At 53.7% G+C, this 69,829-nt stretch overlaps 1 protein-coding gene across 1 annotated transcript; it reads left to right on the top strand.

The window, feature by feature from the left end:
* The first annotated feature begins 15,174 nt into the window (after window positions 1–15,174).
* Window positions 15,175–54,800, top strand: IL1R2 (interleukin 1 receptor type 2). Its single transcript, XM_070428537.1, has 9 exons — window positions 15,175–15,312; window positions 29,924–30,051; window positions 31,863–32,124; window positions 36,779–36,959; window positions 39,670–39,844; window positions 49,408–49,470; window positions 51,031–51,166; window positions 52,436–52,578; window positions 54,413–54,800. The coding sequence occupies exons 2-9, from the start codon at window positions 29,982–29,984 to the stop codon at window positions 54,559–54,561; spliced, it is 1,179 nt and encodes a 392-aa protein (XP_070284638.1). The 5' UTR covers window positions 15,175–15,312; window positions 29,924–29,981; the 3' UTR covers window positions 54,562–54,800.
* Window positions 54,801–69,829: the final 15,029 nt, after the last annotated feature.

Here is a 69,829-nt window from a genome sequence, read left to right as displayed (position 1 = left end):
AATAGTGCCTTCTATGTGCATGACTTTTGTTGGTTTGTTTATTTATTTACTAGAGGCCTGGTGCATGAAATTCGTGCATGAGGGGAGGGGGTCCCCTCAGCCCAGCCTGCACTCTCTTCAATCTGGGACTCCTCGGGGGATGTTTGATTGCCAGTTTAGGCCCGATCCCTGGGATCGGGCCTAAACTGACAGTCGGACATCCCTCTCACAATCCTGGACTGCTGGCTCCTAATCGCTCACCTGCCTGCCTGTCTGGTTACCACTAACTGCCCCCCTTGCCAGCCTGATCGCTCCTCACTGCCCCCCCCCCGCTGGCCTGGTTGCCCCCAACTGCCCCCCTGCTTGTCTGGTCACCCATCATGCCCTCCCCCCCGACCCCCCGCCTGCTTGGTTGCCCCACACAGCCTGCTTTTTCAGTTGTTTGGTTGTCCCTCACTAACGCCCCTGCTGGCCTGGTCGTAGGCAGCCATCTTTTGAGGATGTGAGGGTTAATTTGCATATTACCTCTTTATTATATAGGATTTGGGGTTTATTTTGTAAATCATTTTCAAGAAACATTTGCAAAGCCCATGTGACCAGATTCCCACATCAGCCTACTGAGTTGGTCAGAAGAGGTATTGCTGTGTTTTTCTTGAGTAAACTGTGACTTGCTCAAGTACTATAGGCTGGGAAGTGACAGGGTTGAGCCTGGACAGAAGACTACTCATTTCTGTCTCAGTAAAGATGCCAGAGGGGCACTTGCAGGGGTTAGGGGACAGGATCTGTTGGACCTGCCATCTTCAGGTCTTGGGTTAAGGGCTCAGAAACTAGTAGCAATGACAAGTCAGTTGAAAAGCTCTAGTCTCCTACTTGATGACAGTGATGGTGTCTAGCACATTTATTAATTGGTAAAATACACAAATATAAAGAACTACAATGAATTCACCAATGCTTTTGATAAAATTTTGTTTTATGGATCAACAACATAATCTCTATGTCATTAGTAAATGGGAACTTATACACATCTTATATAATAAAAGGGTAATATGCAAATTGACCCTAATGGCGAAATGACCAGGAATGATGCTCAATGCACGAGCTGCCCCCTGGTGGTCAGTGCGCTCCTGTGGGAGGAGTTCCACTCAGTCACAAGCTGGGCTGACGGCTGTGAGCACAGTGGTGGTGGCAGGAGCCTCTCCCACCTCCTCAGCAGCACTAAGGATGTCCGACTGCGGCTGTCAGTTGGACATTCCCTAAGGGCTCCTGGCTGCCAGAGGGATATCTGACTGTCAGCTTAGGCCTGATTCCCCAGGGAGCAGGCCTAAGCCGGCAGGTGGACATCCCCCGAGGGCTCCTGGGCTGCTAGAGGGATGTCTGACTGACAGCTTAGGACCAATCCCCTGGGGAGCGTGCCTAAGCCTGCAGGTGGACATCCCCCGAGGGATGTGATAGGGCACAGGCCAGGCTGAGGGACCCCTCCCCACCAGTCCACAAATTTTTGTGCACTGGGCCTCTAGTGAGAATATAAATAATTTACTTTCCTGATTACTCTAGGGGGTGGTAAGGATTTCACTTCCTGCCTTCCTGTTTTCTCTAGTCTCCATCCCTGCCTGCCTCTGCTCCTTCCCCTTCCCCAAGTTTATAAGGAAAGCTTCAGAGGAAGACTTTTTTCAGAGCCACCTGCCAAAGTGTTGGGGATGAGGCCTCCTGGTGGCTCAGATGAGAAGGGTGGTCTTGGGAATAATTGGTGTCTTTGGGGCTCATTTGTGGAGAGGGTTTTTCATGTGGCTTCTGGGCAGAGAGTGAAGAAAAGGGTGGTGAGGTCCTTCCTCTGGATTCTTGTTGGACTCTGACTTGACTGAGATGGAATTTGTCATCAGTTCTAGGAAGGTACAGATTTAACTTGGTGTGGAAACATTAAGAAATGTGAAGTTTCTCGCATGTAGGATTGATGGAGCAAATGTCACGGCTGCTCAGCCTTGGAGGTTGGTCTGGGTTGCAGTGTGCATCCGCTCCACAGATGCACTCCCTACCCCTGCCGCTGGAGCACGGGCGGGCTTGGGAGAAGTGGGGCCCAGTTTACTGCTGGGAAAGGGAGGGCATGGAAGGTGATTCTGAGGATCCTATTTCAAACTCTGAATGACTATAAGCAGCAGCCACAACAACCACAGCACAGAAACTTCCCCAAACTCTGCTCTCCAGAAAACCTTCCTGGTGTTGCAAGAATGCAGAAACGGCCTGCAAGCTGTACTAGAAATAATGATAAAGATTATTCATTCAAGGCTCTTAGAGTTTGCAAACTGGGAATACAGCTAGGTCCAAACCCAGAAAAGTTAGTTACACGTCTTATAGGAAAAAGCCCATTCTTGAGAGTGGTCAGGCCTGTATCCTGAGTCCTAGGTTGTCCAGGATGGTTATCAGTTAGATGTCTGGCAGTCTGGACGATGGGTCCAGGAGCTCTGGTCGCCTCCCAGGGTCTGGATAGTGGATGTCAGGTGGTCTGAGGCCTCTGGGGCAACCAGAGGGTTATCGGGAAGCCTGGCGTGTGGCCAGGCATTGACTCGCTATTAGAGTGTTCAAAAGCTTAAGTTCCAGGCCAGTTTGCACAAGGACAGAATCATTGGCTCACGCCTCGGTCTTCATAACGTTAATAATGTAAGAGTTTGGTTAAAGCAACTCCACTTCTATGCTCCGTATCTCCACTCCCCTCGCTGCAGCCACGGCTGTGCCTTCCCAGCCCAGCCGGGGCCTGCCCCCTGAGGACGGGCCAGTGTGTTGGCAGGGAGCAGGGTTGCAGCGCTGGCTGGTGAAAACAGTGAGCCACCAGTACCGGGCGTGTTTTAGAGAGCATACGCCATTGGGAGGCCTGGGCAGAGGGCTGCAGCCTGGGCTGGGCTGAGCTGCTGGGGCAGTGGCAGCTCCGGAGGCTGAGAAATGCTGCTGCTGAGGAAATGCCCAGGGCCCCTTGCACACACACCCGTGACTATGGCCTGAGAACTGAAGGCTCAAAAACACGTCAGAACACACCTGTGGGCACCCGCCGAGAACTGGTCCTCCTCGCTCTGTACAGGCCTTTCAGGATGGGGTGAAATTTGGGACTTGAGATCAGTGGGTACTGGCAGGTCTTTGGTCTTAGAAGCAGAGACTGAATACAAACGGACAATGGCCAGAGCATCCCTGAGAGCAGGACGCTGCCAACCTCCCCAGTGACCCACCTGCCATCGGCACACCAGCCCTGCAGGCGCCAGCCAGGCCAGACAGCCAAGCAGCAACCCCTGACGGTAACTGTCAGCCGCAGAGGCCCAGGGTTTGACTAGTAACTGGCATCTCCCTTAATTTTTGCTCCAGCTTCCAACTGAGGACCAGCTAGAGAAAGCCAACCAAGCACATGGAATGTCCCCATCCAAGGAGCCCCTGCAGCCTCCTGCCAAGGCACACCAGAGCCTTCCTTCTTTCTACCATGAGACCTTCCCCCGCATCTCCTGCCCCTGAGTTTTTGCCAACACTGAGTGACGGTGGCTGACTCTTGCTGCAGCCAGCTCTGAGCATGGAGTCTGTGCAGGCTCTCATCCGAGTGCTCGTGACTTATCTCCACAAAAGCGTGGCTCGGGCCCACGAAGAAGCCCGACACGAAGGGGGCAGGCAGCTCCCAGGGCTCCTGACTCAGTTCTCCTCCCTGTCCCTCAAGCCTTGGGGGTAGACGAGGTGGGCAAGGCTAGGGGTGAGTTTAGTGGCTCCTTCCCAGGTGCCGCCGGCAGGGAGCCAAGAGGAAGGGTCCTGCCTGCTGCTTTAAGCGCCCGGGAATTTCAGAGAGTGAGTCCCCCTGAAAGCAGCTGCCGAGTCCAGGGGTCCCCAGACCTGGCGGCAAGCCTGTGTGGTTGCCCTCCGTGGGTGCCCAGGGGTGTGAAAGGCCTGGGGCTGCGGGAGGGACCCAGGCCTGTGAGCTGATGAGGAAGCCAGCCAGCTGTGGGTGACATTAGGGGCTGCGTTTTTAACTTAAACATTATTTTGACATAATTTTACATTTAGAGGAAACTTATAAGAATGGCAAAAAGAATTTTCACATCATTCACCTAGATTCCCCAGGTGTGTGCGCGATTTTTTTTCCTGAACCACTTAAGAGTAAGTTGTAGGCATGCCCTTTATTCTTAAGTAGGTTCCGACATCCCCAAAGACAAGGACTTCTGTGGAACCCAGCGTGGTGGCTGCAGTCAGGGCACCCGCACGGTGTCGTCTCTTATGCACAGACCTCGCACAGGTGTGCCCACTGCCCCAGTGATGCCGTCAGACGGAAAGAACCCAGGTGACCCGCTGCGTTGGTTGTCGCGCTTCTGTGATCTCTCCTGCGCTCTGAACGGGCTGTGGTCTTCCTTTGTCGCATGTCTTCCTTTATCGTATGATAGCTGCAGCAGGAGGCTCCTCGCTCCTGTCTGTGCCTCTGCAGCCCCTGGGGGAGGGCAGGTGAGCCTTCCCTGCGCCGCAGTGTCCTGGAAGTCTGCCTGTGACTCCACGTGCCACTGGGGAGATGGAGACTGTCCAGCTGCTGCAGACGTCAACCCCGCCGGGAGGAGGTGCCCTGTCACCTCGTCTGTCTCAAATCGACAGCCACCTGAAGGTCAGAGTGGTTTATTTTTTGGTGAAAACAGTGACTATAATCATGCGCGATGGTTCAGGTATGGGCTCTTACTGCTGAGACTAAAGCAGCCATGGGCAAACTATGGCCCAAGGGCCGGATCCGGCCCGTTTGAAATGAATAAAACTAAAAAAAAAAAAGACCGTACCCTTTTATGGAATGATGTTTACTTTGAATTTATATTAGTTCACACAAACACTCCATCCATGCTTTTGTTCCGGCCCTCCGGTCCAGTTTAAGAACCCATTGTGGCCCTCGAGTCAAAAAGTTTGCCCACCCCTGGACTAAAGGCATCCTAAAGGTGTGGCCCGAGTACCTCAGAGCACCCCCGTTCTTGCACAGACACGACCTGAGAACCGCCCCGGGGCCACCCTGTGTCCAGCCCAGGTCCCGGGGATTCTAGTGGCCGAACGCTGGCCTGGCTGTTGTCTGTACTGAATAGTTCCCACCAGGTGGTTGTCAGAGTTTCTCCGAGAACGGAGAGCGAGGCATGTCTGGAGCCCACCCATAGGACAGGACATTCGTGTCCTTGCTTGACAATAGGTGAGTTTAGTTTAAATGTCTGTATGTGCACGAGGCAGAGGGGGTCTCAGGCGTGCTCTCCCTGTGGCCTGGCGGAAGGCTGTGGGTCGCCCGCCTCCCTCGGCGACTTCTTCCCCAGCAGGTGCTGTCCACCTGGGGTGTGCAGCCGAGGGCACCTCCCTCCCATGTCACTGCGCAGCGGGGAAGCCCGCAGCCCTCTGTGACTCCACGACGCGACGGGAAAGTTGGATGTGTCCTGCAAACACATCACGTAGCTGTGCAAGGGCAGGTCCCGCTCAGAGCACACGGCGGCGGCGCCTCCACGCAGCAAGCGCAGGCGGTCTCCTGGCCCCTGAGAACCCTGCCCGCGCCACACGCAGACCCGCCACGGCAGCATCTGCAGACGGGGCCCAGGTGCTCCAGGGCAGCACCAGGAGGGGCCTGGGCTGAGATCCACAGGAGACCGGACAGTTGGGACACCTTCTGCCGCCGTGCAGAGCAGGCCCACAGGGCACCGCGGAGAGACGGAATGTCTCCGTCTGGGTGGCTGCCGGGCAGGCTAGGAAGCCGGTGGTGCCATGGATGCCACCCCACCGCCCATCACTTTGGGTGCCTCCTTCCCTCCTCTCAACCTCATGGAGACAGCCAGGTGTGAGCAATGGAGGACAGATAGCTGGCCAAAGGCCTGGCTGGAGATGTGGGATGGGCCCCAGTGCTGGTCACATGTAGTCCTCGCTCCCTGCCTGCAGGGCAGACGGCTTGCTGCCTGTCCGGGAGGGAGGCGCTCCCGTGGGGGGCCGTGTTGAAGGGTCTCCGCACTCTCTGGGAGGTCAAGGCCTTGTCCATGCTCTGCCCCTCCCTGGGGGCAGCTCTGCTCCAAGGAAGGGCTGCTGAGACCTTCCTTTCCCTGGCGGTCGGAGGACCTGCGGGAACGGAGTGCAGTGGCTCTGCTGTTGGGAGGAAGCCGCAGGCCTGGGCAAGCCCTGGCTCCTGTGCCCGCTGTGTGTGGCCTTGGTGTCACAGGGACAAAACTCAGCTGTGACTCCCAGAGGCTGGGGCCACCGAGTGTGGTAACCCGGGGACAGTCCTGCTGGCACTTCAGGGCCTGTGCTGGCTGGGAAGGTGGTGTCTGGGACGGGCCTCTGGGCCTGGGGCCCATGGACAGGATGGCTGAAGCCGCAGCTGAGGGTGGAGCGTGCCAGGCCTGGGCCAGGCCTGGGTCCCGTAGCTGCAAGGCCATGTCCGGGCTTTGTCCACTAGAGGGACCACCATGGACCATGGTGTGACTGGTCACTGCGCTGGCTGGTAACAGAGCATTTAAGTGGCTTTGTGTGGCCAAGACCTTCTCTGAAGATGAAAAGCATCATCTGCTCAGGAGGCGGCCACTCAGTCCCTGACCACGTCCGGAGCAGAGACTCCGCCTGCTGGGAGGCCAGCGCCTCTGGCGGGCTGGGTGCCCCGCCCACTGCACTTTGAACCGGGAGTTCCCAGGGCCCTCACTCAGACCTCCCAGCTCTGCAGCCCAATCTGAGCATCCACTTCTTTTTTCTTAAAAGCCCCCACAAATTTAAAATGTATATATATAGATCTCAGAGAGGAAGGGAGAGAGAGAGAGCTAGAAACATCAATGATAAGAGAGAATCATTGATCCCCTGCCTCCTACATGCCCCCCACTAGGGACCAAGCCCACAACCTGGGCATGTGCCCTGACTGGGAATTGAACCGTGACCTCTTGGTTCATAGGTCGAGGCTCAACCACTGAGCCACACCGGCTGGGCTGAGCACTTTGTGAGGACCAGGGCTTTGTGGGATGAAGACTGACCAGGGGGAGAGGTGTCACTCAGAGACAGGCCTCAAGTCCCTGGACAAGTGGGGGAGGTTCTAGAAGCAAACGACAGAGGCCAGGCCACTTGCGTCCATTCCATCCAGGCCAGGGCCTGGGACGTGGGGTGCAGAGCGAGGGGCGAGGGCGTGGGGCCGGGGTGAGCCTGGCAGGAGGTTTCGGGAGCAGGAGCAGGGCTTGGGCTGAGGCCCTCCGGGTGGAGTCCGGCTCTTCCTCTCTCGCCACGGGACGCAGCTCGCTGCCCCTCAGTGCAGAGTGACACGCTTGGTGGCTTGGGACTTTACATGGAAAGGCCGTGTTCTGTATTAAACCCAGTGCCGAGAACATAGAAAGGACTTCATCAGTTCCTCTGTCTCCTTTTATGGAACTGGGGTGCCCAGTGGAGCTGGGCATAGGAAGAAGGCGAGGGCTTGGTCACCAGAACCAGGGTCTGTGGGGACAGCCTGCTGCCTCAGGGCTTTGCCCACAGGCCGGGCCAGGCAGGTGCCCTGGATGTCTGTGGAACAGGCCATGTCACCACCTCAGATTCCCTCCTGTTCCCACCCACCTGCTCTGCACCCGACCCCTCGCCTCTGTGGATGCCACCACCTCCAGCACCTGGCCTCTGACCTCCCTCTCCCCCTTCTGCCTGGGAACCTGCCAGAGCTGCTCCTACAGGCCCCAACCTGACGGGGCGACGGGGCGGGCAGGCCGAGCGTGGCTGAGCCAACAGCCTGGGGCCCCTAAGCTCCCTCTGACTGAGGTAGGCTGGTCCCAGCACGCAGGGCGGGCTGTGCACAGGGGTGCGGGCCAAGGGCCTGCAGCGAGGCTGGCGCAGGGCAGCCAGCGCCTGGCTTTGGGAGGAACGGAGAGCTTTGTCCGGGCGTCGCTCACCCACAGCCTTCATGCTGGCTGTTCGAACGCCCAGTGTCAGGACCTGCACAGTGGCTGATGGCCGTGTGTGGGGCTGACCTGACTGGTGTTCTACATTGTGCACAGCACTGTGCTCGGCGCTGCTTTCATCGGAGACCTAGAGCCCGCAGGGCACAGAGGAGCAGACCAGAGTGCCAGGGGGTCACTGGGTGTGCCCAGGCCACCGGCTAGTAGGGAATCATGTATTCGCCTTTGCACTCCGCAGGTGCTTAATGCATGTTTGTTAGGCTCCACGAGTAGCAGCTGACATTGCTGTGTACCCGCATCCCCAGTTCACCGTGCTTGTTTTTCGGGGGACTGTTTAAGATCAGTGGGGCAGGGTCTACTCCTGGGGCAGGGCTTCGGGGTCACACTGTGCCTGGTCTGGGACCCGGAGCCAACCCTAGGTGTGGCCAGGTGGGGGGCAGGTTTGAGGAGGGCCTCTCGCCTGTCACCTGGGAGGGTATTTCGCCCCTAGCCTTCCTCTGCTTGGCAAGAAGAGCGAAGTGATTCACTTCTCGATGGAATGTGATAGGCTCAGCGCCCCCGAGTGAAAGATTGTTAGAAAAAGAAAACAGCAGCACCGTCCCCTCGCTGAGGGCGCGCACGTGGCATCCTGCTCTGTCGCTACTCGCTGGGGCCGCAGACTTGGCTTCGCTCTGTGGGAGATGTTTGCCATTTTTCTTTGTATGATGTATTTTATTTATTTATTTTATGTAGGAAAACAATAGTCTTTTTAAAATTAAATTTATTAGGTTGACAGTGGTTAATAAAATTATATAGGTTTTATTAAAATTATATGGGTTTCATCTGTATATTGCATTGTGTTTGTATCTTTTAACCTTCTCAGAATATTTTTTTAAAGATTTTTTATTGATTTTTAGAGAGAGAGGAAGGAAGAGGGAGAGAGGGATAGAAACATCAATGATGAGAGAGAATCATTGATTGGCTGCCCCTTGCACGCCCCCTACCAGTGATCCAGCCTGTGATGCGGGCGTGTGCCCTGACAAGGAATCAAACTGGCAACCTCCTGGTGCACAGGATGATGCTCTACCCACTGAAAACACCGGCCAGGATTCTCGGAATATTTAATAGGAGCTGGTAAATGGAGCCTATTCCATCTTTGTGGAGTGCTCAGCTAACCACCTCCACCCCCAGGAGCGTGAGCTGCCCAGGTGCTGGCTCTCAGCTGCACTGTCCCCCCTGCCACCCTGTGCAGTGGGGTGAGGAGGCCGGGCTCCTCACCAGAGACTTAGCTCTGACCCCAACTCTCTGTGCGGCTTATTGTGTCTCAGTGCTGGAGGCTGGTGTCCCCGGTGGCGGTGTCAGCCCCGCCGGGACCGCTCCAGCGCAGGACCCCGCAGCCTTCCTGCCTCTGGGTGTCCTCCCTCGGAGCCGGGGCTGCAGCAGCCTCTCCTCTCACAGCCGCCTCCCCTCCTGCTGTCTTGGTCCAAATCTCTCCTTTGGACATCGCACCAGGGCCCACCCTAGTGGCCTCACTATAGCTTGATTTTCTCTGCAAAGGCCTGAGTCCCAGCTCAGGACACATTGTGAGGCAGCAGCTGGGCCCAGCTTGTCTGCTTTTTGGTTGCGGGGAAGGAGACACGCGGAGAGCCCTGTGCTCCTTCGACAGGTTCCTCGATGTCTGCTCACCTCAGCTTCCCTCGCTGAAGGGGCTGCCAGTACATACAGCACTGAAGGCGCAGGGCGGCCGGGACGAGGGATTAGTCCCGGGGGACCCGATGCATGATGGAGCCGGGCACTGACTAGCGGTGAGTGGCTGCGAGGAGAGCAGCCAGCACTGAGGCCTCTTCTCTCAGTGGCAGAATCCACGCTGCGGCTCTGAAGCTGCTAGGAGCCCACGTGGGCCTGGGCCCAGGACAGCTCCACGGAGAGGCGAGCCCGCCGCACCACCGGCCTGCGCAGCTGCGGGGACCTGGCAACCCCAGGGGCACCTGCTGAGTTTGGAAGTGCTATTCTCCATCTGCTTCTTCAGAACTGTTGTCACACAGCAGACGCGGATGCTGTGGGAGGAGGGGCTGCACCCCCAGCTCCTCACGTGGGACCAGTGCCCGTCGCGGCCTCGTCCTGCCCACGGTCTGCGGAGCTGTGACCCTCCACGAGAACAAAGCACACGATGGTCTAATAAGCGCCAGTGATGCGTTCTCTTAGCTCCACTCACCTTTGGCCAAAGATGCCCTCAAAGCTTGACCAGCAGCTTGTCTTGTTGGCGGGGGAGGGGGGAGGGAGGGAGTGTGGGGGAGGCGGGGCTTGGCGGGCTCCTCTGCCTCCCTGCCCAGCGGAGCCCAGCTCGGGGCTCAGACCCGAGAAGCCAGCACATCCCCCAGCGCAGCAGGGCTACGGGAAAGGCTGGGACTGGGATTCCTCAGTGCCCTTCCCAGGTCTGACCCCCTCGGGGACAGGCCCAGGAGGCGGCGGCTGGGCACGCCTGCCTGTGGGAGCCCAGCAGTGACCTTTTGGTCACTTTGTCACTGACGAGTGTCCAGGATGGCGTCGGGGTCCTCATCTCTGAGGCAGAGCTAGGGTGGGTGAGTGGGAGAGGCGTGAATCGGGGTCAGGTAGAGCCCATCCGCCACCTGTCGGACTCACAGGCTCCCAGAAGCAGATGCCCTGAGTTGCTGGGATGTAGACACTGAAAAGGAGGGGGCGGTGTGCAGCCCGCCCTGGAAATGGGCCCAGGCCGCCAGAGGCTCTGAACTGAGACACCGGAACCCATCATTGCGATTCGTTGTCAGTGCCCCCTCACTGTGCGTGTGCGCCTGACTTTCATAGTGCGTCACGGTACCTGCAGGAAATGGTTTCTCACTTAGCAGCCTGTTCAATACGGGGTCAGGGCACGTCTTCCCTAGTCCTGTTCCCAGGCGTCAGCATGATCGACGCCGGCTTTTCCTGGAGTGGGGCAGTCAGGTGGTGGCTGGGACGCCCCAGGGCAGTGGGCTGATGCCCTGCAGACTCTCCGGGCAGGATGGGGAGTGCTGGCTGCTGAGACCACACCCGAGAACCGGCATTTGAACGGCTCTGCTAGGTGAGAGGCTGTCCTGTGCGGGGAGCCCGAGTGCTGGGTAGGGTTAGCCAGCGTCTGGCTGTTACGAATCCACACTCTCGTTCACATCTTTGTTGCTGTCCTGTCCCTCTAGGGAAGGTGAGCTCTCAGGTGCCCGGCAGTGACGAGTGGCTGGGGCGTGGGGATGCTCCCGAGCCGCGCTGAGCGCGCAGGGAACCGAGTCTGAGCCCTGCGTGGCCTGGGCCGCCGGAGCCGCCGCTCTCTCTCGTCTGACGCCTTCAATGTGTCAGCCTGGGAGTCCGTCCAGCACTTGCTTTTCTCCCGGCAGGAGCCAGACTCAGCCCCAGGGAGGGGGCGGCGACCGCCAGCCCCCAGGGCAGCGCTGGCGGCCAGGCGCTCCTCCCGCGCAGCCTGGGGCTTGCTGGGGGTTAGGGACCACTTTTTAATAAGCCACCTTTCTTAGGAGTCCAAAGGCAATTTAACAACTCAGCTACTTGTGGCTTTGTTTCCAGCAGGAGCGCTGGGACAGCTCATGGGGTGGTGGGCACCGGCTGCAGGGGAGTCTCTGTGAGGCCTCCGCGAGGGGCGGTGCTGAGGGCTGGCTCTGGGCGCGGACCGGCCCGGGGGTCTCTGCCACCTCCTGTCGTAGAGATGGAGCGGCTCGCGCGAAGGGGGGTGGCGGGGGAGGCTCGCGGTGGGGCGGCACCCCAGCTCTGGGCCATGATGAAGACGGGCACTAAGACAGCAGGAGTGCGTGGACGTCGTCAGATTTGGGTTCTTCTCTCTCAGCTGGGCCCAGGCTGGAAAGCGAGCCACGTCACCCTGCTCCCCTGGGGCACTGAGCGGGAGCTGGGCGCAGAGCACTGGGGTGGACAGTGCCCCCCGGGAGCACCGGGACTCCCCTCCGAGCCTGAGGACTGAGGTGCTCCACCCTCCTGCCCGCACAGTGCACGCTGCCGGCACCCTGTAGCTCGGCCACGCCCCAGCACTGGCTGTCCCAGGTGAAGGGCAAGGGCGAGGCTGAGAAGGGGCTGCCAGTACATACAGCACTGAAGGCGCAGGGCGGCCGGGATGGTGGAGGGCACCCATCCCCTCAGGGGAGACAGTGGGCCCAAGGAAGGAAGGAAGGCTTGCGGCGGGAGGAGCGGGTGGGCTGGGCTGGGCACCCCAGGGCAGAGTGGCACAAATGGGACCCGCTTCCTGCTGCCCTCCCACCCGTTCCGGGTTCTGTGGGAGGTTGGTGGGAGCGGGCGGCCCTTGGTGTTCTGGGGCCCTGGCACCCCCATCCCTGCCCAGGGTCCCGCTGACAGCCAGGGCGAGGAGGAGGGAGCGGAAGGAAGGCTGGAAGAAAAGCCTCCACCACAGCTGGGATTTCCTCTGCACTGGACACAAAATGCACCCTCTCCCGCGGACCTCGGAAGCACCACGTGCCCTCGGCCTGCCCCGTGGAGGCGCCCTGAGCCCTGGGTGCTGTGCCCCCAGCCCGGCCATGCCGACCCCGCCTGCTGCGCACGGCCATGAGGCACACAGCGCGGCCGCAGGAATGGGGAGCCGTGGAAGCTGAGGACCGGCCCTGAACACGCCCCTCAGTCCCTGGCACCCACGATGAATCACCCTGTGGCAGACGGGGCTCAGATGTGGTGAAATGAGGGATTTTCAGTGTTCATCTCGGAAGCCCTGGGAGAGGGGCCAGGCGAGGAAGGCCCTGCCACGATGGGAGCGCGGAGGAAAGCCGTGCAGGCGGGCGGTCGGGGCGGTCGCGGGAGGACAAGCTATGAAGCTGGGAAAGGTAGGAAGCGTTCTGCCCAGAGCCTCTGGGAGGACCAGCACTGCCCACACCCGGTCAGCGCCGAACCGCCAGCCTCTGACCTCGGACGGACCGGGCGGGGAGAGCAGGCTGGTGCTGTGTGAGCCGGCGCTGGTGGGGTTTGTGGCAGCAGCACGAGGGACCCCATGCAGAATGGCTCACCGCCTTCTCTTCACACCGACGAGCCCTTGCCGCCCATGTTTCCCCCTTGCGTTGGTACTTGACTCACTAATGGGGAGGGAACGCTGTTCTCCTGCTCTGGGACGCAGACCTGCCTTCGTGGCGGTCGGCTGACCATGGCAGGCCGCAGACCTTCTCATTCTACAGGTCTGATTGCCAAGCTGACCGTACGGACTCAACGAGCATATGCTGCCTCGCAGGCCCAGGGGAAGACCGGGCTGAGAACCGGCCCCAGGGAGGCCCAGAAGGCGGGGGAAGAGGTGGCCACTCCGATGCCAATGGGAGAGCTGCGTAAGGGAAACTTGGTAAATGAGGTGCGTGTGGGGCGGCTGCGGGATGAAACGGGTCCCTATGCTGCCTGGCAGGTGCCAAAGGCCTGTCCAGGGCAGGAAGGAGAAGGCCGCGGTGCCCGTAGGCGTGACGCAAGACACCGGAAACTGCTTCGCTCGCTGACCAGGTCACCAGGACAGCCAGGAACCAGCATGTAGAGGGAGGCGGGGGGGGGGGGGGTGCAGATTCCCGTCAGCACCAACAGCAGTGAGGCTCTGCCAGGGGGGTCTGTGGTCAGCAGCCTCCGCTCTGGCCCGGGGCTACCGTGACTCAACAGCTGCCCTGCCCGGAGCAGTCTCCTCACACTGCACCTTTTTTTCTTTTCAAATTTCTCTTTATTGTTGGAAGCATTACAGGTGCCCCCTCCCCCCCCACCCCCCAGGGCCCCCTCCCCCCCACTCCCTTGCTCTCTCTGGTCTGATACAAGTGAGTGAGTTTGTGGGGACAAGATGAGAGAGGCGGTCTCATGAAGCCAGAGGCGAGTAGTCCCTGTTACAGCACATGACAGGCCAGCGCAGCCCTCCTCTCTCCTGCCCTCCGCTCCCCGCCTCTGGCCTCACATCACGGAGGGAAGGGTTGGAATCTGGCCACAGGGTTTTCCAAGGATACCGCTGATTTCTGAGCAACGGCAGGTTTTGGAAAGACCTGGGTCTAAAAACCGAAGCCTCATTGCTTCAATCCTTGCAGTACGCGTCCTGGGTGACTGTCAACTCAAACCTCAGAGGGTTTCGAGATATTTTGGAACATTCTGTGCCTGGTCCCTTTCTCACGAGCTGGTGGGGAAATGTGCTGAGGGAGGGCCAGGGTGGGGAATGCAGGGAAGATGGCCATTGCTCCCCCGGGGGAGGCAGACGCTGGGGGCTGCTGGGTGTGACGGGTGAGTGGCCTGTTCACACAGTCCCTGGTGGCGAGGGGAAAGTTGGTAAATGAGGTGCGTCTGAGGTGAAGTTATGTAAATTCCTCTTTCGGGATCACAAGACCAGCAGTTACGCCTCAGTGCGGCCGGAGGCAGATTGCGTGATTTCACTTCCTCTGCTGGCCGTGCCGAGCTGCTGCTGAGCTGTGGGCGGCCTGTGCTGTTCCGTGAGCAGGGTCCCAGCCGAGGCGGGCCAGGCGGACGGAGCGTCCCACGCCTCTGAGGGTAGCGAGGCCTCGGCCATTCGCATGCCCTGTATCCTGGGGTGATGATGGTATTTTGTGAGACTTTCCTGCTGGGGTGAATTCACACCTTTGAAACTTACTTGGCTTGACCCCAGGTTATAGCTTATTCTTCAATCTTACCATAACGCAATTATGGAACAAATACAAATGTTCCCCCTGTCCTTGGGCGCAGGGCCTCCCTCAGCGCGTGAGGGGCAGGGCGCGCGTCGGCCCTGTGCATCCCATCCGTCCTGTCCCCGGGACAAGCCCCTCCGCCCTTCGAATTCCACGGAAGGGGGGGTACGGCGGGGGGGGGGGGGGTACGGCGGGGGCGGGTACGGCGGGGGGGGGGGAGGGGAGCAGGAGCTGTCAGAGACTCTGAGGGAAGCCTGGAGACACATGAGTTGTACAGACATGACCTAGAACCAAACTCTCATTTTCAGAGTACAAGCTCTCAGTTAGGCAAATCCAGACGGAAATAAAGATTTAAAAATCACCCCTTTCCTTCAGTTAACAATGAAAATCCTGTAAACAGGGCGCCGGGATCGATCACCTTCCTTCAACCCCAGGAGGGCCCCAGGGAACCCTGACCATCCCACTGCGAGGCCGGAACACCCTCTCCCTCTAACAGGGCCTGTCGGGAAGCACGGCCACGGAACACCCTCGCCTCGTGGCTGGAGGGGTGCAGTCCTAGCGAGTCACAGAAAATAGGGAAGCTCACGCACTCGCCTTGGCCACTTCCCCGTCTGAGGGAGGGCGCATCAGCATGCGCGGCTCCCTGCCAGGAGGGAAAAGGTGTGTCCACGCCACCGCCAGGGGCAGAGAGTGACACAGGCGATTAGAAAACCCGGGAGGACGAGGACATATATCCTGACCCGACGCTGAGCTTCACCCAGGCGAAAGCCAGGCCTGGCAGCCTTCCCGGGCGGACGAGAAGCCACAGGTGAAAAACGCAGCTGCAGGTAAGTCGGAGAGAGAGAGAGAGCTAGAGCGCTGGGCGGCAGGACACGGAGTGCCACCTGCGGAGGGACCTCGGGCGGCTTCCTGCTGTCGCTGGACCCCAGGTGCTCCTCGGTGACCTGCCTCGCTGTGTGCAGGTGACCTGCCTCGCTGTGTGCAGGTGACCATGGCTCTGGGCCGGCAGCTCTCTCTGCCCCAGCAGGGCCTGAGCAGGGGCGTCTGACACCTCCTGTGAGAGAAGCTGCCCGGCAAGCGCTTGGGGTTCGGTCAGAGGGAAGGAGCTGTGGGGACAGGTCCCACCGAGGAGGCCCTGCCGTGGGGCTTACACGGGACTCAGACTTCCCTCTTCGGGGGGTTGTGGGGTTTTCTGCGGGGCCTGTCTTCTTTTTAAAGTAAGTATAGCTTTTCTGACCGGCACGCCCGTTGGCTGAAACCAGCTCAACGGTTGTCTTGGGAGAATGTGAGCCCTGAGGCCAGAGGTTTTGCCTCTGATGAGCAGTATGATGTCCTGTCTGTGTTCATAAAGGGACTGTCTTTGAAATAGGCTGTACACCAGTGGAGGAGCGTCACTCCAGTAGGAGTCACCTACCCATGCCAGCGGCTTGCCAGTAATGAGCAGCCAGGAGGGGTTACGCTTATCTTGCTTCATGCTCATGAGATAATAATAAAACTGGGCACGATTCTTTAAAAATACTTTTACCCCCCAATTATCATGAAATTAATGACACAATTTACTTTTACCCTCTCTGTGCCTTAGTTTCCCCATCTGTTCAGAGTGATCTGGAGGAGGAGGAGGGCCTCAGGGCGCGGGAAGCAGGAGGATGGCCCTGGCCCAAGGCAGGTGCTGCAGACACGCATTTGCGCTCACCATGACCACCTCCCCCCCCCCCTCCGCTGCGAGCCCACTCCCCTGCAGCTCCCAGAGCCAGCCTGCCATCATCTCATCATCTCATCATCTCTGCAGGGCCCCTTCAATAGCCTGAGGCAGTGCAGCGGCTGGCTCCCTGACCCCCAGCGGGGTCTGCCTGCTACACACCCCCTTCGCCGCCCCCCCAGCAGGCATCCTGCCCACTACGCTTGCCCTCTCCCTGGCCTGCTTCTCTGGGCTCTGCCTTCCCAAGAGAACAGAGGGTTCCTTGCCACCAGGTCGGTGAGGAATAAAAGGGAGCCCTTGCCTTGAACTTCACCTCGAGAGGTCTTGTCCACTTCAGGTGTCTTTTAGCCCATGTGATTGTCCTACAAGGCGAGAAGGAGGTCTCTGTCTGCTTGCTCCTGGTTGGCCTGGGAGCGTCTTCCAGGCCCTGAAGCAGGCCTTCCCCTCAGCAGCCCCACTCCCACCGACCTCCAAAGGCCAACTGTTGGACCACAAACAATGAGGGGAACAGAGGATTCACAGGCCCCTCCCCCCTCCGGCCCCTCCCCCCCCCAGGATTGCAGTCGGCCTCTGGTGATGAAGGACTGAGTGGTGCAAGGGGTATAGATGTGGGTTGTCTTTCTATGTGGTCACTGCCCGCTCTCTCTATAGGGACCCTTGATCATGACCTGCTCTCTTGATGGGACATTTGGGGACACTTAGGCCAGTGATTCTGAAACCTGACCCGTAGCATCACCTGAAGGGTTTGCTACAGCACAGTCTGGGCCCTGTCAGACGTACTGACTGTGTGTGCATGCGTGTGTACACGTGTATGCGTGCGCATGTGTGCATGCCTGTGTGTATGCACACAGGCCCGCACATGTGCGGCCGGGACTTGCATCTCTAACTTCCAAGGCGATGCAGATGCTGGTCTGGGAGCCATGTCGAGAACCACGTCTTGGGAGTAAGATGAGGTCTCACGTCCAGTGGCAAACCTACGAGTTATTCAAGCACCAAAGCCTTGGAGGCCATTTGGAAACAACTCACAGAGCACATCCGCGGGCGTGACGTGAGTGCTGGAGAGGGGGCTGTGAAGCAGGGTTATTCTGTGTAGCAGGTGGAGAAGCAGGCTCAGCAGGCACAGCTGAGCCTATCCACATCTGAAACTTGACCTCAGCATCATCGGTTCTGTTCTCTGCCCACAGAGTGCTGCTTAAAGGAGGAGGACGGCAAAGGGGTGGGAAGGATGGGAGTCTGTGGCCAGATGATGGGCCGGTCCCAGCGGGGCCGTGAGGAAAATAGTGATAGGTAGATGTGGGTTCTCTCACACCTCAGAGACCCTGCGCCAGTGGCTCTCCCCTGTGAGCACTAGAACTGCCTGGGAGCTTTCATAAGCCTGTGCAGGGCCCTGGACATCTGGGGCTTGGGGTCGGAGTCCAGGCATCAGTGCATCGAAGCTGAGCCACTGCCTGCTCCACCTCTCAACCCTCCTCCCTGAGAATTATTCTCCTTTCAAACCTGTGCTCTGTCCTGTCGTTTGTGTGATGGTTCTCATGGAATAAATGGGCATTAGACTCACCAGTAGCACAATCGAGAGAGAAGTCTGAGAAGCTGTACTCAGCTCCCTGCAAGCGTTTCTGACGCATGCTCTAGCGAAGAGCCTCTGTTTCACAATGAGCAGGAATACTTTCCTAAACGCAGGAGGCAAATGGTTGTGGCACTTGACTTTGGGGCAAAGAGCCAGTTTAAGACGTGGCCATTACCTTACTATTTGACTTTGGAACATAACTTTATGTTTCTGGACGCTAGTTTCACTCATCAGAAGAAAAGGGTGGGTTAGAGAGCAGGGTTCTTTGTTACTTTTAAGAATCTCTGGAAGGCAGTCACACCACCCAAACGTGTCTGCCATGCCAAGAGGAAATTTAAGAATATGTGGACTTCGCTGGGGACTGCAGACGCGAGTCCACCGGGAGGCCTGCGCGGCCGGGCCTGTGGCCAGCCGATGCGCCCGCCCCTCGGACGGGATGGTCTGTGGAGAGGAGCACCGACGCTGCAGCTGAATGATCCGTATTTACAGGTGGGACTGGCCTGAATCCCAGTTGGTTAGCTTAACACCTGGTCGTACAACCCTCAGCTGAAGGATGAGGCCCGAAGCCCGGCCCCACCACTGCTCTTTGTGTTTCCTAGGTCTCAGACTCCGCCCTCAGAGCCAATGACATGGTCCCACTGTGCTTGGAGTTCTTTAACATTTGTGAGCCTCAATGTCTTCATCTCTTAAAACAAAAATAATAGCATGTAGTTCATAAAATGCTGGGAAAATGAAAAGAAATAATACATTTTCAAACTTCGCCTGCTCTCTGGTGGAAGGTCAGTGTTAGCTGTCATCACCATCTTCAACACCCTCACAGCATCAGCATCATGGTCGTCGTCACCGTCAGACCCGAGGCTCTTTCAGAAGCCGCTCGGAGCTCACTCCACGTGCCCACTTTATTTAAGAATAAGCCAATCCTGCCCTAGCGGTTTGGCTCAGTGGATAGAGCATAGAGCGTTGGCCTGCAGACTGAAGGGCCCCAGGTTTGGTTCCGGTCAAGGGTACATACTTTGGTTGCAGGCACATCCCCGGCTGTGGTCAGGGCACGTGCGGGAGGCAACCAGTCGATGTGCCTCTCTCACATCCATGTTTCCCTCTCTCTGTTGCTCCTCCTCCCTAAAAATCAATGGAAAAGTATCCTTGCATGAGGATTGACAAAAATAAATAAATAAGCCAATCCTAGCGGCAGTGCTCCTCGACCCCAGGTCTTGTTGACATGCAGATGGCTCTGACTCGCCAGGTCGGTGGAGCCTGAGACTTGGCACTTCTCCCGGTGATGTCCGTGCTGCAAGGCTGCAGGCGAGGTGTTCTTGTTTAGGAGCAAAGAAGAGGTCAATGCATAGCTGTGGATGACCCTGCACTTCCTAGCGCTTCTATTCCCCCGAGTATTTCCCTCAATGTCTGGAAGAGGCAGAATTTGAAGCTGATCCCATGGCTTGTCTAAGCCCTTCCCCTTGAGCGAGGGTGGGTGTATGACTAGGATGGGCTGTCACGTGCTTGACCAGGTCACCTGCTGGGGGAAGGGGAAGGAATTCTGCAGGTGTAATTTAGGTCCCCAGGCGGTTGACTTGACATTAATAAAAGGAAGACCATTTGTGTGTGTGTGAGCAGCCGGTGGGCTCCGTAGACGAAGGCCTAGAGGTCAGAGTTGAGAGACCCGAGATGTGAAGCAGCATCTGGTGTCCTGTTGAGCTGGAGGCGACAGCTGCCCGTGTGGGGAGGCCCTGGGGCAGGAAGTGGCGACCTTCAGGTAGATGACAGCACAGAGCTCTGTCAGCAACGTGCGCACTTGGAAAAGGACCCTGAGCGCTGATGTCAGTCTGAGTCCAACCCCCATCCAAGCTGAGGCCAGACGCCCACCCCCAGCAATGTGAGCTCATCGGTGGGTGTGGCGTGAAGCCACTGGGTGCATGGCAGTTGACTACACAGCAATAGAAAACGCGTCTGAGGCCCAGCTCTGCCCTTTGACCTTTGTGCATGCCAGTCCGTTATTCTGCAGTGATAACCTCAGTAGCTCAATAGAGCACAAGTGGCTGGCTCATGCTCCATGTTGCCAGCGGTCAGCGTGTCAGGCTGATGGCGCTGGGGCCTTACGAGGCTGGTGCCAGAAGAGAGCCTGCAGGGCTCTGCCGGCCTCGGCGGCTGTGACATGTGTGCTGTCCCGGACAGCAGGAAGCAGTGCGTGGGCCGTGGATAGAGAGGACCTCAGCCCCCTGGCAGCACGGCCTGCCACCCTGTGTGACAAACAAGGCTCAGGGCTCACGGTGGCTGCAGAATGGGCTGGGGGAGGGCGCCAGGAGAGAAGTGGCTCGGCCTGATCACCGTCATGCGGCCATGCCGCGTGTGCAGCGAAATGGACTCCTGTGTGTGCCCCCAAACAGGAGAGCTCCAGATATTGGTAAGCATGATTCTCTACCACATCGTGTGGCTCAGGAGGTCGGTTGAGGGGCAGGGGAGCGGCCTGGCTCTCAGATGGCCAGTGCCAGGGATTGTTCTCACCACCAGGGAGCAGGCTGGCTGGCGTGGGAGAGCTGAGAGAAGCCTGAGGGCAAGAGAGGGAATGCGGCCTTGCCCAGGCCCGGGTAGAGCGTATGTTTTCTTGGCGGGGCTTTCTGGGGCGGTGGAAACCCAGGAAGCCTAGGCTGTCTTCAGGCCAAAGACAGCCTTCCTGCAGCACGGGGTCCCCCACCCAGTGCAGATCCATCTCAGGAGGCTTCTACCTTTTATTTTTGTGTGTGAGCTTGACTTCTCTCTCATGGCCACGCCGGACACAGGACAGGGGATGCTGCTGCCTCTATGGCCCTCGGAGGCCAGGCCGTTCCGGTGGGCACGTCACCCGGAGGGTAAAGACGACCTGCTGGTGTAAAAAGAAATGCCATCTGCTTGGCGCTGTAACACTTTTGGAAGGAAATATTAGTGAGATGTATGTAGTATGGTCAAAATTTATACTCATTGCGGATCAATGCCACAAAAGAGTTACCTTGACTAACTCTTCTAATAAGAGTCTCCTGAGGGCCCTTTTCATCAGGAAAAAGGAGTCAAACCTACCAGTACACGCTGCCCCCTCTTGATGGGCTCAGTGGGCCTCTCTCGGAACTGCTGTCTCTTCCGGGGAGAAACTCGGTCTTTCAGTTTCTCACTTCACACCCTCTTCCAGCCAGGAAGGCACCTGAGCAGAGGGGAGGCTGTGTCCCCAGGCGTGAGGGGCGGTGGCTAGTCCCCTGCTGGCCTGTGGGTCTTCCCTGGCTCCCACGGAGAGGCGCCTGGACCTGGCCATCGTGGGTGTTGGAATCTGCTGCTGGGAAAACCTATCAACTGCCTTTCAGCCCAGTCAGAGCCAATGATGTGGCCCACGCCGCATGGTCCCACGGTGCCTCCTGGCTCCACAGGCCCTCACATCTTGGCTGTGCCATCAGTTCTCCCGCATGGACTGGCCACCGGTGCCAGTGATACTCAAAATGTTTACCAGCCCGCAGGCGAAGTGCCGCCCATCAGCACAGGGGCCACGCGGACCACTGGGGAGCACGGGCGCAGGGTGGCAGAGGGTGGAGAGTCAGGGCCTATGTGGCTATTCACCAGCCGGTAAGCACGGTTCCACAGTGGGCCGCACGGCTCCTTGCTGACTGCATGCCCTCAGCCTCAGCTCCAGGGCATCTCGCTCCTCATTGCCAGGCCGGTCTCCTGCACGGGAGGCCCAGGGGAACAGCTGGACCCTCTCCTTGTTGGCGAAGACCCGAGGCTAGCAGGGAGCTGACTCAGACCCTCTCCCTCCCTCGCCATGCCGCCACGCCCTCCTCCCTTCATGGCCATCGGCTCTCGGCTCCTGTGGCTCCTGTCCGTTGCAGCGGGATCCTGAGAGCGGACGAGAGCAGGAGAAAGCGCCTCTGCCGCCAGTGCCTCCTCTTCTATTTTTGCAGTTTCTGAGCCCAGAAGAGGGAGCAGCATCTGCCCGCGTCCTCTCACGTCTTCCCTCCTTCACCCTGGAGCCCAGAGCCTCCTCCTCGACTTCCCTTCCTGCCGGGAATGGGCCCCACGTCCATCCACTTCCTCCCTCCTCCTGGCTGCGCTCCCCCTTCCTGGGGCCGAGGTGGCAGAAGCAGCGGAGGTAGTGAAGGGAGACCCACAGGAAGGTGATGGGTCTCCCTCAGGGCCAGTGGCAACTCTGTCCCATCCTAGACGCAGGCTTCTGGACAGAAGTTCCTCTGCTCTTCACGGCTCGGGGCTCCTTACACACCAGCTGTCTGTGCCGACACCCTGACCCCCCCAACCCCCGGAGGGCACCGTGAGGAGGGGGCCCTCTGTGTCTGCTCTGAAGGCCCGAACTCCCGTGGCCTTCGGCTCTTGCATCTGTCCTTGCAGTTTTCCTGTCTCCCTGTTACCGTCCATCGGCGGCCTCTTCTCTGTGTTTCTTCGCCAGCCCTGTCCCGGCTCCCATTTGCTGCCTCGAACCTGCTCTTGATTGAGCATTTCTGGTCGCCCATCGCGAGTAACAGTGGCTGCTCAAGTGAGTCGCTTAAACACACCTTTATTCTAACTCACATTTTCTGTACGTCATGAATTTGCGGGGGCTCAGCTGGGCGACCCTTCTGTGCCATGGGGTCCCACTGAGTTCAAACAGTGGTTCTCGGCCGGGCAGTCTGCTGGCGGCACTGCTGGTGCCTCTGGGGGGCGTCCTGGGGGCTGTGTGCGAGCAGAGAGTCCTTCACAGCGCGGCCTCAACCCCAGTTCCCTTCACAAGTGGCTGGTTCCCTGGGGCAAGGGTCCCAGGGAAGGCAGTTAAAGCTGCGGGGCTGCTCCAATGTCGCTCTGGCTTCACCGGCCTCCCTCTGCGGGACTCGGGTCCCAGGCTGGCTCGCGTTCAGGGAGTGAGCGGGACCCGTGGGTGATGGGCGCAGGCACAGGCGGGCGGCCACGTGGGCCGGGACTGCTGCTGCGGCATCTGTAGAAACCGGTGAGCCACGGCCACGCGGACACGGGAAGAGGCTCTGAGAGGCCTCGCAGCCGCCCGGTGAGGGAAGCACACACGCCTGGACCTGCTGGTTAGATCTTGCCGGCGGTTTAGAGCTTGGTCCTTGTCTCTTCTGACTGTGGCAGTTCAATGGGCAAGTTCTGTGGCTCATGGATAATTCGAATGTCTGAGGTGTTTGCCACTCCGATTGCAGGGGCTGAGGCATCTCGGCTGCGGGTGTCACCTGTTCCCGCCCCCGGTCCCTGCCAGCGCCCAGCCCAGTGACTAATTAGCGTCACCCACTGAGCAGCCCAAGCAGCTGGAGGCGGGCGCTCCGGAGAATCAGGGCCTGGAGTCCTGCTCTGCCTTTGCTGACTGGGGATGTGAGTGAGGGGGGGACCCATTGGAGGTTCCTGATGAAGCCCCCAACTCGGGGCTTTGGAAATGACAGCGGTGCTCAGGGCTCAGACGAAGCTCACGTCTAGGCTGGAGCAGAGGGCTGTGCACCTGGAGGTGTAGTGACTCTCAGCAGCCCAACCCCTGCCTTTTAGAGATGAAGAAACTGTGACCCAGATTGGTAAATGCCTCTGTGGCTTGCCCGGCTCAGAGCCAGCTCACAGCGAGGAGGGCATCAGCCGCAGTCTCCTGTTCTGCGTCGTCTGAATGAAAGCATCCGCATTCCGTGGTAGGCTGTGTGTGTGTGTGTGTGTGTGTGTTTACATGTTGAACATCTATAATAATAAAAGCGTAATATGCTAATTAGACTGGACATCCTTCCGGACATCCTTCCGTCCTTCCTTCTGGACAAAGCTGTGGTGGCGGGGGCCAAGGCCTTGCATGAATTTCGTGCCTCGGGCCTCTAGTCCTTCTATAACATGGATGTTCACATCGTCTGTTGTTCCATTAGGTAAAGTTGCCTGCTTTCTAGTGTAGTGCCTGGTGTTTGCTGAGTTGTTGACTGTAGCAGGGAGATGGCTCTTCGCAGGAGTTAGTCCGACGCAGGCTGGGTGCTCTGACGCCTCCTTGGGGTCTGCTAGCTGTGCTTCTGAGTAAGTCACTCCGCCTGCGTTCCAGGGCCTCTTCTGGAACATGCTGCTGAGGGCAAACACTTGTCAAGTGCTTTCTCCTGCTGACTCGGTGTGCACCCCTTTATCCATCATATGCCACCTTCCCTCCTGATGCACGTCAGGCCACAGCCACTTCAGGGATCAGCAGCCGGAGCCTCGCAGAGGCTGCACAGTCTGCCTGCTGGCACTGACCCATCTGGCCGCCACGAGGACAGTGGGCCCTCCTGACCACTCTGCCAGACTCTCCGGTCCACCTGCTTCCCAGAACGCTCCCTGTGCAGACTCCCTAGGTCTCAGGGCTCCGGAACATGTAGACTTCTGAGCCGGCCTGGGGTGGAAGCTGACCAAGAAGTAGAGCTCACATGAAGGAAATTTTGTATTTGAAAAGGACAGAGAAGTTTCTGACCACGCGTACTCCTGGAGACTTGGAAGAGTCCATCCTAAGAGGGTGGCTTGGCCGCTATGGAGGATGCTGGGCTCGGGAAGACTGTCTGGGTGAGCTGCTGAGCTTCATGGCCGAACAGAGGATGAATATTAAGGCAGGACCATGTAGGCTCAGGCTTGCATCTGGCTGTCACTCCATCGGCCCTGTGGCTCGGCTAAGTTACTGGAGGTATCTGAGTCTATTTCCATGCCTTCCTGTTTGTAACGAGGGCGCGTGCTCACTGGACACTGAGCTCAGCGGCGAATCCCTCTTACGCATACAGGCCGGGGACCTGAAGCTTGCTGGCTGTGCGTGGTGGGTGCCAAGAGTGCCCACCTCAGCACTCGGGGGGCCCGGGGAGAGGGGGTGAGGAGGGGGTCTTGTCAGGCTTAGCCTGTGGGCAGGCTGATGGAGAAGAAAGTTTGTAAAAAAAGTGTCTTTGTTTGATGGTCCAGCTCAGAGACTCTGAATAACTCGGCTTCCATGGGAACCCAGTGTGTGAGCAGAGGATGTCAAGGAGTGGGAAGATGAGCTGTTTTCTTGAAACTCTTAGTCACTGGTTTTAGGGAAGAAGTTGGTCGAGTTCAGAAGGTTTGACAGGGATGGCTTTAGGGAGTAAGGTACTTGTTGGCAGAAAGTAAAATATAAGAGAGTGTAGCCCTTGGGGGAGCCCAGTCTCAACCTGTCCAGGCTTTCCCTTTGAGTCACTGTGTCCTCGGCTCCACCAGAGTCAGGGCCCTCGAGACACTGCCATTCGGACCCGGCCACGCAAACCAGAGAGAGCCCCACCGTGCTGCTCCGCTCCCTTCGTCCTGGGGGTGGGCGGGGAACTGGCTCCTATCATTTTTAAAGAACAAAAATAGTTTATAGATGACTCATTAAGAGTTCTGCTTTGAGCCAGGACAATTGTCAACAAAAGCTGCCTCAAAGTGGTCATATTTTTCTCTAGAGCAGGGGTGGGGAATGTCCGGCCCGCGGGCCGTATAAGGCCCAGCAATCATTTGGTCTGGCCCTGCCAAGGCAACCACAGATGGGACTCTAATAAATGTAGGAGTTTTTTTCAAAGCAGCAGGAATGTATATGAAGTGAATTGTATTAAGCGAGTGACGTTATAAATCCCAAATGGCCCTGGGCAGCAAAGGTCCCCCTCCTGCTCCGGGGGCTCTTCCCTACCCCCCACCTTCCACCCGCTGTGCTGTCCAGAGACTTAGCTCGAAACGCTTTATAATTTGCTTTACCTTAGCATTTAGACATGTTTCCAAGCTTCGTTTGGATGTAAGTATTTATTCCCCCCTGGGTTCAGGTTGGCACCACATGCCTGAAACATGTTTGGGTTTTTAGGAATTGACTTCACAAGCTGGTGCTGGCCGTGCTGTGCCTGAGGCCTGAGGCTGTTGGACTTCATGAATGTTTAGGGCCCGCCCCCTGGTTCGGGCGGCGGTGCCACCTGACTGAGTTTTCTGCACAGCATCTCCACCTCTTTCAGAAAAAGGTGGAGACAGACAGAGCAAAGTGCAATGTTCTGGGGCGTTCCCCGCCCGGTGCGGGCTGTGCCATCGCTCTCCGCTTATTTCATTTTTCTCTCCTTCTTCCAGCTCGTCACACATTTTGGGTCATTTTTTAAAAATTCCCGGCCCTGCTTTCGTCATCCTATTCCTCTGTGGTTTTACACTGAGTGTGGAGAAACATAGTTATTTGACAAAAACAAAACAACAATAAACAAGGATAAAATTGTAACTCAAATACTTGGAACAAGCTGCCCTAACATCTCTTTCTTGCAGTAAGAAGGTCCACTCGGATTCAAGCAGGAATGTAGAATGCCTGTAACTCAAAGACATTTAAGGAAAGTGGGCCAGGCACACAGTGTTTGGTGCAAACCTCTGCAAACAAATCCCTTTTCCTCGGGCTCTGCGAAGGCTTCCCACGTGGGGTTGGGCTGCAGCCTTTCGGGGGCTTTGATTATTGAAAACAATCGCTGCCACCTGTTTGTGGTTATTGTCTGAGGCCACTTCCTGGAAAGGCCACAGGAAAGCTGCTATTTTGCCAAAGTCCACAGAGAGAAACCAAGGCAATGCTCTGGGCGGGGGGCCTGGGCGGAGGGGGGCCTGGGCGGAGGGGGTCTGGGCGGAGAGAGGGGGAGTGGCTGCCGCACGCGGGCATTGGAGAGTGTTGTTTGATTGGGACAGGGTCCTTGTTGAAACACCTCTACTTCTAACCCTGCCAGATGTGTGATCGTGAGAAGAGGGTTAACGGCCAACTCACTTCCGGCACCTGAGAAAGGGCTAGGACTAGACCTCCCAGGTTCCCAGCTCTGTCGCTTTGTGGAGCCTGAGCTAGCAGCTGCCCTGAATGGATGCAGCCTGACTTTTTGGTGGAAAAATGCATTTAAACATGGTTACAAATCCTCACATAGTCCCAGCCAAGCCTGAACCTGCACTTGGGGGAGGGGTGCTTTCCTCCAAGAGGAGGCTGCACAGCTCCTCCTGCCTGTCAATCATCAGACACCACTGAGCAACCGTGCCCGGCAGGGCTTCTTACCCCGTCCTTTTCCTGAACTCTGAGAGGCTAACACACAGGGGCTAGGTTTGCCGTGCAGGACAGAAACCTGAGCATGTAAAGGCAGGCAGGCTGGGCGGGGCAGCTCCACGAAGCCACCCTCCTCTGTTGCACCCCATCACTCTCAACAAGGGGTCCGCAGCTGTGGCCCAAGGTGGTGCTGCAAGCCAGCTCTCCCCTGGCCGAGGCCACTGGAGGGAAGAGTGGTGGAGACTTTCAAGTAGACTTCCAGGTGGACCATCCATGTCCACTTGCATTTTATTGACCCTGATTTTGTCATGTTGCCACTCCCAGTTGCAAGGGAGGATGGGAAATGCAGTCTTTGTGTGGGATGGTGATTTGTTTGGGTGAGTCTGGCAGCTGTTATTGGGGAAGCAGGGAGGACAGATGGAGGAGGAAACTATGGCACCTGCCACAGAAGCTTCTTTTTTTTTTTTTTTAATTGATTTTTTACAGAGAGGAAGGGAGAGATAGAGAGTTAGTAACATCGATGAGAGAGAAACATGGATCAGCCGCCTCCTGCACATCTCCCACTGGGGATGTGCCCACAACCCAGGTACATGCCCTTGACCGGAATCGAACCTGGGACCTTTCAGTCCACAGGCCGATGCTCTATCCACTGAGCCAAACCGGTTTCGGCAGAAGCTTCTTTTTGAAGTGTGAGGGCTGTGGGTTTAAACTCCATCCCCTATTTACTAGCTGTCAGGTGTTGGCCAAGACACGGAACCTCTTTAACCTCTTCTACTATATGATCTGTGAAACTGGCATACTGTTCCCAGCACGGGTAAACAGGAGAAGAAACGCTGTGTTTAGCACAACAGCTGTCACTGTTACACCAGTCCCTGTATCAACATTTGGACTTCACTCACTTACTAGTGTCAGGGTGCGTAGTGCTGGTCACACCTGGTGCGTGGAGGTCCTGCTCCTTTTATATCCTTCCCAGGGACCCAGTGAGCCGGGCTGAGGCCTGCGCAGCTGGGGACACGGCACGCTAATGAGTGTCCAGAGGCACAGGCAGCTTGGTCAGTGCTGATAGGACCTTTTTGGTAACCAGGTGGCCTGATGAGCCAGAGGGTGGGATAGAGGTAAAGTTCAGGAATATTAACTTCCAGAAACATGCGGAAGACGGACCTATGCAGCATAGGAAGAGCTTAGGGGAGACAGCCCGGGCAGACACCCAGCTAAGGGGAGACTCTCTGCCACCTTCATCACTGCTCCTCATCATGGAGTGGGGTTCAAGCCGCAGCTTTGAGGCCGTGCCTCTGCTGGGCCTCCTTGCTGAGGGAGGCTCCTAGAGCGCAGGGCTACTCCGCAGGGTCAGCCCTGCCAGGGACATCAGGAGCCATCTGGGTGTGCTGTGAGCCATTGAGAATCCCATCTGCTCCAGGGGAATCCCAAACTCCTTCCAGGAAATGGGGGATGAGTGGTGGTAGGGGTTGGTTCTGGATTTACTCATCATTCCCAACTTCCTATTAGACTCTTAGTCATCACTATTGCCTGGTACTTTCTGGGCCTGGCCATTGTGTAGGCCATGAAGGCTATGATGGAGACCGGTCCTCGGTCCTCAAGGCTGTCCCTACCCACTGGGGGACAGACAAGAAGCAGGTATGGCCGTTGGCATGGCTACTCCCATTTCTTTCCCCTTCTGGTGCAACTTTGCAACTCCTCCCACTGGAGGTGGGGCCATTTCCCCACCCCTGTAATGGCAGGTTTGGCCATGTGACTTGCTTTGACCAATGGAATGTGGGCAGACAAGAGTGAGCCAGTCCTGAGCAAAGCTGAGTGCGTTTGCTCACTTTGCTTGTGTTTTGCTATCACATGAGATCATCTCCCAGGAGACACTTGTCCAAGGAGGGTGAGAGCCATCTGAAGCTTGGCGCCAAGCCTAACCTAGCCTAAACTAGGTCAGCCAAGCTCCATCGGACCCCAGACTTGTGAGCAAGAATAAATTATGCTGCTTTAGACCGTTCAGCTTTGGGTGGTTTGTTAGCAGAGTTGTGGCAATGGCCCTCCGAAATAACAGGCATTGTGATACAGAGTGGGAGGGGCTACAGGGAACGGCAGAGGCATTTGATCATCTTGGAGACATTTATGGGGAGGAGGAGGGTTTCACAAACTTGGTACATTATTCAGTTTTGGGGCCTCATTTTTCTTTTCCCCTCGATGCCCTACATCAGAAACTTAGCAATGAATAGACCCTCTCAGCGCTTGTCAGATTGTATGTAATATAAGCGTTAAACCATATGGAGGAATCCTATAAGGACTACAGAAAATGTTCTCTGACAAGTAAAATGAGGACCTTTTGACTTGTAGTGATTCATTCACTCATTTAAAAAAAAAAATCATTAGCCCTAGCTGGTTTGGCTCAGTGAATAAAGCATTGGCCTGCGGACTGAAGAGTCCCAGGTTCAATTCCAGCCAAGGGCACATGCCTGAGTTGTGAGCTCGATCCCCAGTGTGGGGTGAGCAGGAGGCAGTCAATCAATGATTCTCTCTCATCATTGATGTTTCTATCTCTCTCTCCCTCTCCCTTCCTCTCTGAAATCAATAAAAATATATTTAAAAAAATCTTTATTGTTGAAAGTATTACACATGTCCCCTTGTCCCCCCATTGACTAATTCTAGCCCCCCGACCCCCCCAGCCTTCACCACTATTCGCTCATTTAGTCATTCAACAAATGGAAGGGATATAACTGTGAATAAGATAAAGTAGGATCCTTGTGCACGTACAGCTTACCTTTGAGAGAGGGGAGAGGGACCATGAGTGTCCTAGAGAGTAACAGAGCAGGAAGCACAGCATGGAGCATTGGGGCAGGAGGTGGTGTCCATTCATACGGGAGGTCAGGAAGACCCCACCAGGAGCAAGATCTGAGCAAACACCTGGAAGAGGAGAGGCCCCTGAGCATCTTGGGAGGGCAGGGAGGGCAGGGGACTCTGGGAGAGACACTAAGGTATGGAAGGTCCAGCCCAAGGTCATTCGGAGCATTGTGGGATTTGACGTTACATGTGTTCAGTGAAGATAGCTCTAGAGGAGCAAATCTCCAAATTTTGAGTTTTCTTGTTAAAAAGTCTAGGCAAAAGGTTTCTCTTATTGGGTGAAGCTCCCAGCATCTGCCCTGGGAGCACCTTCTCCCTTTGTTGTGGCCCCTGGTGATCCTCTGTCTTCTCCTCTAGGCTACAAAGTGCAGGGCCACAGACCCGAAGCCCCTGGGGCCTCTGGACGTTGCTGGAAATGATGCTCACCTTGTACCTGTTGATGATGGGTGTCTCCGCCTTCACCATTCAGCCTGAGGGACGCACGGGTAAGAAGGGACTCTCAGCTGGGAAGGGCTTGTCTGGGGAAGCAGGTGTTTATCTAGGGAGACTTTGCTGTTAGCAAAAAACAAGGTGTGGTTGCCAGAGGGGCGGATGTGGGGAGGGCAAAGTGGGTCAAAGGGGCCAAATACATAGTAAGGGAAGGAAACTAGATTTTGGGTGGTGAGCATGCAAATGAGCACACAGATATCAAGTTATAATGTCGTATACCTGGAATGTATATAATGTTGCTAGCCAATGTTGCCTCAGTAAATCTAGTAAAACTAGAGGCCTGGTGCATGAATTTGTGCATGGGTGGGGTCCGGCCGGCCCGCACTGATGGGGGCAGATCTGGGGCAGGGCCGGTGGAGGGTGGGGGGAGGACCACTGGTGGTTGGCTGGCTGATCGGGGGCTGGATCAAGCTGGTTGGCTACCACCGTGCTCGTCATAGCCACAGTTGTTTCAGTCACTGAGCTTTTATATATATATACTAGAGGCCCGGTGCACGAAATTTGTGCACAGGAGGGGGGGGGTGTCCCTTAGCCCCAGTGCACGAAATTTGTGCATGGGATGGGGGTGTCCCTTAGCCCAGCCTGCACCCTCTGTAGTCCGGGACCCCTTGGGGGCTGTCTGAATGCCTAAACTGGCAGTCGGACATCCCTCTCGCAATCTGGGACCACTGGCTCCTAAGCCCTCTCCTGCCTGCTGGCTGTATCTCCCTAACTGCTCTCCCCTGCTGGCCTGATCACCCCTAACTGCCTGTGCCTTGGCCCTGCCACCATGGCTTAGTCTGGAAGGATGTCCAATCTAATTAGCACGTTACCCTTTTATTAGTATAGATAGAGGCCAGGTGCATGGGTGGGGGCCGGCTGGTCTGCCCTGAAAGGGGTCCTGGATCAGGGTGGGGGTCCCCTCGGGGGGTGGGGCCAGCCTGGGCAAGGGGCCTGGGGCAGTTGGCAGGCCAGCCACACCCCAATTGGGGTGGGGGGGGGGTCCCTGCTGGGGGATGGGAATGGCCTGGGCAAGGAGCTGCCGAGGGTTTGTAGGCTGGCCACACCCCAGTTGGGGTGGGGGTCCTCACTGGGGGTGGTGTCAGCCTGGGTGAGGGGCTGGGGCAATTTTCAGTCTGACCATGCCCCTATTGGAGTGTGGGGGGGGTCTCTGCTGGGGGCGGGGACTGAGGGCCATTTGCAGGCTGGCCATGGCCCCACTGGGGGGTAGAGGTCCCTGCTGGGGGTGGGGCAGCCTGGGCTTGGGGCTTGGGTGGCCTGGGCGAGGGCCTGGGGGTGGTTTGCAGGCCGGCCAAGCCCCCGGCTTTGTCCAGAAGGACTCCGGAAGGTCTCCCTGTCTAATTAGCATATTACTCTTTTATTAGTATAGATAGATGTTACCTCGATAAATAGAATAAAAAGAAAACAAATGCAATGCAAGGACAATCTTGGTGCTCCTCTGAGCAGCCTCATTCCTGCTGGATCCAGGGCCTTTGGGCTGTAACCACACCCCTGTGGGGACTAAGCTTGGTTTTGTGTCTGAACTCAGCTAAGAGCCACTTTAAAAATAAGGAGTGGCCAAGTGAAAAACCTGGCAAACATGTTCATCTTTATTTTTTGTCACCATTATTTTTTGTGAACCTGATTTAACTTTCCCCATAAATTCGAAATGAATAGTAAACCTGAAGTTGCCATTTGAGAGCTTTGAAACCATTATAATAAGAGGGTGAGAGAGCCCAGAGGGCGCCTCACTGTCAGGGGGGTGCTGTGCCCTTGGGTGCGCCACTGTGGGATAGCCACCAAGACTGATGGGTCTCTCTTCCTCCAGTGGCTGCAGGGAGCTGCCAGGACCGCGGCAAGCATTTTAAAACCAGTCTCAAGGTGGAAGGGGAGCCTGTGGTCCTGAGGTGCCCCCAGGCGCGGTACTGGCTGGGGGCCACGGCCAGCCCCCGCGGCACCGTGACCTGGCTCAAGAGCGGTTCTGCCGGGCCAGCCCCGGGGGAAGACGGGCGAGTGTGGGTCCAGGATGGTGACCTCTGGATCCTGCCCGCCCAGCTGGGCGACTCAGGCACCTACCTCTGCACTGTCAGGTAGGCTCGGGAACATGGTGGGCGGGGCTCCGTGCACATGCTCCAGTGGGGCCTGCATGCAGTCTGCTGTCCTCTCCATTGGTCTGAGATACCTCCATGCGAGAGCCACCCCAGATGTTCTCATGGCTCCCTGGCCCCCACTTAGGTCCTCGCGCAGACATCACCTCTCAGCCACCCTGTCACACTCTGCTTATTGGCCAGGATTTCCTTCCTCTGCCACATGTGTGTGTGTGTGTAGTTCATGTTTGTCTACCCCAGGGGTGGGGAACCTTTTCTCTGCCAAGGGCATTTGGCTATCTATAACATCACTCATGGGCCATACAAAATTACCAATGTAAAAGTTAGCCTGCTCTGTAGGTCAGACATTAATTGGCTCTCCCGAATGCCGTGGAGGGCCAGCCTGCCCCTGGGTCTGCCCCTCAGAATGTACCCTCCAGGAGGGGACACGGTCACCTGTTCCCTGCTCCGTCCACATGAACACGAGGATGGAACCTGAAACCTGAGGAGACATTAGAACTGCTTATCTACATGTGAGGGATGAAGCTCACACATGAGGTTCTCCCAGGAGTTGGTGTGGAGCTGAGTATTCCCTGCATGAGAAAGCGTTTGCTCAGGTGGTAGCACATGCATAACATAACGTTTACCATTGTAATCCACTAGTAGCCCTGAGCACAAATCCGTGCGCCAGCAGGTCGCTGCTGCCCTCCTGTAGCTCCCCCTACCCACTCCCCCCTTCTTCCCTTCATAGCTTGCTGCCCTGCCCCCTCCTGTATCTCTCCACAGCCCACTTGTACCTCGCTGGCCCACCCTCCTGCTGATCCGTGATCTGGTGGTGATGCGCTTGGTCGTTACGCCTCAGGACGTAATGGCTAATTAGCATATTCCTCTCTTATTATATAGGATTAAACTGTACAACCCAGTGGCCTTAAGCACATTCACACTGCTGTGTAGCCATCACCACCGTCAGCTCAGAGCTTTTCATCACCCCAAACTGGAACTCTGTACCCATTAAACAACCACCACTTCTCATTCCCCTCCCCCAGCCCCTGCACAGCCACCCTACCTCTGTTGCTGTGGGTTTGACTCCTCTGGGGACCACATGCAAGTGGAGTCAGGCAGCACTTGGCCTTGGTGCCTGGCTTCCTCCACTCGGTATAACGTTTTCAAGGTTCATTCACGTTGTGCAATGCACCAGGTTTCATTTCTTTTTAAGACAATATTCCATTGTAAGTATAGACCACCTTTTGGTTATCTGTTATCTATCAATACATTTGTTCTGCCTTTTGGCTATTGTGAATAATACCTAATGAGCATGGGTATACATATATCTGTGGAGTTGGTGGATCATACGGTGAATCTATGTCAGCTTTTGGAGGAGCCATCATGCTGTTTGCCACAATGGCTGCCTTGTTTTGCATTCCCACCAGCAATGTACAAGGTTCCGATTTCTCCACATCCTCACCAACACATTATTTTCTGTGTGGTTGTTTTTCTAGGGGGGAGGGATAGGCTAGCCATATTTTCTACCATTCCATGGATTGCCTTTTCACTCTGTGGATAATGTTCTTTTAATGCACAGAAGTTTTTAATTTTGATAAAGCTCAATTTATTGTATTTTCTTGGGTTGCCTGTGCTTTTGATGTCACATCCGAGATGCCATTGCCATAGCCAATGTCATAAAGCTTTCCCGTGTGTTTTCTTCTAAGAATTTCTATAGTTTTAGCTCTCCTGTTTAGGTCTCTGACCCATTTGGAGTTAACTTTTATATATGGCTAAGGGAATGGCCCGGCTTCATTCTGTTGCATGTGGCTGTCCTGTTTTCCTTTGGAAAGACTGTCCTTCCTCTGGTGAATGGCCTTGGCCCTTGCTGCTTTGTGAAGGAGAGTCCTAGGTGTCCTGCTGGAGATGTTGGCAACTCCCTGGCCTAGTTTTTCTGAAGGACTAGGGCCACCTGCTGGCCTGGCTGGGAAGTGGAGCTGCTGGCCTCTGCAGGGGCTGCTCCCTCCCTAGGCTGCCTCACGCCTCCGGGAGCTTAGAAACTCGTTCAGGCTTCAGAAACTCGTTTATTTCCGGAGAAGCCATATTCATGAGTATTGACATTTAGAAAGAGAACCAAAGGAAGTGACACTCTTAGCACAAAGGGATTGCTAGTGAACAGGAGGGTTTCAGACAACATCAGCCCCAGTCCCAGATTCCCAGATGGGGCGTGTGTGTGTGTGTGTGTGTGTGTGTGTGTGTCTGTGTGTGTATGTGTTACCTTCTGTCAATGAACCCTGCCTAGGAAGCAAGCCAAGCATCTCTCATTTCTGTACCAGGGAAGAAGATGTATGTGTGATTGCACAGTAGTTATAAATACATAGTTTTTGTTTCTTTTTTGTGCAAAAATCCCATTTCCCCCTAAGGAGCACTGCTAGGAAAACCTAAAAGTGTGTTTAAAAAAAGAATAAAATGTGGAGCCAGGATGACAGGGATGTGAACCTGAACCCTCCCATTTTCCATCTTGGTCTGATTCCTTGGCAATTCCAGCCTCAGTTCTGTGCCCGGGAGGGTGCTGGGCGGGTTTGACTCGCAGCCTCTGGAGTGTCCAGTCCGGGGAGCGCCACAGCGGTGCAGAGAAGGCACTTCCCCCAGCGGCGATGCTTACTGCCCCCAAATGATAATCTGCAGAGATCAGGGGGACATGGCTGAGTCATGTTTGTCTTAAAGAAGGTTGTTACACTTCACTAAAAAATCCTAGCTAATATTCTTGTTTTGTTTCCCATTCTTCTAGAAAAGTAGAGATCTGGAATTGAGGGGCAGTGGAAACCTGTATGTGGGTCAAGCTTTTGAGCACGCACTGCCTAGCAGCTAGCCACATGCTGCTCTTTGGCCCCTTGAGTGTGGCTCTTCCACAAAAATACCACATGCGGGCGCGCACGTACAGTGCGATTGAAACTTCGTGGCCCATGTGCAGAAGTCGGTATTTTGTGGAAGAGCCACACTCAAGGGGCCAAAGAGCCGCATGTGGCTCGCGAGCCACGGTTTGCCGAGCCGCAGTTTGCCAACCACTGGCCTAGCTGATCGCTAAAACTCTCTTCCTGTCCAAGGTTGGGATCCAAAAGACCTAGAATCACCAGCAGTTGCCACAATCCCCTTTGGCATTTACAGCCAGAGGACATGAGACTTAAAGTCTTGAGGGTCTTGAGGTGTAGCACCCGAGGGGCCTTTCTGTCAATGGGGGGTGGGGGGGCGGAGCCGAGCTGCCAAATCGTGACCCTCTAGTCTCAGGGTTTTGAACAACAGGGCAAGGTTGTCACCCAGACAGCAAGCCAGGAGGGCTGGGCACATGCTTGGGGACCCAGACTGAACGTTGGTCCCTGTACCAAGACAAAGCATGCTCTGAGGGGCTCCCTGGTATAGAAGTGACTACAGTCAAGTAGCTGCCCCTCTCACAGTGGGGCCAGGATGTGCAACCCCACTGTGTGCGCAGGATGGGAGGATGGATGTGTGTAGAGAACAACACTAATGACACCCACCCTTTTGTTGTGGGGAAGCCACACTCCATGGGGAATAAGAGTGGCGATGGCATGACTCCCCCCTCTTTCTGTTGGGGCACTTTCATGGAGTATCTTGCTCAAGGGGAATCCCTTTATCAATAATGTGAACAGGTTTGTGACTCTCAGTATATCGTCCTAATTTAAGGGTTTTCTCAAGGGCCCTGCTGGGTTTCAGCCTTGCTTTGACCTCTTAGCAGCTGTATGGTCATAGGAAATTGCTTAATTTCCATATATGTAATTTCCCCACCTAAACATGAGATACTAATAATTTCTGGCTCCCGGTGCTGGAGCATGAATGCGGATGCCTGCAGCCCCAGCCAGGCCAGCAGCCCTCCTCGCCGCTGGGAGGCGCAGGCTGCCTTGGAGGTTGGTCCTGGCTCATGTCTCCTTGATGTGCATTTTTCAAGGCGATAGTTAACTTTTTGTATTTCTTTGTGCATAAAATGTTTGTTCATCTCTTAGGTAGCTTCTTAGGTAGCTAGAAAGTTAGTGAGATAACAACAAAGCTCAGTTGTAGTTCATTTCCGCTGTCGCCTGCCGTCTCCTCCATGTTTCTAGACACGAGTTGCCTGTGCCATTTCCCAGTTCTAGGGTGTTGATAGGATTATGATATTGAGATTACAGTTATCCCAACAACAGCAAAAAATTAAAATCCAAACAAACAGACTCATTGAGTTAACATCTCTAGATTTTATACTCAGTTCTCAGCAATTTTCTGAAATTAGACTTCAGCTACCAGTGACTCCCCGAGAAGTAAAGGGCTTTTCTGTATAGGAGACGGTGGCCCTCAGGAGCACTTCCTGTATGAGGGACCCAGGAGGCAGGCACATTGGCTCAAGGAGCCCAGAAACTGGCGGGTGTAGGCCGTGGTGGTGTTGTGATCAGGCTGGTGAAGGGCCTTCTGGGAAAAACTCAGAATATATCGTCATTTCGAATAACATTTATGATGTGGTGCTTGCTTTGTCCCCCCCAGGGATTCAAAAGGATCAGGGATCAAAGTATCACCATACGAATAAAAAATGCAGAATTCAACAGGACTAGGGAAATTGTTCCTAATTTCTTTTAGATTTAAGTTTATTTTGCCTTGCCATTCATTACCTTTTCCCCTTTTAAATCAGAAATGCCTCGTACTGTGACCAGATGGCCCTGGACCTCAGGGTGCTAGAGAACACAGACGCTTCGCTGCCCGCCGTCTCCTACCCGCAGGTGCTCACCGTCGCGGCCTCGGGCTCCTTAGTCTGCCCTGAACTGAGTGAATTCGCCAAGAACAAAACTGACCTGAAGATTCAGTGGTACAAGGTACCTTTCCAACAAGTGGTGTTGAATTACTGTGCACTTTACTGCCACGAGAAAGAGATAAAAGGCCTTAATTATAAAGGACCATGGTCAATATGCTCTATTGATCCTTCTGTGGCTCATTCTCGAGTGATGATTTGAGGATATGAAATGAATCCCATGTAAATAACAGCTGAAAAAGACATCTTTCCACTCTATTTGTCTGTTAAAATTCAGAAAACAATTGTTGGTTCATTTAACAACTTATGCACAACTTTTGGTGAAAGGAGTAAGAACAAACACACCTCCTTCTCTTGCCTGGCTGAGTAAATGTTACCATCAGCTCGTAGTAGGTGGGCCTGGCATGGGCAACGCAGCCGCAGGCCACACGGAGGCGCCACCTGTTTCTGCAAGTGAGGCTAGTCCTCACGTTTTTAAACGGCTAAAAAATGTAAAAGAATCGCACTCTCTTATGACATGTGAGTAACAGGACTCCAGCTCTCGTGCCTCGGTAACGGTGTACCAGGCCCGGCCACCTTTCCCGTTGCAACGGGAGAGCTGGGAATGGTCCAAGGCCATGCACACTGTGGGCCTCTCACACTATCTGGCCCTTCACAGAAACGGTACTGATACAGACTGTAGACTGATATTGGAAAGTTCAGTTACTTGTTTAATCGTGGACAGAAATTGGCCCTTTAATCAAGAATTAGGTCCATTTAAAAACCTATGTGGAAGTGAGATAAGTATATATTACACAATGTACTCACATGTTTACTGAAGCACTGCTTATAAGAAGATACTGGAAACAAGAAAATGCTCACCATGAGGGACTGGTTAAACTAATTTCATCTCATAGGAACAGTGGACTATCATAAGTATTTACAAAACATAGAAGAAAAAATACAATACTGCTATAGTTTAAAGGCTTTAAATGACATGCTATATTTCCTAGTTATGTAAAAGTATGGTTTAATATATTTAAAAATATGGAGGAATATACATTGAAACAATAATGGTGTTTTGAGGATAAGGGATTCACTTTCTATTTTTATGTTAGTGTTACATTACGTTTTTATGTTTTACTGCTTTGCTAATTGCAAAGGCATTAAAGGTATTTCCAGAGGGCAAGAGAAAAGGAAGTTAGGGACTTTCATTTTTGAAATACACGTGTTACTCCTCAATCTATTGAAACCTAATTTTCTAGTATAATCTCAATTAACATTATCTATAATTTTGTCATAATTATTAAAATGTGGCTTTTTAGAAAAGAAATGGGTTAGCCAGTTGACTGGTATTACAACTTTAAGATATATGTATATTATATCAGTGAATGCTGCAAACGTAAATGATGTTCTGGAAGTAGAAGGAAGTAGCAGCCCCTATGAAATCGGCACCCAATTAGGGACTGGATTCTTTCCTGGTTTAGGAAGAGTCAACAGGACAGGTAAGAGGCCGTGCCTGCAGAGGAAAGAGCACGGGCCGGGCATCCCCTCTCCGGGTTAGACCCCTGTGTGTTTCCATTTGGCTGTTGTGGGGCCGTGGCCGACTGATTTCACCTGACACCTGCTTCCTCTGCGAAGCGGCCACGGGCCCTAGGTGGAGCACCGTGCATGAGGCCCTCGCGTGGGGCTGACAGACGCACAGAGCCCAACAGCGGTCAGACGGGATGTCCCGGGTGCTCAGTGATCCTCCTGCCCTTCCTCAATGCGGACCGCTCCTGAGCACGTGCCTGCACAGTTCTGTTCTAAACTCGCTGCCATGCAACAACAAAGCAGAAACAATTAATTCCTCTAATTACAGATTAGAGAACAGAGATACACAAATGTAAGACTTGCCCAAGGGCACACAGCAGAGCGATGGCGAAGCCAAAACCCTCAGCCAGGAGCTCCACACCCACTGCTGGCAGGCAGCCCCGTGGTCGGAGCCGTGGGAGAACTGTGCGGGCCCCACTGGGCTTGTTCATATTTGTCCTCACGTTCGGAACAATAATCTCTCCTTTTAATTAAATAGATCGAGAGGAACAAACACTTCTAGTTATGTCTGTGTTCCCATTCGGTAAGAAGCTGAAATGACTCATTTGAGGAGAGCACGATTTCAAGCACCGGGCTTGGCACGTGTGCCCCTGAGAACAGTTTGTTCTCATCAGGGAGCTTCCAGCTCCTATTCAGCCGCTTCTGTGTTGTTGGCGGCCTTGCTCTTCCACAGAAGCCACGCGGTCTTTTGTCCCGATGAAAGGTGTGGCCTCGTTTCTCACATTTCGTTTTTCTTGCTATTTTTTCCACTTCTCTACCGACTCCTAATATTGAATTAATTTTTAAAGTAATTACAGCAACATCATCTCTTCTGAACACTGCTTTCCCAGTCACGGTGACCAAGAGCAGGACTCTTTCCTGGGGACCCCCGAGGCCCACGGGCCGCTGTCAGGCCAGACATATATTTGTATTTTCGATGGTTTAGTCTGTTGAAGAAGAGAGCTTCTTCCCCCTCGCAGTGCTTTAGCAAACGTGCCTTGAGCATGGTGTTTAAACAGATTCAGCAACTTTGTTTTCTGTTAACAAATTCCCTCTCCCCAAAACAGAGGTAAAATTATGTCCAAAGTACAATATTTGCAAAGTAAATAACGAGGCCAGTCTTGGGTTGCAAATTCCACATGGATGGGTCATACCGATCCCATTCATAGCTGTTGAGAGAAAGTTAGGACAGAGTGTAACTTTTGAAAACCATTTTCCCTAAGGATTCTGTCCTCTTGGATCAAGACAGTGGGAGGTTTCTAAGTGTGAGAGGAACAACGCGCTTACTCATCCGCGATGTGTCTGAGGAGGACGCGGGCCATTACAGCTGTGTCATGGCCTTTGCCCACGGGGGCACGCGGTACAACGTCACTAGGAATATCAAACTCCGTGTCCACAGTAAGTGCCGGCCATCGAGGCACCTCTCTGCCTGGTTCGACCACAAGCGTGCAAAGAACAAGTTAGGGCTCACCTGGGTTTCCTTGAATGTCTTTGTTGTGAAAGGAAAGCACATATGTCAACTCTCTTAAAACATCAGGCTAAGCAGAGGTGTGAGACACTATGAAAGGTAGAAAGCAGTGGTTATATTGAGGAAGGTGAGGCCCTGGGCTCCAAGTCTGAGACTAAAACACCATGAGGGGGGCCCAGCAGTGGTACCCGGAAAGGTCGGGAAAGCCTGCGCCTCCAGGGAGACCACCAACGCGGCTGCCACACTCCATGTACGACTGTCTGTAGGGCTGTCTGTAGGGCTGTCTGCAGGGCTGTCTGCAGGGCTGTCTGCAGGACTGTCTGCAGGGCTGTCTGCAGGACTGTCTGTAGGGCTGTCTGTAGGACTGTCTGTAGGACTGTCTGTAGGGCTGTCTGTAGGGCTGTCTGTAGGATTGTCTGTAGGACTGTCTGTAGGACTGTCTGTAGGGCTCTCTGTAGGACTGTCTGTAGGACTGTCTGTAGGACTGTCTGTAGGACTGTCTGTAGGGCTCTCTGTAGGGCTGTCTGTACGACTGTCTGTAGGGCTGTCTGTAGGGCTGTCTGTAGGGATGTCTGCATGGCTGTCTGTAGGGCTGTCTGTAGGGCTGTCTGCAGGGCTGTCTGCAGGGCTGTCTGCAGGGCTGTCCGTAGGGCTGTCTGCAGGGCTGTCTTCAGGGCTGTCTGTAGGACTGTCTGTAGGACTGTCTGTAGGACTGTCTGTAGGGCTGTCTGTAGGATTGTCTGTAGGACTGTCTGTAGGGCTGTCTGTAGGACTGTCTATAGGGCTGTCTGTAGGACTGTCTGTAGGGCTGTCTGTAGGACTGTCTGCAGGGCTGTCTGTAGGACTGTCTGTAGGGCTGTCTGTAGGACTGTCTGCAGGGCTGTCTGTAGGACTGTCTGCAGGGCTGTCTGTAGGACTGTCTGCAGGGCTGTCGGTAGGACTGTCTGTAGGGCTGTCTGTAGGACTGTCTGTAGGGCTGTCTATAGGGCTGTCTGTAGGGCTGTCTGTCGGACTATCTGTAGGATTGTCGGTAGGATTGTCTGTAGGACTGTCTGCAGGGCTGTCTGTAGGACTGTCTGCAGGGCTGTCTGTAGGGTTGTCTATAGGACTGGCTGTAGGGCTGTCTGTAGGACTGTCTGTAGGACTGTCTGTAGGATTGTCGGTAGGGCTGTCTGTAGGACTGTCTGTAGGACTGTCGGTAGGACTGTCTGTAGGGCTGTCTGTAGGACTGTCTGTAGTGCTGTCTGCAGGGCTGTCTGTAGGGCTGTCTGTAGTGCTGTCTGCAGGGCTGTCTGTAGGGCTGTCTGTAGGACTGTCTTTAGGATTGTCTGTAGGGCTGTCTGTAGGACTGTCTGTAGCACTGTCTGTAGGACTGTCTGTAGGATTGTCTGTAGGGCTGTCTGTAGGACTGTCTGTAGCACTGTCTGTAGGACTGTCTGTAGGACTGTCTGTAGGGCTGTCTGTAGGACTGCCTGTAGGGCTGTCTATAGGGCTGTCTGTAGGGCTGTCTGTAGGACTGTCTGTCGGACTGTCTGTAGGATTGTCGGTAGGATTGTCTGTAGGACTGTCTGCAGGGCTGTCTGTAGGACTGTCTGCAGGGCTGTCTGTAGGGTTGTCTATAGGACTGGCTGTAGGGCTGTCTGTAGGACTGTCTGTAGGGCTGTCTGTAGGACTGTCTGTAGGACTGTCTTGAGGATTGTCGGTAGGGCTGTCTGTAGGACTGTCTGTAGGACTGTCTGTAGGGCTGTCTGTAGGACTGTCTGTAGGACTGTCTGTAGGATTATCGGTAGGGCTGTCTACAGGGCTGTCTGTAGGGCTGTCTGTAGGACTGTCTTTAGGATTGTCTGTAGGGCTGTCTGTAGGACTGTCTGTAGCACTGTCTGTAGGACTGTCTGTAGGGCTGTCTGTAGGGCTGTCTGTAGGGCTGTCTGTAAGGCTGTCTTTAGGGCTGTCTGTAGGGCTGACTGTAGGGCTGTCTGTAGGACTGTCTGTAGGGTTGTCTGTAGGATTGTCGGTAGGGCTGTCTGTAGGACTGTGAGTAGGACTGTCTGTAGGGCTGTCCGTAGGGCTGTCTGTAGGGCTGTCAGTAGGGCTGTCTGGAGGGCTGTCTGAAGGACTGTCTGTAGGGCTGTCTGTAGGACTGTCTGTAGGGCTGTCTGTAGGATTGTCGGTAGGGCTGTCTATAGGGCTGTCTGTAGGACTGTCTGTAGGACTGTCTGTAGGACTGTCTGTAGGACTGTCTGTAGGGCTCTCTGTAGGACTGTCGGTAGGACTGTCTGTAGGACTGTCTATAGGACTGTCTGTAGTGCTGTCTGTAGGACTGTCTGTAGTGCTGTCTGTAGGGCTGTCTGTAGGGCTCTCTGTAGTGCTGTCTGGAGGGCTGTCTGGAGGACTGTCTGTAGGACTGTCGGTAGGGCTGTCTGTAGGGCTGTCTGTAGGGCTGTCTGTAGGACTGTCTGTAGGACTGTGTGCAGGGCTGTCTGTAGGACTGTCTGCAGGGCTGTCTGTAGGACTGTCTGTAGGGCTGTCTGCAGGGCTGTCTGAAGGGCTGTCTGTAGGGCTGTCTGTAGGATTGTCTGTAGGGCTCTCTGTAGGGCTGTCTGTAGGGCTTTCTGTAGGACTGTCTGTAGGATTGTCTGTAGGGCTGTCTGTCGGACTTTCTGTAGGATTGTCGGTAGGATTGTCTATAGGACTGTCTGTAGGACTGTCTGTAGGGCTGTCTGTAGGGCTGCCTGTAGAACTGTCTGTAGGACTGTCTGTAGGATTGTCTGTAGGGCTGTCTGTAGGACTGTCTGTAGGGCTGTCTGTAGGGCTGTCTGTAGGGCTGTCTTTAGGACTGTCTGTAGGGCTGTCTGTAGGACTGTCTATAGGGCTGTCTGTAGGACTGTCTGTAGGGCTGTCTGTAGGACTGTCTGTAGGGCTGTCTGTAGGGCTGTCTATAGGACTGTCTGTAGGGCTGTCTGTAGGACTGCCTGTAGGTTTGTCGGTAGGGCTGTCGGTAGGGCTTTCTGTAGGACTGTCTGCAGGGCTGTCTGTAGGACTGTCTGTAGGGCTGTCTGTAGGGCTGTCTATAGGACTGTCTGTAGGGCTGTCTGTAGGACTGCCTGTAGGATTGTCTGTAGGACTGTCTGTAGGACTGTCTGTAGGACTGTCTGTAGGACTGTCTGTAGGGCTGTCTGTAGGACTGTCTGTAGGGCTGTCTGTAGGATTGTCGGTAGGGCTTTCTATAGGGCTGTCTGTAGGACTGTCTGTAGGACTGTCTGTAGGGCTCTCTGTAGGACTGTCGGTAGGACTGTCTGTAGGACTGTCTATAGGACTGTCTGTAGTGCTGTCTGTAGGACTGTCTGTAGTGCTGTCTGTAGGGCTGTCTGTAGGGCTCTCTGTAGTGCTGTCTGGAGGGCTGTCTGGAGGACTGTCTGTAGGGATGTCTTTAGGGCTGTCTGTAGGGCTGTCTGTAGGGCTGTCTGTATGACTGTCTGTAGGATTGTCTGTAGGACTGTCTGTAGGACTGTCTGTAGGTCTCTCTGTAGGACTTTCTGTAGGGCTTTCTGTAGGGCTGTCTGTAGGATTGTCGGTAGGGTTGTCTGTAAGGCTGTCTGTAGGGCTGTCTGTAGGGCTGTCTGTAGGGCTGTCTGTAGGGCTGTCTGTAGGACTGTCGGTAGGGCTGTCTGTAGGACTGTCTGTAGGACTGTCGGTTGGGCTGTATGTAGGGCTGTCGGTAGGGCTGTCTGTAGGGCTGTCTGTAGGACTGTCTGTAGGGCTGTCTGTAGGACTGTCTGTAGGACTGTCTGCAGGGCTGTCTGTAGGACTGTCTGTAGGGCTGTCTGTAGGGCTGTCTGAAGGGCTGTCTGTAGGGCTGTCTGTAGGATTGTCTGTAGGGCTCTCTGTAGGGCTGTCTGTAGGGCTTTCTGTAGGACTGTCTGTAGGATTGTCTGTAGGGCTGTCTGTCGGACTTTCTGTAGGATTGTCGGTAGGACTGTCTATAGGACTGTCTGCAGGGCTGTCTGTAGGACTGTCTGTAGGGCTGTCAGTAGGGCTGTCTATAGGACTGTCTGTAGGGCTGTCTGTAGGACTGCCTGTAGGATTGTCGGTAGGGCTGTCTGTAGGACTGTCTGTAGGACTGTCTGTAGGGCTGTCTGTAGGACTGTCTGTAGGACTGTCTGTAGGGGTGTCTGTAGGATTGTCGGTAGGGTTGTCTGTAGAGCTGTCTGTAGGGCTGTCTGTAGGGCTGTCTGTAGGGCTGTCGGTAGGACTGTCTGTAGGACTGTCTGTAGGACTGTCTGTAGGGCTCTCTGTAGGACTGTCTGTAGGGCTGTCTGTATGACTGTCGGTTGGGCTCTCTGTAGGGCTGTCTGTAGGGCTCTCTGTAGGGCTGTCTGTAGGATTGTCTGTAGGGCTGTCTGTAGGACTGTCTGCAGGGCTGTCTGTAGTGCTGTCCGCAGGGCTGTCTGTAGTGCCGTCTGTAGGACTGTCTATAGGACTGTCTGTAGGGCTGTGTGTAGGACTGTCGGTAGGGCTGTCTGTAGGATTGTCGGTAGGGCTGTCTGTAGGGCTGTCTGTAGGGCTGTCTGTAGGGCTGTCTGTAGGATTGTCTGCCGGGCTGTCTACAGGGCTGTCTGCAGGACTGTCTGTAGGGCTGTCAGTAGGGCTGTCTGTAGGGCTGTCTTTAGGACTGTCTGTAGGATTGTCTGTAGGGCTGTCTGTAGGGATGTCTGTAGGACTGTCTGTAGGGCTGTCTGTAGGATTGTCTGTAGGACTGTCTGTATGACTGTCTGTAGGATTGTCTGTAGGGCTGTCTGTAGGGCTGTCTGTAGGGCTGTCTGTAGGACTGTCTGTAGGATTGTCTGTAGGGCTGTCTGTAGGGTTGTCTGTAGGACTGTCTGTAGGATTGTCCGTAGGGCTGTCTGTAGGACTGTCTATAGGACTGTCTGTAGTGCTGTCTGTAGGACTGTCTGTAGGGCTGTCTGTAGGACTGTCTGTAGGATTGTCCGTAGGGCTGTCTGTAGGACTGTCTATAGGACTGTCTGTAGTGCTGTCTGTAGGACTGTCTGTAGTGCTGTCTGTAGGGCTGTCTGTAGGGCTGTCTGGAGGCCTGTCTGGAGGACTGTCTGTAGGGCTGTCTGTAGGACTGTCTGTAGTGCTGTCTTTAGGGCTGTCTGTAGGGCTGTCTGTAGGATTGTCCGTAGGGCTGTCTGTAGGACTGTCTATAGGACTGTCTGTAGTGCTGTCTGTAGGACTGTCTGTAGTGCTGTCTGTAGGGCTGTCTGTAGGGCTGTCTGTAGGGCTGTCTGTAGGGCTGTCTGTAGGACTGTCTGTAGTGCTGTCTGTAGGGCTGTCTGTAGGGCTGTCTGGAGGGCTGTCTGTAGGACTGTCTGTAGTGCTGTCTGTAGGGCTGTCTGTAGGGCTCTCTGTAGGGCTGTCTGTAGGGCTGTCTGTAGGACTGTCGGTAGGGCTGTCTGTAGGACTGTCTGTAGGACTGTCGGTTGGGCTGTATGTAGGGCTGTCGGTAGGGCTGTCTGTAGGGCTGTCTGTAGGACTGTCTGTAGGGCTGTCTGTAGGACTGTCTGTAGGACTGTCTGCAGGGCTGTCTGTAGGACTGTCTGTAGGGCTGTCTGTAGGGCTGTCTGAAGGGCTGTCTGTAGGGCTGTCTGTAGGATTGTCTGTAGGGCTCTCTGTAGGGCTGTCTGTAGGGCTTTCTGTAGGACTGTCTGTAGGATTGTCTGTAGGGCTGTCTGTCGGACTTTCTGTAGGATTATCGGTAGGACTGTCTATAGGACTGTCTGCAGGGCTGTCTGTAGGACTGTCTGTAGGGCTGTCAGTAGGGCTGTCTATAGGACTGTCTGTAGGGCTGTCTGTAGGACTGCCTGTAGGATTGTCGGTAGGGCTGTCTGTAGGGATGTCTGTAGGACTGTCTGTAGGGCTGTCTGTAGGATTGTCTGTAGGACTGTCTGTATGACTGTCTGTAGGATTGTCTGTAGGGCTGTCAGTAGGGCTGTCTGTAGGGCTGTCTGTAGGACTGTCTGTAGGATTGTCTGTAGGGCTGTCTGTAGGGATGTCTGTAGGGCTGTCTGTAGGATTGTCTGTAGGACTGTCTGTATGACTGTCTGTAGGATTGTCTGTAGGGCTGTCTGTAGGGCTGTCTGTAGGGCTGTCTGTAGGACTGTCTGTAGGATTGTCTGTAGGGCTGTCTGTAGGGTTGTCTGTAGGACTGTCTGTAGGATTGTCCGTAGGGCTGTCTGTAGGACTGTCTATAGGACTGTCTGTAGTGCTGTCTGTAGGACTGTCTGTAGGGCTGTCTGTAGGACTGTCTGTAGGATTGTCCGTAGGGCTGTCTGTAGGACTGTCTATAGGACTGTCTGTAGTGCTGTCTGTAGGACTGTCTGTAGTGCTGTCTGTAGGGCTGTCTGTAGGGCTGTCTGGAGGCCTGTCTGGAGGACTGTCTGTAGGGCTGTCTGTAGGGCTGTCTGTAGGGCTGTCTGTAGTGCTGTCTTTAGGGCTGTCTGTAGGGCTGTCTGTAGGATTGTCCGTAGGGCTGTCTGTAGGACTGTCTATAGGACTGTCTGTAGTGCTGTCTGTAGGACTGTCTGTAGTGCTGTCTGTAGGGCTGTCTGTAGGGCTGTCTGTAGGGCTGTCTGTAGGGCTGTCTGTAGGACTGTCTGTAGTGCTGTCTGTAGGGCTGTCTGGAGGCCTGTCTGGAGGACTGTCTGTAGGGCTGTCTGTAGGACTGTCTGTAGTGCTGTTTTTAGGGCTGTCTGTAGGGCTGTCTGTAGGGCTGTCTGTAGGACTGTCTGTAGGGTTGTCTGTAGGGCTGTCTGTAGGGCTGTCTGTAGGACTGTCTGTAGGGCTGTCTGTAGGACTGTCTGTAGGGCTGTCTGTAGGATTGTCTATAGGACTGTCTGTAGGGCTGTCTGGAGGCCTGTCTGGAGGACTGTCTGTAGGGCTGTCTGTAGGACTGTCTGTAGTGCTGTTTTTAGGGCTGTCTGTAGGGCTGTCTGTAGGACTGTCTGTAGTGCTGTCTGTAGGGCTGTCTGTAGGGCTGTCTGGAGGCCTGTCTGGAGGACTGTCTGTAGGGCTGTCTTTAGGGCTGTCTGTAGGGCTGTCTGTAGGGCTCTCTGTAGGACTGTCTGTAGGACTGTCTGTAGGGCTGTCTGTAGGATTGTCGGTAGGGCTGTCTGTAGGGCTGTCTGTAGGGCTGTCTGTAGGGCTGTCTGTAGGACTGTCTGTAGGGTTGTCTGTAGGGCTGTCTGTAGGGCTGTCTGTAGGACTGTCTGTAGGATTGTCTGTAGGACTGTCTGTAGGGCTGTCTGTAGGACTGTCTGTAGGGCTGCCTGTAGGACTGTCTGTAGGGCTGTCTGTAGGACTGTCTGTAGGGCTGTCTGTAGGACTGTCTGTAGGATTGTCTGTAGGACTGTCTGTAGGGCTGTCTGTAGGACTGTCTGTAGGGCTGTCTGTAGGATTGTCTATAGGACTGTCTGTAGGGCTGTCTGTAGGGCTGTCTGTAGGATTGTCTGTAGGACTGTCTGTAGGGCTGTCTGTAGGGCTGTCTGTAGGATTGTCTGTAGGACTGTCTGTAGGGCTGTCTGTAGGACTGTCTGTAGGATTGTCTGTAGGACTGTCTGTAGGGCTGTCTGTAGGGCTGTCTGTAGGATTGTCTGTAGGACTGTCTGTAGGGCTGTCTGTAGGACTGTCTGTAGGGCTTTCTGTAGGACTGTCTGTAGGACTGTCTGTAGGGTTGTCTGTAGGACTGTCTGTAGGGCTGTCTGTAGGACTGTCTGTAGGATTGTCTGTAGGACTGTCTGTAGGGCTGTCTGTAGGACTGTCTGTAGGGCTGTCTGTAGGACTGTCTGTAGGACTGTCTGTAGGATTGTCTGTAGGACTGTCTGTAGGGCTGTCTGTAGGACTGTCTGTAGGGCTGTCTGTAGGATTGTCTATAGGACTGTCTGTAGGGCTGTCTGTAGGGCTGTCTGTAGGATTGTCTGTAGGACTGTCTGTAGGGCTGTCTGTAGGGCTGTCTGTAGGGCTGTCTGTAGGTGTTGCTACTGGGCTTTGTTGGGTGTTTCTGCTGGAAAGCGAAGCAATGACACACCCAGTGGGAACTGCGCCTGGCGTGCTCCCCGAGGCAGGTCTAGCTGCCAGTGAAAACAGGATTTTAGACAGTGAGTGTTCCTATGGGTTTACATGAACTCTGCTGGGGAAATGCTGTGAGCAGGATTGGTCAGTGTTTACTATTTGTTCAACAGTGAGCCAGCCCCCCAGGCTGGACACCCAGGATGGTGCTGGGGTAAACGGTGCTCACGTCCTGGACAACAGGCTGCTTCCTTTGTTTTACATGCAGAATAGCTGCTCAACTGGAGCCTTTTGAGGGCGTTTCAGGGAGCTTTGGGGGTAGATTCAGGTTGAATGATTGGCCTTCGAGGGGAAAAGATTAACCTTTTTCCACGGAGAACCCAGAGATCCAGTTTCACTGTCTCCCATGAAAGCAAGTCGCTAGATTATGTGTCTTTTACTGTCCTGTGAGGGTGCCTGCATCTCCACTCAATCAGGGCCTCCCTGCTCCTGTGCTGCGCAGGGACACCAGGGGGCGCCAACCCCCAAGTTTGCCTGCAGCCTGCGGGAGGTCTCTGCCTCTGGGAGGAGGACGCAGCCACCCCCTGGGCACCAGGTAGACAGGCCACACCTGGCCCATCCCGGCCTCTGGATTGGGAGCGGGGGCCGGGGGAGCGGAGCAGTGTGTTTCACAGCCCCGCCCGGAGATGCTGTGCGACCCAAGTTAGACCCAGGGTGCATCAAGGCCCCAGCTCTGTCTGCCCCCGCCTCCCCGCGCCCTGCGGGTGTGTGTGTGTGTGTGTGTGTGTGTGTGTGTAGGGGGGACGGCGCGGTCAGGGCTTCGGGTTCTCTCCGGGGGAAGAAGCCGGGATGGAGCGAGTGGGGCGGGAGGGGCGGGAGGGGCGGGTTGCCCATTCCAAGCTGATCTTTTCGCCCCATTCAGGTGACCAGTTTCCTCAAGCTGCTGGGAGTCCTGCCTCTTGGGGAGCTGGGCTCTGACTCCTAGGAGACCACCTTCGCCCCCACAGGGATTATCTCCTCAGCAAGTGCCCGTGGGCAGCGTGAGCTCCCCCCACGCGGCTTAGCGTCACATGGCCCTGCCTCTTCCTCTCCCAGAGGGGCTTCAGGGCTCCGCGGGGAGCTGGTGGGCCGGGTGCAGCGGGGAGACATTTAGGCAAATGGACTCTGGGCAGACCTATCCTGGGGACAGTGTGCGCGTTGCTGTCAGGGGTTTATTCAGAGAAAGGATTCGTCCAGGAAGCCGGGGAGGGGAACGGCCAGTGTTTGCCCCAGAAGGAAGGCTGTGAGTGCGATGTGTGCGGGGCTCCTTCCAGTCGCCTCTCTCTCAGAAAGGCATGGCCACCCTGGGAGAGCGGGCCCCTGGCTAGGCGACGGCTTGGCCTGCTGGACGAAGCCCTAACTGACCTCCTTTCTGCGTCCCTCGCAGGGAAAGAAGTGGAGACGGTGCCTGTGATGCTGTCCCCGCACCAGACCATCTCGGCGTCCCTGGGTAAGGCCTGGGGTCCGGCGGCCTGCGGCCTCAGCTCTGGGCCCGGGCCGCACCTGCGCCTGCCCTTGGTGTGCAGCACACGGGGTGTGTGTGTGTGTGTGTGTGTGTGTTGGGGGGGGGGGGCTGGCACCCAGGACGAGAGGCTGAATAACAAATGTGAGGGCAACTCTCGTGCCAGTGTGATTAGAAACGGCATTGTTTAAAACAGGTGGACTGTGCTTCATGAAAACCCCACCTAAGAGGATCTAAACCGAAGACGTGGGGCATTCGGGCAGCAGTTGTAGCTGGGGGTGGGGGGGTGGGGGGGGTGGTGACACCCTCCAGACCAGGACCTGCCCTAGAAACCAGTCACGCCACCGCCGGCTGCCGCTCACATCCCCTAGGGCTCCATCTGTACAACGAGGCTGACCGGTCCCTGTGGCCCCTCATGGACCGTTTCTTGTGGCCAGAATTGCTGGCCAGCTGGTGGGGTGATGGCAATGATGGGCAGGATGGTCCCTTTTGCACCCCCTTTGGCGCAGGCTGTCTGGGTCAGCCCTCACTTCCTTACTGAACAACAGTGTCCCCAGTGGGGCTCCCATGAGGTCTTACTGCTTACTTCTTCCATTTCCAGCAGGAAAAGCTGTGGGGGTCACGGTGGCTTGAGAAAGGCCAGGCTGGGGCTCGGCCTGCCTGTGTCCAAGGCCCAGCCATTCTGTGTTGGTTTCTGTACAGCATTTGTAGGCTATGCTCGTTCCTTAAACTCCGGCTTCTCCTCTCCTCTCCTCTCCTCCCCTCCCCTCCCCTCCCCTCCCCTCTCCTCTCCTCCCCTCTCCTCTCCTCTCCTCTCCTCCCTCCCTCCCTCCCTCTCAACTTCTTGTGTAGGTTGGGCTTATATTTAACATGGTTACTGGGGGCCTGGGAGAGCTGGTGGTCTCCCCCCACCCCCCCGGGGCTGAGCTGCCCGCCTTCTGGGAGGGCTGAGGGTGTCCGGAGGGCTCTGGGCGGAGGAGTCTCGGGTCCCCTGGGGAGGAGGGGGGAGAAAGGCTGCGTGGGAGCCTGAGGTGGCCTAGTGCCCACGAGGGAAAAGCAAACGGGAAGGATGTGTCCCCCCCCCTTCTCTCCTTTGGCAACTGAAAACGTGACTCGCAGCGAGCGCCGCAGGGCAGTGAGTGCACAGCCAGTGCACGGGCTGGGGGCTGTTCTGGGGGGCTGTTCCTCCTGCACTTGGAGTCCCGGGAAGTGGGAGAGGGACAGCGAGGCAGGGAAGGGCACGTGTCCACTGGATCCGGGCCAAGCCACGTGGGTGGGAGCGAAGGCGGCTCGCAGGAGCCAGTGGCCTTGGGAAGCACCTGCCTCTGGGTGTCTCGGCCGAGGCCGGGGAGGGACCGGAGACACTGGGTAACACCGGTGCTGTGCCCACGTGAAGGGACTCTTCCAGGAGCAGCTTCCTTCTAAGAAAGGAGTGGGCTGGTGTTTGCAGAGACGGGAGGGTCCCGCTCGGATCTGCGGGTGTGCGAGGAGCGAGGCTCACCCTGCGTCCGGCTGCTTCTCACGTGTCTGCGTGTCCGCTGTCCACAGGCTCGAGGCTGACCGTCCCGTGCAAGGTGTTCCTGGGAGGCGGCGCGCACTCGACCACCCTGCTGTGGTGGATGGCCAACGCCACCAGCATCGACGCCGCCTACCAGGCCGGCCGCGTGCGCGAGGGGCCGCGCCTGTGAGTGGGAGAGGGTGTGCCCCTCAGGGCCTTCGGGCGGGCGAGCTTCGTGAGCCCTCCATCAGCTTCACTCAATTTTAAAGAGACAATGCCGTGTCCAACCTCTCAACAGGGCACACATGCTATATTAAAGATAATTTTGCTAGTATGAACCTTTGGATTTTTAGAATTTTAAAAATTGGGTTTGCTCAGAATTACCATCTGTTCTTGAGAAGCAAACTTTCTACATAAGAGCTGAGTTTCAGCCAACTGCTTGTCACTGAGGTTGCATTTTCTAGCTGTTTTATCAAATGCTTGTTTCTTGATTTTTGCAATTAAAAATACTTGGAGTTAATATATTTCTATTCCCCATTCTGCAACCTGAGTGTCAGACATTTTCACGAACCCTTAAAAAATTCTGAAATTTAGCCACAGCATCTGAGAGCCCTGTGTCCCAGGGCACGCTGGCTGCCGCTGTCTAAGGGAGGCTAATATTCAAAGTGAGAAAGAGTTCTGTTCTCAGAAGCAGTCACCTCAGAAAGGGGTTTCTCCCTTTGAAAGTAGAACAATCAGATCTTGTAAATAGGAACCTTTATGTGAGGGAGGGAGACCATGCGATGTTCCAGTCATAAAGCACAGACTTTGGAAACTGTAGGGTCAGTCCCTGAAGCAGCCTGAACTTCCCATTGCCCAATTTTTGAAAGACCTATCAAAAAAGTCTTTCTGGGTGCAATTGAGCGGATAAAATAATGTGTGGTTAGCACAATTGTTTGCAAGTCCTCATTGCGAAACTAACATTCCTCCACTCTGAACTTGAGTTTCCAGAGTGAGAGCTGGCAGTGGAGATGAGAGGAGGGGACACTGTTGAAAACTGGATTTCTGGAAACTCCCTGCCCTTCAATATGCAAATGATTTGTTGGTGATACAGTGAAGTTTCCCAAAATGAGACATGTCTAGCTCCACTCCTAGCTCCTTGTTCATCGAGGGCAGTAAAAGATGAAATTCCCATTATTCAAAATAAGCTGGCTCCCGTGACTTCTCCTTGTAACAAGTGTCCTGTCACAGTGACCAGCATCGCCACATCGTCAGTGTCACTCTTACCTTCAGAAGCCACTTAGAAATCCTCCCAAATTAGTAACAAATACTAGTAGAATGGCCAGTGCTCCTAACTGTCTTAACCTTGAAATCAATGCAGGCACCGTGAGCCCTTCTTGTTGGGCATGTTTGGGTGTCTGTGTGTAAGGCCAGGCTGACCTGACCGCCCATCTGAGCAAACGCTTTCTCACACAGGGAATACTCAGAAAACGACGCGAACTACATTGAAGTGCCCCTGATTTTTGATCCAGTCATCAGAGAGGATCTGACCACGGATTTTAAATGTGTTGTTCACAACACACTGAGTTTTCAGATGCTGCATACCACAGTCAAAGAAGGTACGTATTCCGGGGGCCCGGACGGGAAGCGTGTGGAATGTTCTCTGGGTGCTGGGCAAGGCTGCCAGTTCTCCAGAATCACTTAGCAAGTCCCTTGGGCTTCCTGTTAGTTGAGCAAATCTCTAATATTGGAACAAGCATAGAAAGTTTCCAGGAATCAGAACAAATCTCTAATATTTTACAATTTTTTCTGTAGGGTGGAGGCTGGCTTTAGGAGATTATAGTCAAATAAAAATGTAAATAGCAAGCAGATTTTTGGAAAAGAGATAAAATGGTTCTGTGATAAACCCTAGGAAACCTGTGTCCTCTTGTGGATCTGCGTGGCTCAGCAGGACCAGCTGTCCCTTGTGACCCCTTGGAAAGGGGGTACGTTCTTTACCCCCAAGCTGAGAAACCTTACCCCCAAGAGCCAGGACTGGTAGATCCCAGGGCTCGAGGCAGCTTTAGGGTTAAAGTCATCAGTGAATAGGAAATAGAGTGAAAGGCAAATCAACCCAGTGCCCACATAAGGACATTTTAAAAGAAGAGAGAAAACCCCGCCTTCTTAGTTTAGCTGAGCAGGAAGGAGACCGCCCGGCGGTCTGTCGGCAGCCCCGGAAGATGACGAGGGACCAGCCAGAGTTGGCCCCAGAGGCCATCATCACACCTCTGGGCATGTGCAGGGACACAGCCGCTCCAGGCCCCGCCCGGGGCAGTGCAGACAGACTGTTCTGGGAAAGCTGAGGGCTGGGCCAGGTCTCAGGGCCCAGAAGCCATCTCCACACAACCTTTTCCAAAAGGAAAGCCACCAGCCTTGCTCACGGAGCTGCTCGGTGACATACAGGTCCCTGGGCTCCCCCAGGAACCCCGGGGAGGGCTGAGGGGGGGCACCTGCGCAGCCTCTTCATACTGAAGCGTATGCAAAAGCTGAAGTCCAGCTCGTTTCCACAGGGGCTGGGGGCTGTTTAGACCTGGAAATGGAGGTCCCACGGAGAGCGGAGCCCACTGCTAGGGCTCAGATTCGTGACCCAAAGGAACTGTGGTTGTCCAGCCTGATGGTGGGAACCTCTAACCATTCTGTAATGAGAGCCGTGTCCTCTTGCTGAGCTGGCCATGACTGACCGCAGGGACACACAGGTGCCTTCGAATGGCCGCTCAGCAGATGGAAGCATCACTCACTTAAAGCCTTGTTGGGTTTTAGGGCGTAAGAATCACCTGGAGAAAATAGTCTGAAATTGTGTTGGCTGCTGGATGCCCAGACAGACTATGATAGACAGTATGATAGACACACATGGAATTCTGGCCTCTTTGTCAATGTGTCTGACAGCACTCATGTTCTTGTGTTTCCTCGTTAACTTTTCTTCTCAGTCTCTTCCTATGTTTTCATAACACACAGAAGCCAAGGAGTAGGACATAAAGCAGCTGCATCCAAGCAACGATCTCCACACCTAAACTTCTCTTTTCACAGTTTGTTTTCTTTCCTTTGCGACTGTATTGAATCCTCATGACATCCATGCTCATTGGGAAAGGGCAGAGCTAACCCGGCCTCGTCACGGTTGCGAGCTGAGGCCTACCCACGCGACAGCTCGCTGCGCACCGCCCAGTGGGGAGGCCGAGGCAGACCCTCGCTCTGCCGCTTCTCTCGGATGAAGTGCTGCTCCCCTTTGCTGGTTTCCATGACGCCACAGAGGTCACCCTCCAATGCCCCTGGTCCTGGTGCCCGGGACACACATTCTGAAACTCGGTGCACATTTATGGGCAGACCCACCTCCGTGGCTCTCTGCCCCCAAACCCGCACGCACTGTCCCACCTGGTGAGAGAACGTTTGACCCTGACCTGACCTTTCTTCCCGCAGCCGCCACGTTCTCCTGGGGGATTGCGCTGGCCCCCCTCTCGCTGGTCTTCTTGGTTTTGGGGGGAATATGGATGCGCAGACGGCACAGACACAGAACTGGAAAAGCATACGGCCTGACGACATTGAAGACTGGTCATCAAGATGTTTAATCCTATTCAAGCAAAATAAAGGAAGTAAAATGACTCACATACAAATGAAAGTCTGACTGACGCCAGCGGCTCTGTCTGTGTGCAGGACCTTGCCCTTTTCCGTCTGTGTGCTCCCAGTGGCTGTAGAAAAGGACCGAGCGTTCATGTAAAGTTTATTACATTAAACTGAATGGCAGGAGCAGTGTGGGTCAGGTGAGTCCTCTGTCACGCGTGACCCATTTAAAAGAGTGAGGTACCCTTAGACCTGAAAAGCATTAAAAATGTCAAAATGAGTTTGAAATTCATTTAGTCATCATTTAACAAAAATATATTAAAAGTCTCTTTGGCTCTGCTCTCTGGGAGATGTCACATATACAAAGATGGTTAAGCGGAGTTTGCTTCTTTGAGGAGATGGAATTTCATTTCGAGACTGGGAAGGATAGCTTAGACATGCTAAAACACAAATTGGTGATTTTTTTCAAAAGGATGATCCAAAAAAGAGCAATTAAAATAGAGTAGACTATCAGAAAAATACACGTTAAAACACATTAGTGAACTGAGAAGTAGACCCAACCTTAAACTGAGTTCTAAAAATAAAGAGAAAGGAAGGGATATTGAGGTAAGTGCATACATTGTAGAAAAAATAATCAGAGCCTCTTATATCATATGCCAAAATATTTCCAATTAGGTTACCTTTTTTTAAAAAAAATCCTCACACAAGAAAAGGTTCCTATTGGTGTGTGTGTGTGTGTGTGTGTGTGTGAGAGAGAGAGAGAGAGGGAGAGAGAGAGGGTGAGAGAGGCATCGATGTGTGAGAGAGAAACATTGATGGGTTGCCTCCCGTATGTGCCCTGATCAGGGATTGAACCTGCAACTTTTTGGTGTACAGGATGGCACTCCAACCAACTGAGCCACCGGTCCCGGGCCATTGAGATTATTTTTAAAAATCAAATTGCAGGAAAATTAGCATGACTCACGCCTTCACCCGTTCAAGTCTGTTCTGAGGTGACCTTCCCAGGGGCCCTTCTAAATGGCACCTCTTTACACTCCCTTCCCCCTCACTGTGCTTTATGTCATAGCTCTTATCCTCACCAGACCTTTTATTATGTGCTTGCTTGCTTAATTTCTGTCTGCTCTCCCCATTGGAATGAGGGCTCCATGAGGGCAGAGGTGGTGCTTGGGCCATGGCTGTGTCCCCAGCACCTGGAGTCATGCCTGCCACATGCTGTAGGACAATGAAAACAGGACACATCCTCTTGGGCTCACTCCCAGTAACAGAATCTCCAGAGTGAAGGCTGACAGGCTTGATGTTGCTACAATTTCTGTTGATGAAATAATAAAAACAAAAGGCAAAGAAAATTGTCAGCCAAATTCAAGGAATTAAACTATAGCATATAGAGTTATTCACACTTTAAAGAAAAGCATCATAATCCTAATAACAAAAGAACAGGAGTAAGAAACATGCAGGAGAAACACATGACAGAGCCATGGAAAATGACCTGTTTCACAGTAACCAGATCGTGGATGAAAGCAGCCCTGGGTGCGCAGCACTCACGCACTGCCGAGCGGGCAGAGGTGCACCAGGCCACTTCGGAGCGGTCACTCTCACACCCGGTGATCACTTCTCATTAGGTCCTGGGGAGTGAAAAGGCGATCTGTGCCACGCCATGGGGTGCTGGGCCCAGCTTGCACCTCTTGCAAGAGCCAGTGTGGCTGGCATTTCTCCCAAATCTGTTCAGGGGTAGGATGTTGGAGGCTTAAAACCTGCCAAGGTGGGAGTACTCTCACCATAGAAACTGGCCAATGCACAGGTCAGCTCTCCCTCATGTAAGGAGGGAGGAGAGGATAGAAGGGGTGGAGAGGCCTTTGGCATCGAACTAGGAGTTAAAACTGGGCAGGAGGGGGAAACACCTCCAGAAGGAACCATAGGTGAGGACATTCAGGCAGTAGGTCTGGTGCTTCTGCCCTTCCTGGATCTGCTGGCTCAGGTCGGGGCCTCATGGCTTTACCCCTCTCCCTTCCTGGACTCCTCCTCCAGTGCTCTTCGGAGTTCCCCAACTTCAGATTTTGTCAGCTTCAGCGACGACCCAGAAAACAAGCTGATGCAGCCTGACGAGAACAGCCAGTGGCTTTCTAGATGCCTGACTGCACCCCTAGCATCTCCTGCTGCCAGGCTCGCAAGGGCAGGTCATACTGCTGGACGGCGTGGAGACACTGGGGAATCTGGACACTGGATTTGTGATCATATCAGGGGACACATGAGATGTTGGGGGGCTACATTTGGAAAGCAGAGTTCTCTTTCTAAGAGGCACACGGAAATATTTATGGCTGATCGCTGAGATTCATTTCAGAATCATCCAGTGCTGGCGGGAGTGTCGATGAAGTAAGTTGGCCAGGTGTCAACACTGATGATGAGTGCAGGGCTCCCTGGGCCATTCTCTTTATTTTTGAACATGTTTAAAATGTTCCATAATACACAGGGGAAAGCGAACATAGAAAGAAACCAAATACCCACCAGACAAGAGAAGGGGTATGTGAACCGAGGTGGAATAGCACAGTGGAGTCTGGTCCAGTGGTGAGAATGAACAGACTAAGCCACATGCAATACCAGGTGGGATCTTAGTGGTATATTCCTACATAGACAGGAAGTCCCAGAACATTTATTTACAGCATGACCTTCTTTTATATCAAGTGACAAACAACTGACTCTAAACTCTCTCACTCCCTCTATGCATGTACACATGTTTAACATACACACATGTATAACACATATACAGGCACATGCATACATGCACATCTATACACACACGTGTACATGTACAACATCAACACACATGTACAGGTACAACACCCATACATGTGCAGGTTCAACACATACACATAGTACACGAGTGCAGGTACAACATCTACACACGTGTGCAGGTACAACATATATACTAGTACGTACAAGCATTTACATGTATAACATATACACATACACAGATTTACATGTACTATATACATACACGTGGCTACATATGTCTATCGAAGAGCACAAATGATAAAACTACACTTAACTCTATACAGATGCGTGTGTGTATATTTAAAGATCACATGTATGACGAAGTGTTTAAACTGTCTATGTGTCAACAAAGCAGGAGAGTGAGAAACACAGGCTCAGGCAGTGAGCGCAGCCAGTGGCAGGCGGGGCAGGGTGGGGTGGGTTAAGAAGATCTAGATCTCAGGTTGGCTGTGGCTTACTGTTGCTGATCACCAAACAGATTAAGAAACAGGCCACGCAAGCACCAATGAAGAGTGCATGTCTCGAACCAAGAATTCTGACGAATCCAATTCTGCACACCTGAGTCCTCGTCAAACACACAAACAGAGACAGGTGGCTCCTCCGGCCGCGCCACGCCCAGCTCGGTGTGGGTGCCATTGGGCCAGCTCTCTAAGGGAGAGTTCACACAGGGCGCAAACTGGGGGTGCGGGCAGTAAGTGGCAGCCTCGCTGCAGCACTGCCGGCAGGAAACCGAGCAATCAGACAGCACCTCCCCGCCACGTGCCGAGGCGCAGTGCCGCGGGACCAGGCGCCCACGGGAACTCATGCCTAACAAATGGCCTTGATGTCTCCGGTGTTTCAGAGGCTACGGGAATATACGGGATTTCAAAGGGGGTACACGGACTGCGAGCCCGCAGGGAGGCGCATTCCCGCTCCTGATGGGCCCCACATCCAGCACGCTGCCCGGCTGCCTGCCTGGTGGGGACTTAGAAGTGTCGGCTGAGCGGAGAGATAAGTTGTGTTCCCAGACGTGCTGGCATCTGGGCATCAGTGGGCTCTTCTTCTGTGTCCTGCTCCTGCCCCAGCTGCCACACGCGTGCTGGTTAGTTCCACGGCTCCTGCGTTGCTCTCAGACACTGGCGGGCTCGGGTTTTTGTCGTTGTTTTCTGTGCTTGTCATCTCACCCATGCCGTCTCTTCAGGGCTCTTTGTTGCTGTCACTGGCCACCAAATGAGCACTGTCCCCCACAGAGGGCACTGTCCTGGGGTGTCCAGAGGACAAGCAGTCCAGCTGCCACCCTGGGCTACAGCCTGGGTCACCCTTGGAGCTAGGAGCCTCCCTGTACACGCACATCTCCTCCTCCGTGGCCCACAGGTCAGGCAGACACACACGGGTGCAGCCCGGTCGGCAGGAACCACCTCCCCATGTTCCTCATGCGAAGCAAAGTGAAGTGAACACAGCCTCCTGCACAGGAGCCCCGAGGGCGGCTGCTCCTCCAGGAACAGCCTGGCGACAGTCCCGGCCTCGGAGGCCAGGCCGAGGCCTCCGGGTCAGGAGCTGCTCAGTCAGCGGGGCCAGCGGGGAGGAAGCCTTCGATGTGGGAGGGAAAAGCGAGAGTGAAGAGGAGGAAACCAACATTTAAGCATCTACAATGGGAAAATTTGATATTTTACTCAAATTAATCCTCAAAAAAATGCATCAGGTGAATACTGTAACCCACATTCCTGAGATGAGGAAACAGGCTCGCTTAGTGGGAATGTCACGTCATGGGGAGTGTGGCTTCGATGTGCACAGCAGGCCCTCCAGTGCCAGCCCCAGAACCCCGCTGGAGAGCAGCTGGTCCTGCTGGGAGGAGGCCTGGAAGGGGGAGGGGAGGAAGCAGAGCAATGGCTGCTGAGGCCCGGCTCCCGGGGGGGTCTGGAATCTGTGAGGGCACAAGAGGGGCTCTAATAGGGCCTCTGCAGGGGACTAAGCACGGAAAAGGGGACCCAGGTGTCCCTCTCCCTGCAGGATTCCCCACGTTTGTTCTCTTGGCCTGCGGGGCTCCAGGCAGCAGCGGAGAGATGGAGGGGGCAGCCCTGCCCGCCCCCCCACACGTGCACACACATGTGCGCACATGCACATGCGCACACACATGCATGTCTGGCGGGGGGCAGTGTGGATTAGCCCCCAGAGGACCCAGTGTGGGAATTAAATGAGATGCAAAGCCATGCTATCCTCAAGGTGAAAATTCACCCTATTTCCTGTCCCACGTGACTGAAGATGTAGATTTTATTATTACTCAGGTTCGTGAGGCCAACAGGTCAGGAGGTGACTGTCACTGAAGAGATGGTTTGTCACTCACAGTTCCCAGGAGAAGCTGCCGCCTGGGGAAGCCCCGGTGGCTGGGAGGCAGTGTGTGTGTATGTGGGGGCGGGGGGTGAGGGGGAGGAGGAGCAGGGCGGGGGAGCGTGACCTTGATTGTGGTTTCCAGGCAGGAAGGGACAGGTGGGGAAGAGGCTCAGGTGGGCGAGTGTGGATGATGGATGATTTCACAGGCTGGGGCACAGGGGCAGGTGGAGGGCGGTGGGGAGTGTGGGAGCCCAGGTGGAGGTGGCTGAGGGTGGGCTCGGATGGGGGCTTTGTCTTTGAGAAGCTTGTTCTAGGCCAGGGGTGGGCAAACTTTTTGACTCGAGGGCCACAATGGGTTCTTAAACTGGACCGGAGGGCCGGAACAAAAGCATGGATGGAGTGTTTGTGTGAACTAATATAAATTCAAAGTAAACATCATTACATAAAAGGGTACGGTCTTTTTTTTTTTTTTTAGTTTTATTCATTTCAAATGGGCCGGATCCGGCCAGCCGGCCGTAGTTTGCCCATGGCTGATCTAGGCACTGGTCCTCCAGAGTCAGCAAGGCCCGGTGCCAAAATGCCAGGAACACCTGGCGAACGCAGTCATGCCCAGCCTGTCTGACACAGCTCATCCTCGTTCTGCAAGGGAAGTAAACGGCCCAAAATAAGGCCAGCAGAGGAGGGATGTGCCTAACCTGACTTTTCCAGGAGAATCTCAAATGCCCTTCATCAAGCACTACCCTGTGGCCAAGCAGCCACCACACAGCTGCCTGTCTGTCCGTCCGTCCTTCCGTCCACAGTGAGGTCAGCGCTGCATGTCAATGCGAAAGCAGTTACCTCGCGCCCCGAGCCCTGCAATATCCAAAACATGTGAAAGAACACTGTAGTCCACAGTGGTTTAAACTCCTTAGAAACATTGTTTCTAAGGAAACATTCAAGTTTAAAGATTAAATTTTCTGTCCTTGTAAGTTCAAATATTAAAAAAACACACCTCAAAATGTTAAAGTTAAGTCTGAGTTTTCTCCTCCACAATTTCTTCCTGCTCAGTCCCGGAGAGAGGCTTTCTGTCAGGAGAGGGGCTGTGTCTGCCCCTCACATGCCCCTTTGAAAAGTCCCAGGTGTTGAGACTGGTTCTCACAGTGCTGCTCCGAACTGGGCCATACGCCATTCCCTGGCTCTGGAGCGATTGGCCAGGCCAGTGTTGCCCCGAAAACCTGCACAAAGGTCGGCAGTGCCACAGTGGAGCCTCAGGGGCGGAAGGGAGGTGGGGCCACAGAGGCTGCTGGGGCTCAGAGTGCAGACCCAGCCCTGCAGCACCAGCACCCCCGGGGCGCCCTGGGTGAGGGTTCAGGAGCATCTGAATAGAAGGAAATGCCAGGAGAGGGAAACAAGTACCTTTTAAAAATGAGCGCTTTCTGGTTATTTGTAGCAGTTGTCCTGCAACTTCTGTAACTGTCCAATTCTTCATCAAGAATTTATTCCTGGGATAGAGAACAGGTGGGTAGGGGGCTCTGGCCAAAGTCTGAGTATCACTGGGCTGTCTCCACGGAGTCCAAACCCAGAAAGCAGGACAGGCCTCTGCCCAAGCCTTCGCTTCTGGTGTGATGTGGGCTCACTCTGGCTGCCAAGGATATTTGTACAAAAGCCAAATTGTCCAGCAGCTGTTCAAAGCCATTCAAAAAGAGGAGGTCCTTACACCCTGGGACATAGTAAGTGATCAATAAGTGAATGAATGAATGACTTATGCACTAAAAAGATGGGATTGGCTTTCCTGCAACTGACTTTCTGCATGCTTTTCTTCCTCTCCAAACCCTACTTATACTTTAGGGTTCTATTCAAATGCCTCTTCTGTAACCAGCATGTGGGCTCAGCTGCCTGCCACGATGAAAGCCAAACTCAAGAGACAGGGGTGGTGCAATAGGAAAGAGGTTTATTCAGGTGCTGTGACCTGGGAGGATGGCAGACTCCTATCTCAAAGATCATCTCATCTTTCTGCTCAAGTGTGGTTTTTATGGGGATAGGGAGGGAAAGGTTTTTTTTATACCCAATTATCTTGCTAGTGTTCAGTGTATAGAGGCTCTGTGCATTCGTCTTTCTAGCTTTTGGTGTGCTTGGTATAAAAACCTCCCCCTGCACCATCTTGGCCAATGGGTGAAACTCCCTGGTGCTCCTTGACTGTCTACAGAATTGGGGCAGGGGGTAATGTAGGACCTGCCATCAGGAAGCCTGGAGATGCCACAGCCCTCAGCCCACCTCCTGATGGTGCTGCACATCCCAGGGAGCTGGTGGGAGTCCATGGGAGCACCCCTAGATGCCAACACACCCTTAGCCTCTGTGCAGTCCCTGCATGATCCACCTCTCTGAAGTGGCCAGTCAGGCCTGAGCTCCGACTGATGGCTGCCTACAGTAAGAAACTCCCCCTTTAAAACTCTGGACCCTTGTAATCTTACAATGGTTAATGGTGGAAGGTCTCATCTCCTGTAGTTTCTTCCTGCTGTCAAGGGGCATAGTCTTACCTATCCCCAGGTCCAGAGATTCTTGCTATCTACTAAAGGAAGCAGGGGTGAAGAATGGAGGGAAGCCTTTACGTGAGGGAGAAGGCTTGTTGTCTTCTGAAGGTGGCATATGCGGTGTCTAGAAGATGGCACTGCCGAACAAGCAAAGCTGGTAGACGGCTTCATATTTTCAGAGACAGTGTTGCTGATGGGCTTCCACAGTGAGACCTATTGTGTAGACAAGCAATCAAGTAAAGCACGCGTCAAGTCTGGACTGAAAACCACTTGCTATCCTGAGTACTGTGGTCAACAAATTCTAAAGGTTGGGCGACTCAGGATGAATATCCGAACAATGTCATTTATGATCCTGTACAAATCACTAGTCATCAGAGTGAGGCTTTTTGACTGGCAAATGGGGGTGTTGTAGGGAGACTGGCATGGCCAAATTAATTCCCATTTTAAGGATTTCTGCATTACTGTTTGAATTCCCTGTAAGGCTTTCTTTTTAAGCAGGTATTGTTTCTTCCATGGGATTTGTGCCCCCCCCCCCCTTTAGGTTAATTTTTACAAGTTGGATGTTAACCACCCTATCTGGGGTTCTGTCAGCCCAAATGGCTCAACTCACCTGCTCGTAGATCTCAGGTGGGAAGCGTTCACCTCTGGGTCTTTCTGGCAAGTCAGGAGCACCTGGAGCTGGATGTCATGTTCCAGTGGGACATGAGATAAAGGGGGAAAGTTATTTATGCTACAATTTACAAAGTAAATCTTGAACCAACACAGAATGGGGCAGTCTAGCATGTAAAGAAAGTGTAAGTTTTTGATCCCAAAGCTGGCATTCTAGAGGTTGAAGGAATGCCTGTTTTTGTAATTGTTTGGTCATTCCAGTAACTGACAGTACAGCTGACCTTTTCTTGATTAGTTTTGTATTCAGCACTGAGTATGTAGCTGCTGTATCTACAAGGAAGGGAACTAGATCGTTCCCCACAGTCACTTATACCGGGACTCCTATGGGGAAATAGTAATAGGTTGGGAGGTGAAGAGGGAGGCCCTGGGCCTTCTTGTTCTCCAACAGATTCATCGTTTATTTCTAACATTTCTCGGCAACAGCTTCTACTCCTTTTCATTTTCTTTTTGAGTTCTGGGCAGTCCTTTCTTCAATGGCCTTCCTCTTTGCAAACAGGTACATTGATTGGTGCTTCATGGGTCTTCCCCTTTTCCTTCGGGGTTCCACTTCTCCTGGTCTCCGTGCAACTAGGAAAATAGTCATCTGGGACCAGCCTAGGCCTTCTGGGACTTGCCAAGACCCATGCTGTCCCATCCGAGTCACCAAAAACTGCTGCAAGGAAAGCCAAACGAGTGAGACAGGTGCTGGTGCAACAGGAGAGGAGTTCATCATGTGCCCTGGCTTGGGAGAGCTACAGACTCCATCTCAGCGACCGTCCCCTCTTCCTGCTCAAGCCTGAAGCCTCACAGAGGTAGGAAGGAGAGGGCTTTTCCCATCCACTTGTCTTTCTAGCTTCTGGTGCACGTGGGCCCTGTTCATTCCTCTTTCTAGCTTTTGGCCCACTCAGTGTGAGAACCTCCACTGCACCGTCTTGGCCAACAGGGGAGACTCCCTGGTGCTCCATGACTGCCTACTGTAGTGGTGGGGAGAGCTGCAGCACCCGCCATCAGAAAGCCTAGGGATGCCGCAGCCCTCAGCCAGCCTCTCAATGTTGGACCTGGCACGCACACGTCCTGGGGAGCCAGTGGAGTCGGGGGTGAGGGGGAGTCCCTGGGTCCCAGTGTGCCTGCATCCTCTGGGGAGGCCCACATGCTCCACCCCTCCAGAGCGGCCAGGCAGGCTGGGCTCCAGCTGCTTGCTGCCTATGTAACACCTCCACTACAGAGTCTTTTCAAAATACTGGAAAAATCTCTCCCAGGCCTAATTAATTTCCACTTGGGCCTTCATTATAGCACTTAGTGCTGTTAACTTCCTATGTCACTAGTCACATTTTTCTCCCTTATGAGGCTGTAATTTGAGAGCAATTTCGGGGTCTGATATTGTCTTTATCTCTTCAAAGCATCCTGCAAAGTACCATAGAAGAAAAAGCATGTGGTACACATGTGCAGAGGCTCTGAGGAAGAAAACTCATACCTGAGTGGGCCCTGATATGCCACAGATAGGGGCTGTGTCCAACAAAGACCAACGGAACCGGTCAGAGGCCTGAACATGCCACAGAGTCAACCACGAGAGGGGGCCAAAGTGGGTGCTTGGTATTCATGGGAGGGGGGTTCTGAGAACAAACAAGGAGGTTTTTCTCTGTGCTGTTCTAGGATCATTTCCTCCCACACTCAGAGATCAGTGTCCTCTTTCTCAAAGGCTGAATGCTGCCTGGCTCTGCCAGCTTCATCTTTAGCCTGGAGTTCTTTTATCTCATGGTGACACTCCCCTCGCCCGCCCCCCCCCCCCCCCTCACCCCGCCTTTTAGCTTGAGATTTAACATCTCTTTCAACAAAGTGGGGACACTACTGAAAGCTTGGTGTGAGCAGAGAATAACTTTACAAATTAATGGCATGGTTCTGAATGTTTTCAGTTCTGCAGACTTAGAATTTCCTGTTTAAATGTCTAAGAGAATATCACTGTTGGACACTGGGAACTTCCTGGCTCCTGACTAATAGAAGCCTGTAATTAATTTATTTCAGAAGCTAAGAAAAATGTTTTTAGAATAAAGTCATTTGGGAATTCTGTCCAGCGTTGACTATATTTTTCTTGGTAAACATTCAAATCTCCTATGTCTTTTTGAGTCAGCTTTACTCAGCAGTGTCTCTCCTGAGGAAATTCAGGAGACTTGTCTTCAAAGTCAAAAGCTGATTTCAGGAACCTCCTGGAGAAAAAGGATCCTGATGAGATAGATATCACATGGGTGGTGCTTTGTTTCAGCACATTTTTCTTTAAATAAAAACTTTCAGTAACACCTTTGAAATTATAATTTTTCAGGGAAGAAAATACATGAAGTGGTTGTTCTCAATCTTTCTTTCTCTGTTCCCCTATCCCCTAAATATATAGCATCTGGTGATAAGAGTGGGGGTGAGGAGGGGAATTGGGGGACCATGAGCCTCCTGACTTCCCCATGCTCACTGACAACGCTGACTCTAATATTTCTTTAATTAAAAATGTTCTCCAGTAGCCCAAAGCAGATTCTCTCTTTCCTCTCAGATGCATGATGCTGTGCTTGGTGAGGGCTTGGGGGAGACACACCAACAGGTAATACAGCATTTCTTTGCTTCCCAGGAGCTTGTGGAACAAAGGTGGGCATAGGTTGTACATGCTTCTCCGGCCATACCAGCTTGCGGGTGCCACTGATGCATGGACCACAAGAATGGCAACTGAAAGTCGTTAGCTCCAGATCTACAGTATGCACTTGGCTGCCAGAGCCAGGAAAGCAAATGCAGAGTGGTCTAAACAAAAAATTTCCCCTCACATTGCCAGAAATATACTTCATAATGCAAAGGTCAGTGTCTCTTGAATTTTTGGTCACAAGATGACTGTTGGAGTGCCAGACAGACCTACATTCACGGCAGGGAGAAGGGGAAGAGGAACCTCAGGCCTGTCTCTGCTTTATCTGGAAACCCTTCCCAGAGCTCCGACAAGTTTCTTCTATGTCTCCTTGGTAAAACCATCACATAGGCTTACCCTGGACCCAGGGGAGTCTGGGTCTAAATATGGTGCTAAATCCCTCTGTACATACCTGCAGAAAGCGTATGGTCTCACTGGGATGACAGTAGGGTCCATGGCAGATTAAAGGAGCTTTCACATTCTTTGCTAAGTCTCCCATCAGGAAGTGGCTTTCTTGGCCAATGGAATAAGCAGACATGACTTTCTGGACACCCAAGATTTGCTCTAGGAATCCCTGCAGCTTGCAGCGGGGTGGCTGGAATGGAACACTCGCTCTTAGAGTTCAGAACTACCATAGAAGGTGCCCAACTGCTCTGAAGCTGCCATGATGAAGAGGCCCAGGTAAGCATGCCAGCTGTCCTTGCTAACGTGTCAACATACTGGAGACCCACCAGACCAGGCCATCTTCCTGCCAAGTGCCAGCAGGTAAGCTCTGCTGATACCATATGGTACAGCTGAGTCACCCAGCTGCCCATATTCCTGACCTTCAAAATTGTGAGATAAAGTAACACAATTGTTATTTTAAGTTTCTAAGTTTTGGAGTAATTTCTTACTTAGCAGTAGACAACTAGAACACAATCGCCACTTTCTATGTCCTGTAGTCGCTGCAGTCTTCCCTTCGTAGAAGGACATGTTCCATCTTTAAATTTAGCCCAAAATGTTAGGTTCAAATTCAGTTGTTTGGACTAAGTTCTACTATATGTACATTTAGAAATCACTGGGAAGTTTGGATATCTCTTTCTTCCTCTCTGTGATCCATGTCTGGAATTTTGGATCAAGCATCTGAAGAACTTGACCACAGGAGGTGAAAGTGCACTCCAGTGTCAGCATTGAATTTTAAGTGGTGGACATGATCTTAAGTCAATCTGTAGCCATAAGCATAGTAAGCAGTAGTAACTATACATATTGTGAGGGGGTTTCCATAGAGGTTGGTAAGTAAAGCAAAGATTGTGGATTTGTTTTCTGAGAGAAAGTGGAACAAAAACTGTGGAATCTCCTCAGACTCTACTGGGCACTCAGAAGGCAAAGAGATGGCTTTCGGAGTTTGTGTCCAGGCTAGAGGGGCATTACAGCAGGAGGCACTGGTGTCCTACCCCACATAGGTTCAGGAGCCACAGCTCGGAGGAAGGCCACCAGCCTGCAGGAGCCCTGGTCATAGCTCCTGGCACCTCAGTCATACTTGTATTGTTGGAAAAAAGACACCTACTTTACCAACTGTGCAACGGATTTAGTGAGGCATCTCCCCTTCGGGGGGCAAGGACATGCTATGATTTCATTCACTTTCTCAATAACCACAGCCATTGGGTGGGAGCCCTCTAATGACTCTTTAGTCCATTTTCATGACTGTTTAATAACAATGGGTTATTGGAACAGTCATGATTTTTAAGATTTAGTCTTGTCTATTTAAAAATTTTAATCTCACAATTATCCACTGTGTTGATTGTGTGTATGTGTTGTGTGCTTGTGTTTATGACAGGTCTGTCATTTCACACCCTTTTATTTCCTCTGAACTCTCATGTCTGGGTTGGCTGGGGCTGGCCGCAGGGGCAGGGGAAGCTCCGTGGCTAGTTAGCTGCCTTTGGCCAGGCTGCTGTCCTCTCGACCTTCTACTGAGCTGGCCTGGGGTCCTGTGGGTGCTTTCCATCAAGTGCTGGCTCTCTGGTGGTGGGAGCGGGCACGGTTGGTTTCTCAAGGGCCCTGGGAATCGTCTTCTCATCTTACACACTTGCCTGGTTTTATGATGATCTTAACATTCCCAGAGTCTTGATATTTTCTGGTTGAAGTTCTCAAATGTAGGCTCACTTCTCAGATCACGGCTTCCATTAAGAGGCAAGTGAGGCTTGTCCTGAGCCCTTAGTAAGTTTCAGTCGTTTTGAAAAGCCCTTTCAGGAGCGTTAGTGAATCAAACCCTCTCATCTCTGGAGGAAGCAGAGGCCGAGAAGGGGAAGACCACCAGGCCACCCCCAGTCAGTGGCTTTGGTGGGGTTTTCACCCCCTTTCCTGTCTTCTAGTTTATATCCCACACCATGCACACATCTCCACAATCAATCGCTTTTGCTTCTGAGAACTTGCTTGAGCCCCATCTTGTCTTTTAAAGATATGATAGCACAAGTTCACTGTCTCTTTCCAATGCGCTGCAACTCAGTTTTGTGTAAACACAGGATGACCGTTTGTTTATGAAGCGATGGCTTTGCTGCCCTTTCACTAGCGGGACAGGGGAGAATGTTGCCAAGAAATGGCTGCAGTAAATGGCCACCTGTCTCCGCAGGTTGCAGTGGGCAGGTTGGGTGTCTGCATCTTATAGACATAGTATAGCTAACTTCTCAGGAAGTCATTTTAAGGCAAAGTATAATCACAAAATACTCCCAGAGTGCACAGCTATAATTTCCCTCCCACTGCCTATTGCTTTGCCAGACCTTGAAGTTCACCAGCTGGACATGTTATCTGGGAAAATTGAGAGCTATCGCAAAGTTAGCAATTTCCCTACACACTCACTCTACAATTACTCATTTATCTTGAAAGTTGGCTTTGCTTCCCTGGTTTCCTGTCTGGACGTCCTAGATGCCTGGATTCTGAAGCCATCTGGTTAGGTCTGGGGCAGGTCTGAGGTAGGACAGCATCCAGGAGAGATGACGCCTTCCAGAGGAGGTCATTGTCAAAACCTGGGACTTCTGCAAGTCAAGAATGGGCTCATGCCCATGTAACCATAAGGCAATTTAAATTAGATTTACTCAGCTTAGTAGAACATACTCAAGGGTGCCGCCACTTGATGTTCCAGAGCAGTGGTCGCCAACCGGTGGTCCGTGAGGTTCGAAAGGTTGGCGATCGCTGTTCCAGAAGGACAAAGACAATGTATGGAAGTCAATCATGAAGAGGTGGCACATATTAAAATACCAAAAGGCTCAAATAGGGTCTGAGTTATTTGTTCTAAAGAAATAAATCCATATCTACAAGATAATTTTTTAAAACTTAAATATTTATTGTTGAAAGTATTACATATGTCCCCCTTTTCCCCACTGACCCCTCCTAGCCCACCCTGTCTTTAAAGGTACTTTTTGTGTCAATATACTAGAAATTATTTAACCAGTCTCTACCATAGGAAATTAAGTTGTTTCTAGTATTTAATTATCATAAACAAAGCCACAGTAAACATCCTTGCCTTTTCCAACACTTATCTAATTACAGCAGGTCCTTGGATAATGTCATCTATATGTATAAAAGCCTAAGTGACCAGCCGACTGGCTGACTGGCCGACTGTCCAGTATCTATAACATGCACGGATCACCAGGGGGCAGATGTTCAATGCAGGAGAGGAAACCACAGGCATGGAAACATGGAACAGACTGATGAATCTCAGAGGGAAGTGGGGAGGGGAGAGGGCGGGAAGAGATTAACCAAAGATCTTATATGGATACTAGAGGTCTGGTCCACAGATTCACACACCAGTGGGGTCCCTCGGCTTGGCCTGCAGGGATCAGACCAAAACCAGCTCTCTGACATCTCCTAAGGGGTCCCAGATTGTGTGAGGGCGCAGGCCAATCTGAGGGATGCCCCCCCAGTACACGAAATTTCATGCACTGGGCCTCTAGTTTAGTTATAATGCTGATGAGATGCAGCATTATAACTAGGAACTTAACTCTTATTTATATCAGTTTTGGTAAAATTGGTGTTGTTTTACATCTTTCTGCTTAAAGTTGTAGAACCTATTGCTGATGGTAAGTGAGGACCTATTGTATTTCTTTATGGCAAATTCCCAGGCATCAATCTGCTGAGCCTAAATGATGTGCCTTTCAAGGGCTTTAGGTAAAATAGAAAAGTACTACATATTTACAATTCTTGACATTACAAGGAAGACATTTTTCTAGAGAAATCCCAGGTCAATAAGCCACTAAGCCAGGAAGTAGAATTCACTCAGTAAGTGCTTTGCAGAATGTGCACCCTGGGCAAAGAGTGGGCAACATCTTTACTTCCCCCAATTTCTGGTGTTTGCTTTCTCACATCAAACACATAAATGGAATATGTCCAATGTTTGGAATCAGCTAT

The sequence above is a fragment of the Myotis yumanensis genome, unplaced genomic scaffold, assembly GCF_028538775.1.
Source record: "Myotis yumanensis isolate MYYU_CA2020_CCGP unplaced genomic scaffold, mMyoYum1.0.hap1 SCAF_11, whole genome shotgun sequence".
Classification (NCBI taxonomy): Eukaryota; Metazoa; Chordata; class Mammalia; order Chiroptera; family Vespertilionidae; genus Myotis; species Myotis yumanensis.
The sequence above is the reverse complement of the archived record's forward strand: the minus strand, read 5'-3'. Positions and strand labels throughout refer to the sequence as shown.

Bases quoted from the DNA above. Each gene is read 5' to 3' on its own strand.
- IL1R2 (XM_070428537.1), top strand. From the start codon at position 29,982: ATGATGCTCACCTTGTACCTGTTGATGATGGGTGTCTCCGCCTTCACC. The intron at 36,960-39,669 runs GTACCTTTCCAA...ATTTTCCCTAAG, and splicing joins TGAAGATTCAGTGGTACAAG to GATTCTGTCCTCTTGGATCA. The intron at 52,579-54,412 runs GTACGTATTCCG...TTCTTCCCGCAG, and splicing joins GCATACCACAGTCAAAGAAG to CCGCCACGTTCTCCTGGGGG.